Source organism: Trachurus trachurus (genome assembly GCF_905171665.1).
Source record: "Trachurus trachurus genome assembly, chromosome: 3".
Taxonomy (NCBI): Eukaryota; Metazoa; Chordata; class Actinopteri; order Carangiformes; family Carangidae; genus Trachurus; species Trachurus trachurus.
This window is the reverse complement of record NC_139893.1, coordinates 30,711,497-30,783,585: the sequence shown is the minus strand read 5'-3', so window position 1 is coordinate 30,783,585 and position 72,089 is coordinate 30,711,497. Positions and strand designations below refer to the sequence as shown.

At 41.0% G+C, this 72,089-nt stretch overlaps 3 protein-coding genes across 3 annotated transcripts; 1 reads left to right on the top strand and 2 right to left on the bottom strand.

Moving 5' to 3' along the window:
• Positions 1 to 39,430: 39,430 nt before the first annotated feature.
• Positions 39,431 to 41,898, top strand: LOC311001609 (immunoglobulin superfamily containing leucine-rich repeat protein 2-like; the record flags this gene model as incomplete). The annotated part of the gene is made up of 2 exons (XM_083992716.1): positions 39,431 to 39,463; positions 39,760 to 41,898. 2 exons carry the CDS (start codon positions 39,431 to 39,433, stop codon positions 41,896 to 41,898), a joined length of 2,172 nt encoding a protein of 723 aa, XP_083848842.1.
• Positions 41,899 to 46,320: 4,422 nt separating this feature from the next.
• Positions 46,321 to 55,360, bottom strand: LOC311002188 (receptor for retinol uptake stra6-like; the record flags this gene model as incomplete). The annotated part of the gene is made up of 17 exons (XM_083993455.1): positions 46,321 to 46,604; positions 46,737 to 46,874; positions 47,096 to 47,259; positions 47,697 to 47,798; positions 47,903 to 48,020; positions 48,144 to 48,277; positions 48,736 to 48,811; positions 48,949 to 49,111; positions 49,488 to 49,549; positions 49,658 to 49,737; positions 50,115 to 50,182; positions 51,331 to 51,438; positions 51,835 to 52,001; positions 52,960 to 53,099; positions 53,186 to 53,271; positions 54,843 to 54,909; positions 55,260 to 55,360. 17 exons carry the CDS (start codon positions 55,358 to 55,360, stop codon positions 46,321 to 46,323), a joined length of 2,058 nt encoding a protein of 685 aa, XP_083849581.1.
• Positions 55,361 to 59,169: 3,809 nt separating this feature from the next.
• On the bottom strand, positions 59,170 to 71,436 carry LOC311003900 (photoreceptor-specific nuclear receptor-like). The gene is made up of 9 exons (XM_083995807.1): positions 71,336 to 71,436; positions 64,461 to 65,227; positions 63,555 to 63,705; positions 62,682 to 62,785; positions 62,269 to 62,565; positions 61,568 to 61,746; positions 60,765 to 61,005; positions 60,133 to 60,238; positions 59,170 to 59,587 (listed from the first exon to the last, which is right to left on the bottom strand). Exons 2-9 carry the CDS (start codon positions 64,552 to 64,554, stop codon positions 59,455 to 59,457), a joined length of 1,305 nt encoding a protein of 434 aa, XP_083851933.1. The 5' UTR covers positions 64,555 to 65,227; positions 71,336 to 71,436; the 3' UTR covers positions 59,170 to 59,454.
• Positions 71,437 to 72,089: the final 653 nt, after the last annotated feature.

Genomic DNA, 72,089 nt, shown 5'->3' with positions numbered 1-72,089 from the left:
GTAGATTTTTTTCCTCTGTATCTCAACATCAATGCAAATCAGGTAAACCTCACTGATTCTCAACACTTTGGAGGCTAACCTAATACATATTACATAATTAGCAATGAGCACAGTATGCTTATGTTATTATGGTGGAGGCTGCCATGCTTTTTAAATCCTGACCATCCTGAGGGGAAGATGCCAGGAGGAGGTGAGAGGTGAAGGAGTAAAGGACAGAGAGAGGAGATCAGTGGTGTGTGATTAACCCTTGGTTTTAAAGTGTTTATGCTCATTTTCTGTCTGGATGTTTAACCTCAATGAACTAATATGTGTTAAACAAGAGAAGGTCTGAGGCAGTCCTGTGCTGGGGCTGCTCCTGCATAGGGGATGACATTACAGCGAACAGGAGGTCACAACTTCAGTGTCACCACCAGTGAACTTCTACTTGTAAAAGACGCAAATGAGATCATGAATCAATGAGGGGAAAAACATAACATGATGCGAATATTAGTCGACGAAAAGAAAGATCTGACCAATCAGATTCGATTATGAAAATTCTTAGTCTGGGACACCGCTAGCATTTTAACATGACAGTCTATAGGGACTGAGTCATTGGAGACACACTGGTCAGGAGTGGAACTGCTGCTTTCACCACTTCAGTTTTGATTTAATTTTCCTGCGTCAGAAGTTGCTGCTTGTATCATTATCTCTAATGTGAGGCCAGGGCATGCTGAGTGGCAGGGCCAAGAGGTTGCTTCAACTTCTTTGCATGTGTGACAGTTGAGGGCAAGGGGGTAGATCTGACTACACGCAGGCGTAGCTCACAGTCGGCCATATGAGGACGGGCAACTTGCTCTGACTCTGGCTGCAGTTACAGTGCAGTAGATAGGTGATCCAGTCATCTTCACTAAAAAAACGATTCACAACTCTGTGTAAAATAAATCAGTATGTAGCTATTACTTTAACTATTTGCATAATGTCACTATAATGTTACTTTTACAACAAAAAAAACACATTAAAATTATCCATGATTCTAAATATGCTGCATCATAACTGCATAAACGTTCATAAAAATCAAACCGTTTTGAAATCGGACAAAAACTGAGCAAGTTCTAGTCATTATAGCAGAACATGCAGCAGAGGCTTAATGCTCTGAGGGAGAGAGTTGCCCGTCCCAAGATGGCCACCGTACTGGCTACGCCATGTCATTGGGAAACAGCTGCGGGTGAGTCATCTAGTCTTCTTATATATCTATGGTTGAGGGTCCCGTCACTATGCCTCCAATTGATCATGTGCCCTGGCTACTTGGCCAAGGGGATGTCCCTTTGGCCAAGTGGTTAGCTCGCATGACTCTTACCCGGGAGTCTGGGGTTTGAAGCCGCCCGGGCCCTCTTCACATGGATCTTCAGAAATCAAGATCAAAACCAGGGCTGTCAACAGTTTTTAAGATCCCACTGCAGCATCAGATCTTTTTTTGGGTGAAGGGTTTTATCGGTCGCCTGTAGCCCGTTTACCTCAAGTCAGGCTAAGTAATGCATATTAATTTTGCAGCGGGCTTAAAGCACAACAGGACTAAACTATTGATGTTCTCAATTGAGTTAAATAGCAAGTGGCGGGGAAGTCTCTAAATGGTCCAAGTTCTTTTCAAGATATAGACAGACAGCCTGTCGTAGGACAAGCATTTTCCCTTGCCCCCAGTTTCTACCTCACAAGAGGCAAGAATGTGTAAAGGTTCAGCTGTGTGGTTGTCAAGACCTGCGATATACACCTTGACTATTTACAAGTTTAGCATTAAGGCAATTTCAAATAGCCTGAAGACAGAATAACCCTGCTGTTCGTGCAGCCGCCATCCCAATAACCAGTCTTGGGAGTTGAGACATTGGTTGCATACAGTACCAGAACCATTGTTCTGTGCTTGTCAGACAGCAACAGCCTCTGTCTTGAGTGTTACAGGTCCATTTCAACTACAGCCATATTTAACTGGGGTAAAGTCAAGACCAGGCACAAGATTTTGTAAGAAACTTTTATTGGCATCAGGTTGTCATCAAGAAGAAACATTGGGGACCTGAAAGACAAAAACATGGGCAAGTTGAGAGCAAAGATAGTCAAACAGCTACAGTATAGTATTGATTTAACTGCATCTTACCTGGAAGGTCTCTAGAAGCCACCTTTGGCTGGAGCTGCAGCAGGGCCACTTTCTGTTGAAGTTTTCCTGACAAGTTTGTATACTGGCATGACAGGGGGAGCTGGCTCTCCTGGGCTGTAGCGGGTTTGAGCAAACACTGACCTTCCTCGCTGGTAGCTTGAACGAGAGCTGAATGAGGAGACTGGCTCTAGGTCAGACACGTCACTGAAAACTGGTTCAGGGGCTTCAGGGGCTTCAGGGCCAGCGTTGCCATCAGATCCAGAGCTGCCATCAGATCCAGAGCTGGCCCCATCTTGATAGCTTGCATACCCGTAAGAGCGGCTCCCTCCATAGCCACTTGCTGAGCCACCATAGCTGCCACTTGGAGCGCTGCCTTCGTACCCACTTGCATGAGAGGTTGCGTAAGCCCCATATCCACCGTGCTCAGGGGCTCCATGGGCCTCAACCCCGTAACCTGCGTAGCCACTATTGAACTCACTGCCCCCAGCCATGTTGGTGCCAGGGTGGTATGGGAGTGGCACCTCCACAGGTTCTGAGACAGCCACTGGTGCAGCTTGTGGTCTTTTGACACTACCTGCAGCCATGTTGTTGCCACTGTAGCTTCCAGCATAAGCACTGGCAGGCCCAGCAGTGTTGCCCCTGTTAGCACTCGCCCATCTTCTCCAGCTGCCAAGGTGGTAAGGGAGTGGCACCTCCGCAGGTTCAGAAGCAGGTGCAGTTTGTGGTCTTTGGTCACGGCCCCCAGCCATGTTGGTGCCATGGTGGTAAGGGAAAGGAATGTCATGGTCAGCCGCAGCCGTGTTGGCGCCAGGGGAGTAAGGGAGTGGCACCTCCACAGGTTCTGAGACAGCTACTGGTGCAGCTTGTGGTCCATGGGCTGGAAAAACAAGGGCTGCAATTAGAATCATTTAATTGCTACACTAACAGTCTTCAGTAGGCAGCAATGTCATACCTTTTAGCACAGGGCTACAAGTGATGCTTCCAAACAGCAGATATGGAATCCAGAAGATCCTGCAAACACATTAACGTTAACCTTTTTAAAAGCCAGTCACATGTTCATGAAAAGTCAGTTGTCTACTTACATCATCATGGTACAGCAGGTGGATAAACTCAAGATGTCTGCCCTACAATTTCACCCTAAGAAGCTACAGAGGTAAAGCACAGACAGCAGTATTCCTGTTAACATTAAAGCAAAATGGACAATAAACTCATGAACATTAAACAAACACTATGTCTCACCTGCTACTGGCACAACAGTCTTCCAAAAGCACTATGTCCTCAGGAGCCTCAGGAGCTTCTTTTAAAGGACTCTCACAGGTGTGTTTAAGTGGGCACAGCTGATGACAATGAAGCCTGGGGTGTGTTCAAAGGAAAATGTTTTGCAATGGTTTTATTTTCAGGTTACAAAAGAAATTTGTATCCAACAAAAAGTAGGAGCATCTCAATAAATTAGAATATCATGGAAAAGCTCATTTATTTCAATAGTTCAATTCAAAAAGTGAAACTAATACCTATAATATAGGTCCATGACACACAGACTGAAATATTCCATGTCTTTATTGAACATCTCAGCACCAAACTGCAGCAAAAGTGTATAGTCACAGTTTCAGGTTCTTTTAAATAACAGGAAAACGGTAGTTGGAACAGCATCTTTATTTTTTCTCATTCTTCATGTCCAGGTTTATTCTGAATTTATTCCACCTTCAGTTTCTTCAGATGAGCCTGGTTCTACTTTTTTGTCATTGCCCTCTACACAGCTGTGCCCACACACTGATAACTTTTAAATAAAATTGTGTCTGGTTTTCATGCTCTAAAAGTTTACTCTGGACCTACAGTAAAACCTTCCCCTTGTCAGGTAGTTTGAACAGATAGAGATGAGGGGATGCTGTGGTTAGGTAAGGGAGGATCAAAGTGGGTGATGGTTGATGGTAATTCACCTGACATTTTCCTATGTGCTTAATTGCCATTCATTCTATAATAGAGCACATTGTGCTCATAATGGCAGGAAATGTCAAGTCAGCTTTTAAAGGGGAGGATCTCTGGAAATTGCTTTCCTTTTAGATGAAAATATACACCTCCGTTCACAGACGGGGCTCAGAGCGGTGTGATGGCACCGCTGACACATGTGATCTTCTCCCTGATTCATCAGACCAGAGGTTGAGCTACTGTAGCTTTATTCATGGCATTTAACTTGAACCCTGTTGGCTCAAAACACATAATTTCCCACACGCTCTTATTTAAAGGTGAGGGCTGCTGACACATCCAGTTAGATCAACTCAGTTTTATAATTTTTTTCAGGTGGATTTTCACGTTATTTTGTGTTGTGTGCTCCAGTTTAGCTTCATGTCACCTTTGAAGTTTTTTTTCTCCAAACTTTCCGAAGCAGATTAATATGAGCAATGATGCTGAAGATGGAAAAGGACAAAGAAATTATGATAATTAACACCTGGAGAAGTTGAGTTCAAGTGTTGTGTAAGCTGTAATTAAAGACTGTTTTGAGTGACTCACGTCTGCAACAAAGGTTCAACTTGCTCTTTAATGTGATAGTATAGTGTGGTGGGGAATAAAAGTTCTCCAGCCTCAGTGTAAATGCTTTTCCTAGATTTTTAGATCCTGTGGCCAATGTCTTCTTTCTACTTCTACTCTTTCATTCACCAGAAAAATTAAGAATATTATATTTATGAGTTTTACAAAAACCTTTATGCCTGTGGAATCTGTTCTATTTATCAAAATCCCTCACAAACAGTCGCAAAGTGTTCAGACATTTTAAGATAACCTTGACAGTTGAGTAACCACAGAAAGTGTAAAACACAAAAGGCATCATGAGAAAGGTGAGAGGAGGAAGGGGGAGGAGGAAGGACAGAAGAATGAGAAGGTGAAGGAGGAAGAGGAGGAGGAGGAGGAGGAGGGAGGGAGGGAGGGAGGGAGGGAGAATAAATGGCATTCAACTCTGAGGTCCACCCTGGCCACCTGATTGTTCCAAAATGAGAGCAATGCCCGACTCAAGAATGAAAAGAAAAGAGAGAGAAAAATCAATACAGTGCAATTAAACACAAAGCATGGGCTCTGTGGAGCTGAGGGGAATTTGTTATTTATTAAAGTCACTCCTCCACCTCCACTTCGCCTCCAAACCCCATAACTCGCCTCAGTCTTTAATGCATGGGCTGCCCCTCTCTCTCCTGTCCTCTCTTCAGGTAATCTGACCTTTGTGGTTCGGACAGAACTGAAACGATTGTGAGAGAGGACTGGGGGAAGTCAGGAGTGTTCTCGCGTATTGATCCAAGCCACGGTCAGCCTCTGCAGCAGGAGAATGGCTTTAGTTTTGGAATGTTTTAACACTGTTGTGGTTGCACCGATTTGTCTCGGTGGCTTAAATGGCAACTCCAGTAAATTTAACCAGATCACTGTCTGTTTAGAAACACACGCAATCAGATATAATGTTTTTATTTATTCTTTGATGAAGTTTTGGTGTACCTAGATGTGCAGGAAAGCAGCGTTAATCTCAGAGACACATATCTGGGAAATTCATAAATTATATTTTCATCTCATTTAATTTTCAGATGATCCTACAGTGCAGTGGCTGAGTGTGGTCTCTGTCTGTCCCATCCAGTGGTATGATATCCTAGCATGATGGAAGTTCTTTACAGGGACTCAAGGATGAGCTGATTGGATTTAAGTGGTCAAATGTCAAGGTCGGGATTACCTCACAAAATGCAATTTTGGCCTTTTAAACACAACAAGGATTCCTTTAAATCTGGCACAAACATACATAGCCTTAAAGATGAACTGATTCGATTTTGATGCTCAAAGGTCACATTCACCGCACAAAACACTTTTTTAGCTATCACTCAAGACTTCACACAAGGTTGATATCTTATATGACTCTGAACGAACAGGGGTGTAACTGGTTTGAGTAGCAGAGGAAGAGAAACGGGAAGCAGCAATTTTAGTCCTTGAAAGTACTTGGTAAACTTTATGTGGTGGTATGGTATTTTGAAAAGTACATGATGAAATCAGCTCCCTTTAGAGCAACCTTTACAGTGGGACAGCCTTTAACCCCATTATGATGCATTCAATCTTGAAAGATACAGCCCCCCGAGCAGAGACTTTGCTTACATTTATAACCTCATACTATGTTTGGCTTTGATGTGTGGGTGCAAGGTTGAGGCAGTTTTTTTTTTTTTTTTTTTTTTTGGCGGATGTTGAAGTATAAGAGGAACTGAAAGTAGTGATTGTACCGGAGCAGTTGATTTCAATGTCACGCCATTCAGTCTTCAGCCTTTCGGGCCAAGAATCCTGAATGCTGTGGAGCCTTCTGGGTTTTAGATTTATAATCTCTTTAACTCTATTGAACAGGTGAGTCCATTGTTACGTTTTTATTAGGGGTGTAACAAATAACCATTTTGAATCGGAAAAGTGGTTTTGATTTTAAAGATCTGAGTGCATAGGTACACGGACCCCTGAATTACTCTAAATGTAGCATGAACCAGCCGATGGCCCGATTACAAAGTTATAAATTGGTTTAATGTTGCTGATGCAGTTGCTGAAAGCCCTGGTTGCTCGCTGTCTGCATTTCCCTACTATAAAACTCTTGCGATACTTGTCACAGTCCCGTCAGATAGCACTGTGTTTGCGATTGGACATGATTTGGAAAGGCACACACTTGTCTAAATAAGGCATTAGCTCATAGTGCATATCAGAGCAAAATGAGATCCATGAGGTTGAAGAAACTGCCCCAAAGAACTCACAGGAGACAGGACTGTTGCAAGACACAGGTTTGGGCAAGGCTACAAAACAACCTACTGTATTGTAAGCACACAGTGCCCTCCATCATTCTTTAATGGAAGAAGTTTGGTTCAACCAGGACTCTTCGTAGAGCTGCCATCCGGACCAAACTGAACAATTGGGGGACATGATTTGGTTAGTAACCAAAAACCCAAAGATTACTCTGGCTGAGCTCCAGAGATCCTGTGTGGAGATGGGAGAAGGTTTCAGAAGGTCAACCATTGCTGCAGCCTCCACCAATTTGGGCTGTATGGCCGATGAAAACCTCTCCTCAGTGCAAAACACTTGAAAGGCTGCATCGGGTTACTCACAGCCTGGGAACAATGATCTTTCTCATTGACTAAATAACAATAACAAATTTTCCCATCACTCTTCTCGCAGTTCTTTTTAGAGCTGGATGGAGTAGTAGTAGTAAGTCATCTGGTCTAGACGATGCAGTTGCTTGTTTTTTTTTATTTTCAGACAATATAATCTTCAGGAAACAGGTGTTATCTTTACTTGGCCCGTCAGGAGCAGTGTTGTACATGAACACTTTTTCTTTTCTTTTGTGACGCTGAACTGAATGAACCAGTTTACAAATGATGAACATGAGTTGGTTTTGTAGCACACCGTGTGACATCTCCATGCAGCATGGAGCACAATCCAGCATGGCTGATGTTAGTGGTACAGTATATGGTACAGACGCATCTGCTGAAGCTGTTTGTTTGAGCATTTGAAGTTGAATACCCTCACCTTTTCACTTTCAGCATATATGACCCATGTTTTAAGAAATAATTAAAAAATGTTCTCTCAACATTTTTTTTTTTTTATGAAACTTTTTTTTTTTATATGAAACTCAACTTTTCAGTCGTACAATAATTTGTTTACAGTAATTTGGGAGTGATCTGATAAAGAATTGCAGTTGCCTTAAAAAAACTGGACAATGAATGTGAACCAGTTCATTTTTCATCTTTATGGACTGAACCTCTGTCCAGGACAGAGGGATGTGAATGTGAAGAAGCCACACCTGAACAAACAGGCAAAGAGACAGAGCAACATTAGTGTCAACTGGGGGTTATTTATGAATCCAAGTCCAGTGTTCACACTTGTGTTAGTTCACAAGCTCCTGGGAAAAACATCTGACTCTTTAGTGGCTCAACACTCCACCGTGTTCAGTCACTGGTGTAGGCAGCTGCTGTGTGGCATGAGGCTGGTTGTGTACACTGGGCTTATCAGAGCTGTTTCACTGAGTGCAGTGAAAGAAACAAGGTTGATGGAGCAGGGAGACTGAACCGCTGCTGTGAAGGTGCAAGCTGAAAAAGCAAAGGAAAAATAAAACGACATTTAACAGCTTAACCTCCAACGGGTCTCTTACAAGCTCTCAGATTGTGCTGCTGGACGCCACACTGACCCACTCACACGGTTATAATCAATGCAGAGTGAAACACTGCTCCGGGAGCGTGGAGTCGAGACAGTCTGGTTCAGTGGGTTTAAACTGAGGTGTGATTTCTGCAGAAAACAAGGCTGCAGTCGTGCTGCTGCAGAGCTCCATTCACCGCCTCAGACGCCGTTTAAGAGCCCAGAGGAAGTGGACTCACCTCCACAGGCAACCGAGAAGAAATGAACAGCTACATCTGGTTTTAAAAGAAATACATTTTAGGTATAAAATTGGATTCAGAAACTTGTTATTTAAAGTTTTAAATACTTTCATATAAGAGGGTCGTTTGACCTTTTTAATTTCAATGCTCAATTAAATTAAAAACTGTGATTTCCTCACAGACTGGAGCACAAGGACAAAAATATTGTGGAGTGGGTTTTTTAAGTGAACGACAGTGAGCCTCCTCCCCCCGTGATGATTGTGTGTGATTGACGACCTTGTGGGAGCATCTCTATACATTCAAGCACACACACAAGCATGCGTGCACACACACACACACACACACACACACACACACACACACACACACACACACACACACACACACACACACACACACACACACACACACACACACACACACACACCTGACCTCTGCAGGCACCATCTCCAGAGCCTTTGCTTTCCCTCCCTCCCTCCCTCCCCCTCACCAAAACCCAGAGGAAATTAGAGGCCTTGTGTCGTTGTTTTCAATGGACCTTGTTTCTTTTCTTTTCTCCTCCTTCCCTCCTTCTTTCTCCTGTTCTCTTGCTCTCTCTCCCTCCATCCGCCTCTGTTGGTGAATTTGATCCAGGCCCAGGATGGTGAAGCAGGGTGAGTAAATGAAATATTGATCCGCTGCTCCGTGGCCTTGCCTTCACCTTGTCCTGCGCGCTGAGTTACCGACTCTTCCGTTCTGCTTGTAATAGGAATTATTACAGGAGGCCGGGGCGAGTAATTACTTGGCATGGCGGAGAGGGCGCGGAGGAGGGGCCGTCGTATATTTCCTCTAAAGAAGTTATTTACCGCACTTGCTACCTTCAACCAAGCACTGCCCCCTCTCCTCCCCCCTGACCGCCCCTCCTGACACAGCCATGTCTTTCTCAACCTTAATTCAATTCTGTTAACCATCATTAATCATACGAGGCGTCAATGGAAGTTTATCAAACAATGGTTCAGCCGAGCGGCCGTGAGGCTAAGTGAGAAAACACAAGGACTGTATCTGCAGGATGTTTGGTATTTTTTGACTCTGTGTGTGTCCCTTAGTTGTTTGCTAACAACACACACTGACCCATGTTTTGAAGTACGTGGCGAATGCATGCTGGAAAATGACAAAATTAAGTGCACTTAAAAATGTGTGCATGCTGAAATCTCTTGATTTTCTGAGTGTGGCACACATGGAGGAGGTACGCACGCCTGGAAAACAAAGTGAGGCATGTAGTTTAGCTCAGAAACAAACTCTCTGTTTTTTTTCTCTCTGTTCTGAGGTTTTTAAACTTAATTTGTTTTTGTCTGTCCAACCTTGTGGAGGTTAACATTTAGCAATCCTGCAGCATTAGTTCAGACGGCTGCTTCATTCATTTTCATCCATTCATTCCTGCTAATGTTTGGCTACCAGAGTTATCTATTATCAAATAAAGCTGTACTACAGCACATCTGTTATAATCGATATCACTCACCTGAGCTTTCATGCTGTTCCTGTTGATGCTTTTAGTTTTGTTGGTTTCACTTTTCTTGACCAAGATCACATCACAAAAGCACATAATTGTTTTAGATCCAGGTGTGTTGGAAAGTGTCATCAACCTCACTCAGCGTCACAAATAATTCATCATAATGTTTCAGTCTCTCGTCCAGACCTTCATTAGAAGTATGTGAAACTGTTCTGGGCACACGAGATGGATGAAGCAATGGCTATTTAATTGACCTGACCTGACCTAGGCATAAAAACACAACAGTGCACAATGTTAAGCAATAACATTAGTTTCCCTTTTACTTTTTGGCCAAATAACTGAGGCACATCATAAAGTGAACAGAATAAAAAACAATCATTGCTATCAACACTCCTCATTACTCACACACATTGCAAATTAAACACATCGGTTTAGCGTTTGGACTTGGCAGTAAAATAAACAAGAGGTTTTATGTGTCAATTTTACAATGCTGGGTTGAGAAAGACATGTTGTTGGATCCTGTCATAGACCACCACCACCTGTAGACAAACTTTCACAACAATGAGCTGCTTTGTGGGTGTTGCATTCATGGTCTGTATGACTATTGGAATTTCTGAAGGTCTACAAACTGTCTTTTTCTCAGTTTTTCTCTTGTGTTTCTGTGGGCACAACGTCCTGGGCCTCTCTTGTGAGATTGCTCCTGAGCTGCATGTGTCCTGTCGGCCTCCATTTGAAGAGGCCTGCTGTGCAGTCAGACCTCCTCCGCTGCACACTTTCTTAGTAATGAATCACTTGTTTTATGGATGAAGTGTGACATTTCCGCAAATTTCACAAAATTTCAGATTACCAAGCTTTTGTTCCTGAAAGAGTAAAGAGTCATGGTCAGGACACCTGCAGCAATGACCCGCTGTTGTGTCTAAGTTTGATGTATCCCTGCGTCGCTCCACGAGGAAGTGGCCGTTTGTTTGGGTGATAGATCCACAGCGGTTGCGTCCTTGCCTTAGCGGTGGTCCGTCTAGTGCTGCCAAGCTGCGTGATATCCTACTGCATCAGAGTCCCGCTGAAGGTCACCACGGATGGGACAAAGGAAGTTACAGTGATCCATCCTCGGATAGGACACAGGCCTAACAAGGCTAGAGGCCTGGGGAGGGAGCAGGGAAGTAGAACAACAATTTCTTTTGCAGAAGACTGTTGAGCTTTCTGAAGGGAACTTCCATCAGTTTAATCAAAAACCTTGAAAACTTTTTCCTACATCATAGGAATTCCTTTTAGGCACAAAATTCCCTTTGATTGTGTACTTTAAAAAATGTCATTCTCTTTCCTTTACTGACTTTAAGCACACTGTAATGGATTTCTGTTTGATATGGTTAACCTTAATTTGACAGAGGAATGCACTGCAGGAAATAACAAAAGAGAAAACCACTCGTAACTGTGTCCTCTAAACCTTCATTTTTCAAACCAATTGCCAAAGGTCCTGCGTCATTTATGTTTAGTAATTTAACATTTTATGTCCCCTAATCAAATTGGGAAATAAATATTTTTCAGAACCAGGAGAGTTAATGGATTTAACCAATAGAATAATTGGTGTTAAATTGTTTTTAACATGGAAAACTTTAGTTGTTAAGTGCCATTTAAAAGTAAGAATGCAAAACAAATTTGATAGTATAAGAAAGTATGTTAATTTTATTAATTCCATGATGATATTTCAGTCATCATCCTGCACATAGAGGCAATTTGGGAGCATTCATCTCTGCACAATATGAAATAGTGTGCTTTTATTGAAGGAAAAGCGCTAAATTGGAAAGTTCTGATGGGAAATCACCTGTTTCCTGCAGTGTGCAGTAACACAGTGCAGAGACACTACTGTGAGACACGAGTGTAGCCAGAGGACAAATACCTGAGGGGAGGGGCTCGTTAGAAGGAGCGAGGGACAGGTGAGCGGGCCGGGCAGGTCCTGACAAGGTGACTGAGGAGGAGGCTGAGGGGTCTGCAATGACAATCACAGGATGTGATTTTTTTTTTTATCCTAACAAACTGACAACACATTCTCACATTGTCGTCTCATCAAATTAAAACTGAAAAATTATTATTATACCACATTATCAGTATTTAAATTTGTGTGCTTGTAATTATAAACATAATCTGCCTTTCAGTCTTGTATCTATATCTAATATATGCCACGTGCTGTAGGGCAGAACTCAGACCTGCAGTGTGAACAAAATAAAAAACAGCTCAAACTCTTTGGATGAAAAAAATATTCAATCATTTAAAAAGAAAAATCCAATAGACACTTGAGTGGCTGTGGCTCAGGAGGTAGAGTGGGTTGTCCACTAACCAGAGCATAGGTGGTTTCATCCGTGGCTCCTCCATCCTTGAGGAAAGAGAGAGAAATGTAGATATAGATTTATAACTACTGTAGTAGTGTAAAGTGCTTTGAGTGGTCATTGAGATTAGAAAAGCATACAAATGCAAGTTCATTTACTATTTCACTGAAGGTTCTTCCAAGAAATGTTTTTTTTTTTTTTAAATGTTGCCTTTCTTTGCCTATGCAGAGAAAATGACCTCCCCAGTTATCCCTGAATAAGATCTCCCTTTATTTCATTTGTTTCTTATGTGTATTCATTTAAACTCACACTGGACAGGCTGAGGCTGTAATGTTTACTGTCATTTGTGGAATAAGACTGCGATGATTGCTGTGTTTGCGGTTTCAAAGTCACAGAGATAAAAGACACCGAGCGACAGAAGAAAGAATCAAGTTATTTTGTGTCTCTTTCAGTCTAGGGGTCATACAGAGGAGGGAGCCCGTTTTCTCATAATCCATCCCTCCCTGGATTCTTTTGAGGGCCGGCCAAACTGACGACCTGTTTGAAGCTGCTTAAACTGCTGACTTAACAAGTACCGTCTGAGTACAGCATTAGCCTAAACCTGTGTGGACTTACCTGGAACAAAGTGCTGGGTCTTTGAATTTATGGACTCAAACAGAAACCGTTCAGACTAAAACTGCAGCTTTGATCAAATGAGAATAATTAAAGAACAGTTTTACACCTTAAAACGGTTACCTCGTGCATCTCGGAGTGAAAGTCTCGAACAAAGCCTCCACTCCATCCAGAACACTGATGCCTCAGGATCCCGATGGAGCCTCTCCAACCCAGCCCTCTCTAACAAGATCAGACCCAACCCTCACAGATTCTATTACCCCACCGCTCTATTACATTACATCTCCATTTACGAACCTTAAGCAGCTCCGAGCACGGCTGGGGCTTCGACCTTGTCAAAGAGGAGAAACTCTGACCAGAGAGCGAAAGAGAGAGGGAGAAAGGAGAGAAGAGAAGAGATGGAATAAAATAATTAAAAAAAAAAAAAAACCTCAGAGACGGGCTGAACTGTAGGAAGTGTGTTTGAGATGATTGAGAGAGCTGGAGGACAGGGGGGGAGGAGGAGAGGGAGGGAAGAAAAGGGAAAATAGAAAATCGATAAGCCGCGGGAGCAGGAGGATGAAGATTGAAAGATGGTGTGGATGGGATTTAAAGGCTGGGGAGGAGGTGGCATTTGAGAGAGATTGCGGAGTAGCTTAAGGTGCTGACGGCGGGCGAGGGGCCGTCCCTGAGAACGCATCGATGGAGTCGATGTCAGATGGTGGGACGGGGCAGCATCTCCCAGAGGAGATAGGCCTGTCTCCTGAGACATTTGGGGTCGGGGGTTTTTCTGACTTCACCTGAGACACACACACACACACATCGAGTCATCTTCTGTTATTGAGACCTGTCCATTTTCTCTCTCCTTTCATCTGGAAACACGTCCCAGGAACTGGCTTTTTTTTTTGACACGCCATCTGCCTCATTGTCCACAAGAAAGAGGAGGACAATCACTTTGTCAGTGACTTATTTTTTCAAGGTGATAGTCTGCTACAATGAAAACAAGTTGATCTGTCAGTCCTCAATCAGAATCCAGTGTCCTTGGCTATTGTCGTCAAGTCACTTCAGGAACAGACTGGGGGGGGGGGGGGGGGGGGGCATGATTGATTCATTTTATTTACCCGCTCGTTCCTATTCAGGGTTACAAGGATGTTGAAAAGATCCCATCATGCAACAGAAAGCGCTGGAAGGCAAGAAAACAATATTTGTTTTACTGCAGGTCAGAGAGTCACAGAAGTAAATACAGATAGAAAACACTCAGGAGCTCAATCCTCCTCTAATGCTTAATTTCCACTGTGAAAGCCAATGATTTTAGAAGATGGAATGGAAGAGTTAGGATTTTTCTCCCATTAATATGTGAACCCGACATGAGGAGAATCAAAGATCAATCATGTCAGTAGAATAACACTTAACACTTTAAACTCTGTGCTTATTCGATGGAGACAGCATCAGTTCATTTCTCATCAGTGAGGAGTCCACCACACATGGCTTCCTGCAGCCACTTGCTCCCAGTTCAAAGCTCTGGTGCAGACAATCAGTAGGCCCTACGCTTACATGACACTTGAGAAAACCGAATAATTGCCTTAATCCGAATAGCTGGACAACTGAGTGCATGTAAACGCGTTAGTCCAACTAATATCGGAGTTCTCCAACTCTGATTAAGACCCAGATAAGGCGATTGGAATTCGACTTTCTCCGGCATGTATACCTATACTAGCCAAGCCACAACGCAAACCAGTTGACCCTGAGTCAGTGTAAGAAGCTCCCAGGAGTCAACAACAAGAGTCACTGCCCATCTTCCACCTCAGGTAGAAATCCCACCTTTTGAACGCTAACTTTTCACCTCAGAAGCTGGACTTTGGAGAATAACATCACATCTGAGTTGGCCATGCTCCAGTTGAAAACAAGTGGGATAAACAACCCTTTTGTTAGCTATTGTTGTTGTTAGCATAATTAGCAAATACCAGCCAATATCAACAAGACTACGTGATAGTTTGTGCAGGACTGCAACATAACGACGTGTCTGTAGAAGATGCAAAATACTATGGATTCAGCTAATTTAATGATGCGAAAAAGAACGAAGTGGCTGAGAAAAAGTGTTACTGACTATTGATGAAGTCACCTTGAGTGTCTGAGTTAAAGTTATGACTTACAGTAAGGAGTTGTTTTTGATGACAAAGGTGACTGGGAACATGCAAAACCTGACCTCTGAGTTATGATATTATACATTTTGCAAATTCCAGCATAGGTCTCGATTTAAAGACATATTGTAAACAACTTTTGGACAGAAGTGTTTGCCAAAGGACTATGATATTTTGTAATTCCTCACACAACTGCTCTTGTCACTTACATATCTGTTCAATTGTTCCTTTGTTTATCTGTTCAGCGTTGTGAATGCTGTCAAGGAGAAACCGTACCAGTGGTGTCATCATTCCCTTTTATCCTCTATGATGCATGATTGATGACTTTTGCTTTGACCTTCAAATGCGACTTTTCCAAACAGCTTTAAATGTTTGAGCTGTCACTTGAAGTTTCAACCAAACTACTCAGTGTTCAGCTTTACACCAGACACCAGCTCTGATCATAGCTTTCTACAGGTTTGATCTGCCCCTTGTTACCGTATACATGCAGACGTATGTGGTTAAAACACGTTGCAAATTCCAAATCATCATTAACCATGAATGAACCAGGTGTAAATTACGTACTTTATGTAAATTTAGTACCTGTGCTGGGTGACTGAAGCATCTTATTGGCATTCATTGATGTACAAGCATCAGTTCAGCATGAACAGGAACAATCCTGTCTGTAGTACTGAAAAGTATTCAACTATCAACTATTTTTACAAACACATGGGCGACCGTGCAAAGTGCCCAACTATCAGTAGCAGCTTGGGGATCAGCGTCTTACCCTAAGGTGATTGTCATGTGAAAAAAACAAGCAGTGAGTGTTAAGGTGAGGAATCGTACCCGAACCATTTTTGTCCAGTGAGCCATCCCTTGAACAGCCACAATGGTTTGATTGTATTGGCAAATAATCTGCTTTCACTTCATCCATTTTAAAGCACAATAAGTCACATGGACGCCTTTGAATGCACAATACCAGAGAGACTTATAAATTATTCTCCATTTGTCAGAATGAGCGATCGTAAATCGGAGGCATCCAGCGATGGTGATGGTGATGCATTCCCCCTCTCTTGGTCCACACAGTGATTATAACTCTCATTTGGTTCTTATATTACATCACTGGAAAGCTTGCCAGTGCTCAGGGCGTGCATTACTTACAAACTAATGTACCCTCCCAGCCCAGATATAGACTATCCCTGTGCCCTAATACTGCCTGCTGCTTTGTAATATGGCCGTTATTTGCCTGCATACTGATGTCCTCTCATCATGTTTGGTAAAGTGAGGAATGACAAACAAAGACTCACACATGAAGACACACTATCTCATTTTCTTCTCCTCCTGTCTGTCTCTCTGCCTACCTGTCTCTCCCACCTCCTCGTCCCGTTCAGCCTCAGTGTTTCCGAGGGAGACCTAATGAATATTTCCCTTTGAGTGGGAGAGTGTAAAACAAACAGGAGCCTGGATCTCCTTTCCCTTCGTGTGGCTCCTTGGAGTGAAAATGTGAGATGCATGAAAAGGCTGCAAGACAGAAGAGCACATATAGTATTTTGGCATCTGCGCTGCCTCCTCTCCTCACACCAAATCCTCTCCAGTCCTACGATCATCTCCACCAACATGGCAAACACTGCTGGCACCGAGCAGGGGCTGAAGCTGATGAGAGGGAGACGTTCTGCCTCTCTCAGACTGAGATGTAGATGAAACACACTGATGCCTCGATCTGGGAAAAGTGAGAAAATTACATAATTTTTGGGGCAAAACTCTGTTTTGTGCTGTCACCATGTTTGTGACCTTCGACCCCCCACAATCCAATCAGTTCATCTAAATGTTGGTGCCAAATTTGAAGAAGTTTTGTTGTTGTGTCTATATACTTGAAGACAAGGCCAATGTCATGAGCTTAACCCCCCCCTCCATCATCCCCTGATCTCTAGCACCTGCTGGAAGACCTTTAAAAACCTGCACTAAGCTCCACCCACTCTCTCTGTCACAAATTGCAGCCAGGATCATTTGTGTTGCTTCCAGCCTCCACCTTTGTTTTCCTTTGTCATCTTTTGTCCATTTTATTACTAATGACCTTTGCTTTGCGACTCACAGATGCAGTTTCTCTACAGAGTTGTAACAATTTACAGGTTCCTAATTAAACAAATCAGCTATTGAATATTCACTTGTGCTACTTACAGCTGATAAAATCTGCTGGTGACAGTCGTCATTTCAGAGAAGAAAATCCAGGGCTGTGGTCTAGAAGTGAGAGTCCTACTTTCATATGCTGTGTGAAACTGAAAACCGGTTGGTTTGAAAAACAACTGCAAATTTCAAGAAATAAATCTGGAAAGCTTGACAGGTCTGACAATAGTAACTGTTTGAACAAACGGTCAATTGACCAACAATCATCCTCAGTGTTGTTATTTTTGGAAAGCATATCCTCCTCATATCCTCCACTCTGAGCCTTGTAAGCCTTGTAGCAACAAAATGATGTCAGAAAACTCATAAAGTGTGTTGGGTCAGAGACTGAAAGATAAACTCACAGCTTGTAACGGCCTGTTGTCTGCCAGGAGAGCGCATTATGTTGGCATGCACGTGCAGGAAAAGTGAAGATCTTTCAGAAAGAGAAAGTGAAAGGAGGAGGAAGCATTTACATTATGTTTTTTATACAGTGACTTGCACATAAAAGATCTATCTCACTTATAATGTGCAGCTGAATTATAAAGATCCATGTGAACTCAGCTTCTTCCAACCACATCGCTGGTTCTCCTGGGTGGCTATTCAGTGCAGCAGGCCTACCCGTGGCCACGCCTGGTGTATTGACTCTGATCAAAGAGGCTCCAGCGGGGGAGATTACCCAGAGAGTGAGCACTACAGCCTGGGTCTGTGCTGGGCACAGATGGCACACGGCGAGGCTGGAGGCCCAGGGCAGGAGCTGGTGAGGAGAATCAGAGGGATGCGGGCATGGTACTGTAGCTGGGGCTGTCTGGGGATAAGAGCCCCCCGGCCACTGACAGTCCATCCAAATGGATGCAATCTTACATCCCCTCAAGGGAATGGCTTGCAAATGTACCCATTCCCTTCTTCCTGGGAGCGTGCCTCCATCTCCTCCATCTGATGTATGAATGAAGCCGAAGCAGGAGAAAGGGGGTGGAGATGAGGAGGAAGCGGAGGAGGGGAGGAGAGAAGGATAGTGTGGTGGAGGAGAGGCAGGCAATCTCTGTGTGTCCTTTGAAGCTTGTCTTATGGCTTTTCTCTGTCAGGTCTCTCTCCAGGGACGCTCAGGGAATCTGGCTCTGGAAGGCATCCGCACTCTCAAAATCTGAGGCTGAGTTCAAGCATCCAGCCTGGAAAGTCTGTGCATGTAGTAAACAGCTCCCAGCACAACCTGTGACATTCACACATCCATTAGTACAGAGACAGTGACATGTAAACAAGCTGCAGCAGCATGGATATACACCATGCAGTATACAGTGTATAGCTTAGTAAAAAATACTGCTGTAGTGTTTTTTTTATTTTTGCTCATGGCAGGAATGAGCAGAGTTATTCCCTCCACCTGCAGCAGGAAAAAAGTGGCTGTCGCACTAAACACTGAATATATGCATGCAGTGTTTCCACCCACAACAGCTTCATCAGGTAGAACTCAGTCTACATAATAACATGACAGCAGCTCAGTCACCTGCTTTGCTGTGGACATTTTGGAGCTCACGAACACACAGCTTTACACCAACAGGCATGAAGGCAGTGAACACAAACCTTTAGTCATTTTAACAACATACAGTTTATCATCTCCTCACCTGTTTTCATGGTCACAGCAACCAAGAAATTAGTCGTGTGTTTTGTTGACCCACACACCCACTTAAACATCCTCCATGTGTGTATTCTGTTGCTCTACAACGAGGACTGAAAAGTTTCTCTTTGAGAGGATAAGACAGTGGCGAAGGTTCAACCAGAAACAGATCAACAAAGCAACTGAAGGTTGTCACAGTTTTAAAACAAATTGTTGATTGTTGAACAAAAAATACTCAATGAAACGTAGTGGTTTGATTTATCAAAAATATTAATTTGTGAGAATTTGCTGCTTTTTTCTCTTTTATTTCACTTTTGAAATAATCTTGTATTTATTTGTAATTGTGCCCTGAGAGCTGAACCCACTGGATATCAAAGACACAAACTAATTGAGAGAACATACAGTACTGTACAATACACACAACACAATAAAATACACAAACACCTTGGAAGTAGCTCAGAAGTGAAGTTTTTTAGGGGACACAAACCTGGCTGATACACAGTATGATCCACGGACACTTGTCGATCAATGCTTTTAGCTTCAAAAGTCTGAACAAGTGTGCTCAACACATTTGTGTCTACAATAGCCTACATGTACAGTAATACACATTTTTGTGAATACTGTGTGTTCATCAAGAAGACATTAAATGAAAGTAGGTAATTGAAAATAACAATTGTTGAGTTGGAAAATATTTCCAAATATGTGGTTTGAAGTTTTACTGAAGTTCATGTTTGCTGCCCTCACAGACATGTAGTTAAGGATTAAAAAGTTCCCATGTATCTTGTGTAACATATGATCATAATATGAATGAGTACCTATGGGGTTTTAAAAACCTAAATTTCCCAGTGAGCAGAATTGCCCGTGTTTGTGCCTGAGCTCCAGTCTTTTCTGCAGAGGTCTCCAGGCAAAAGCCTATCTTTAGCCTGCTGCGTGATTGTGGCACAGCTCTGTAGGCCTTGTTTAGTCCCCTAGTGCAGAACTAATGTGCTTCAGATCAATAGTAGCTCAGAGGCAGGGCTGAGATGAAGTCCACACAGCAGCAGCAGCAGAAACATGGTTGCTGCACTCCCACTGTGCTATCCCTCCTCACTCCTACCACAAACCTCACGCTGCCCCTGTTTAATCAAACTCTTAAACGCTTACAATAAATGAAGTGAACCTCAGCTGCGGAGAGAAACACGCTGGGAACAGGTGAACTTTTTATTTGCTCTGATGGGTTTTCAGTGTGACATATTTTCTCTCAAACGTCCGCACTGATTGTCTTTTCTTCTTTCAATTTCTGCGAGGCAATGCATGTATGGTATTCTTCAAGCTTGGTCGGGACTAAATAGCCTTATCTGAGTCTGCCTCCAGAATTGTGTACGGCGTGTCAGAGACGATTGTTTTCGCAGGACATCACAGGCAGATGGACAGATACTGCCGTATGCCGACTCCTTGTCAATTCTCAAAGCGGCGGCGTGTGCGTTCACTGTGTGTTATCAGGCAGGAGATTGATTTCTGTGTCCATCTTGTTTGCCCTTCCCTTTGTGTTTCAAAGCTCAATTTAGAGAGGCCTATGATGTATTGACGCGCGCACCGTGAATTACCCTGCTAAAAGATGCAAGCGCACAAAACATCTTGCAGAAACAGATAGGTTCTGTCCTTCCATTTGTGACGGCGGGTTGTTGCCGTTCAGGGCACGTCCTCAGTGTGTGATGTCTCGCAGAGATGAGCCTAATGTTTGGCAGCCAAATGTCTGACTGCAGCAGCACTAACTAGATCAAGCTGCACTAAAATAGGATGTCAATGGTGAATAATATGAAGAAACTATTTGCCTCATGGCGGAGCTTTTTTTTTTTTCTTCTTTTTTCCCCCCAGCTCTATTCGCCTTGCTAACGCATTCATCACAGAGCAACACAATAAGCAACCAAACACCATCACTCTACAGCAGATGCCCCTGCTTTCTCTCTCTCTCTTTCTCTTTGTCTCTCTTTATCCACTCTCCCTCCATAAACCCGGGCCTTTACTTCATTACCTCGACAGGCCGTTTGTAGGCCTGAATGCTGCACATCTAATTAAGAAACTTGCTTAATTAAAAAAGAGGCAATAAGGCTTTAATGGTGACGGAAAATAATGACTATGTCGGAGAGGGACCCAGTAATGACCAAATGAAATACTTATGCAGTGGAGGGGGGAATGTAAACATAGCAGGTCTTCCACATACTCCACTGCCATCTGCTACAACCGCAGCCAGGACCTGCAAAAACCTCAGCCAGCCACCATTGTTGTTTGGTCAGGAGGACAAATGAGATAGTTAGTGGCTGTAATAGATGTTGCTGTAAAAAAAAAGCTACCATGGCCATATTAGCTGTGCTCCCTCGCCCATCAAGAAGTGAGCAGAATATTAGCCAGCGAAGGCCTTGAGGAGCGGAGAGGCATGTCTGCAGCATACAGAGGAGCATCCAGCTAAATGCCAGCAGGCCAAAGTCATTTATCTCCCCATAATGTTTCACGACTATTATTATGCTCATTCATTTTCTGTGATGTAAAGAGAGGAGAGTTCAGCGGTGCCACGTGGTTTTAATATTGTGAAGTGTGGAGAGCTTTTTGACGTTAATTGTCCAACATTTGACCCTGCCCCCTCCCCCAATAGGATCAACTAGAGAATCACATTCAGATGTTCAATTATAAAAATCTTAATCTCTAACAGAATCCCAGCTGCAGCTGATGTGAGGTTTGAAGATACCACACACTGTCCAGATTTGGGCATTAAGGCCAAATCAAGGCTATGCTGGGTGCATGATTAACAGACACTACAGTAGGATTATTAATCAATAGATGAAACACTGACAACCCGACATTTTAATCCTGACATAAACCTCCCGTATACAAAAAATACAGTGTAAAGTTGCACAAGTGTGGAACACTATGGATGACCACCTGACCCAAACTCACACCTGTCATTACTCCACGTGGTGGCCCCATGTGATTTTTTCAGGCTGTGCCCGGTCACCTGAAGCTCAGCAATAAGCTCTCCTCCCAGGCCTGACTGCAGGAGGGTGGAGGCTGAACAGATTTATGCTCTGACCCTCACCAATGGTCATGGGCTTTGAGTGGCAACCGAGAGACTGAGGTTTAGGTTACAAGCAGCTGAAATCTGTTTCGCTGGGCTCGGCCATAGAGATAGGGCAAGGAGCTGGAGGCAGCTCAGAGGGGCTGCTTCTTTGTGTCGATACGAGTCTGTTCAGATGGCTCAGGCATCTGATCAGGATTCCTCCTGGGTACTCTCCATTGGAGGTCTTGAGGGCACATCCAGCTGGTAGGAGATTATGTCATCTGGCCTGGAAACGCCTCAGGAGGAGCTGGGAAACATGGCAGGTGGGATAGATGTCTACCTTACTTAACCTGCTGCACCACAACCCAGCCCTGGATGAGCAGCAGAGAACTGATGGAAAAAAGGCAAAATTTAAACTTTTAAACTGCAGACTTACAGTTATTTGTTCATTGCTTCAAATTTGTTAACCTATGTACTGTACACATAAATATCTCTGCTCAACATAATCCTCATTGTTTTGTGGATTTAGTTAAGATTTTATGGCGCACATTTATTTATTTTGAAAAAAGAAAATGCTTGACACTTTGACTGTGTCAATATTTCACTCAGTTTGTGCTGTGAAAAAAAAGTTACGAGATGGCTTTATTTATTTATTATTATTTATTTATTTATTTTTATATTACCCAGAGAGCCTCAGACATTTCAGTTTTGGACTGCCTTTTACTTTGAAACTCGATCTGCACTAGGACAGTCGTTATGCTGTTTTTTATAAATGGCTTTATTTATATTTCAATCTGACTTTTGGAGAGAAAACAAAGTAATTCACTGATGAACATTCAATGGCAGAAATTGCCCAGACTACTGTATTAAAGTGATCATTGCTAAATAATGAAATAAAGACAGCAGATATATCAACACCTACATTACATGTAAAGCATCATTGAAACCAAACCAGAATAACTCCAAAGATCCACAAAAGAAAAAGAAACTGTCCATTGACTACTACTAGTTCATTATAACAAACCACAGAAGAAGAAGAAACAAACACATTAAGATGATGTACAGTGATAACAAGATCTCCATATGAACCTGGAATGGCTGTGGATACCTATTCTCTTTCTGAATTTCTCAATTGAAAATACAGAGCAGGTGGATCAAAATTCTCCTCCAGACAGAAGATGAAAGCAAATATCATTTAGTCCAATATGAAATCTCACAGCATGTGATTGAAAGTCCAAAAAGGGATTCAGGGTAAGAGGAGAAGCTGAGTTGGCACAATAGATGATTGGACGAACAAAGCAATGACTAGGGGGCAGGAGTACACACAGTGTAACTGATTAGGCACCTGGGGGCAGGTGTGCAGGTTGGTGTCGACATGTTACAGTAGCAAAGTGCATGTGTAAATGATATAGACTTAGTACAGGCTGTTTGAGGTTATGTGTTACTGCTTATTCACAATCACATAACCTGCTGGGACACTTGAGTAGACCAAAGCCATTGTTAATGATGTTGCTAACTCCTGTACTTTATCTACTGTGACAGGTTAAGATATTGAAAAACACACATGAGAGTTTAGCCGGTGCATATTCCGGTCCATATTCCGATATATATACCAGCAGGTATGACAAAGTCATGTTGATTATTTTTATGTGACAGATTGGTGTGAGGGAGTGATATTATCCCTGAATAAAAATAATGCTTTTGATGGCCTTCGCATTTTCAGAATCTCATGAAGGTTTGCATAACTGGCCAGCAGCTACCAGCTCAAGCTGGCTCAAACTGGTTACCAGCTACCAGTTACCAGCTCAGGATGGCTCAAGCTACCAGCTTGGCAATTTCTGATTTATAGCCTACGCGATTCCAAAGCTCCCAAAAACTGGTGTGAAATATTTTGTTTCTTCGATTATCCTTCATATTGAACATTGAATAATCATACCATAAAATGATGGCTTGGGTTTTTCCAGATGGGGTTATGTGATGTACAGTCTTATCTACTTTACCAGTTTGGAGAAGATTTAGCGATGCTCAGAGAGTCTGTTGTAAATTCCTTGTCCAAACAAGAGTCACTATGTGAAAATAAACCCTTTGAATTTATGGGCAATAGAACATGCTCTTTGTCTATACATATGCCTGCTCCAAACAAAAACAAGTTACCATGTGAGTGATGACTGTTCCAACCCAATATTCAATAATTGTTCTGCCAAATAAACTCTCACACTTTAAGGAAACCATTTACATCTTACTGTATGGGACGGTGCTTTCATTTATCCACTTATTACATACTGTAGGTAAAAAGGAAATCTGAAGTTCATCACTAAGAGATCATAGAGCTAATCTTTTTGGGATGAGTTGTCCCTTTAAGGAGAGCCATCATAACTTAAAGAGATTGCAGCGACTTTTCCTGTGTGCAGCCTGCGATATAAATACCAGCAGGATGGCTTGTGAATGCATGTAAATACCTTCATGAATGCTAATAGCGCATTTACAATACAAAGCAGTGTGCTCAAGAAGGTGAAGGAGCCTAAGCGTCATGCTACATAACAGATGGTTACATCAGGCTGTAAATTTCCCCACACAAGGCCGGCAACTCTGCCATGATGTGACCCAGCCGGCGAGGAGAATGAGGAGAGGTAAGATGGAGAGGGATGAAGTCAAGGATGAGTGTTCTCCTCGCTCGGTTTAGGCCGAGCTGTGATTGGAAGGCTTGAGTTCAACAGCTTTGTTTGTTGCTGTGGTTAAGCGATAACCAATGCCTGTCTATCAGTGTGACGGAGAGTATTTTCTGAGGCCCAGTAGGGGGTGGTGGGGGTGTTCAGGGTTAGTGTGCCGTGTGAAATGCATCAGAGGTCACAAGCTTTCATGCACGAGAACCAGGCCACAGTAGTTTCCCTTTTAACCCAGACCTTGAAGTTGGACATGAAAGTGAGTTTCTCACATTATGATTATACACATGAAAGAGGCGAAAAATCCTAAAGAATTCACCTTGTTATTCGCTGTGAAAAGAACACACTCTTCAGTCGCACAACATGCTTTGTATATATATATTTCATCCAGAGCCGCCTCTGCAGCACAGCTACTTTATTGTGTTTCACTGTTTCTGCGTTGATTCAATGAGCTAAAATGAGATGAGACACATTCATTCCCACAGGACGGGACAAAAGCTCTCCAGAGTAGATTCACTGACTGAAGCCTCGACAGAAAAAGAAATGAAAATACTCATGCATCAAGGTTGCTTTTCCCTACTCATGTAAAGTGGTGTGTCACTCATTAAACAGATCAGACTTTGATTTTCTCTAGAGTGATTGTAGCTTTTATTGATAATCTGAAGTAGAGTTTCACTAGAGCCCTCTTAGACACAAACCTCAGTAGAAAAGGTTTGAACACAATTGCACTTGTCATTTGAACAAGTTCCCTGATTGATTTTTTTTGATAATAAAATAAAAAAACAAATACAATCCCACTTGGTCTGACCTAGTAAAATTTCCCCAACACTTTCAAATCAGCACAAATCTTAGCCGAAAGCTCTCAGATTCATGTAAAAGATGCAGCAGCGCAAGGTTAAATATGCACAGAGAGATTAAACGTACATCATGTTCTGCATTGTTAAGAACACCATACATTCATAAGTGATGCACAAAGAAAATAAAACAGATTTACAAAACACACAGCGCTGAAATGAGATGATTCAATTGTTCAGGAGATTATCAAATGAGTTTAGACAAAGGTTTTATTTTCCCTTTCCCGTGTGAAGATGTGAGGGTCTACTTACACAGCAATGTTCTGGGCTACATGCTCAGAATGACAATGCTAACTTGCCAATGTTCAGCAAACATGATGCTTTACTATGTGTAAAAAACATGTTTGCCATCTAACATGCATGCTAACTTGCAAAAAACATAAAGTACAGCAGGCAGAATCATGCTTCCTGTTACTTTTGCAAGAATAAATGTATCAATAAGACATGGGACAAATAAAGATTTGACTTGATGCCATGATATAAACTTTGAAGGTGACAGGTGCAACATGGCAAACAAATGCACTGGTCAATCTTTATTCTTTTAAACATTCAAACTAATGGAATGGAAATATCCAATACACACTGCGGTCTTTCAGTCTAGCCAAACTTTGACATTTCATTCCTAAAACTTGGTATTTTTGAGCCAGTTTTTAAGACACTATTGTCTGATTAACTGTGTTTATTCCTGTCCTGAAATTTTTAAACCTGGCTTCATCCAATGTTCTGGACATGTATGCATATCAGAATGTATTTGGTTGAATATTCCTTCATTTGCATTGTGTAAACATACAATTTCAGAATGAAGAGGTAGTTTCATGGTCATATGGTAGCTGTCAAGACTTTTCACACTAATCCACAAACATTCAGGTGGGTTCACTGTCTGGGAGCGATGAATGTCTGTAGCCTACATTAATTACTGACAATCCATCCAATAGTTGAGATATTTTTTAGTCTGAACCAACATTAGTGCTTATCTATGACAGTACACTAGTAATTGCTATAGCAAGAACCACTGTGCTGGTTTGACTAAAAATCCTGTTCCAACTGCATGGACTCAATTTTTTTGAATATCAAGAAAAATGCTTAACATACCACATGAAATATGCATCCATGCCAACAGCATTTTCAGGGGATTCACTACAACAGGCAGGAACAAAAGTGTCAAAAATGATTTTAATGTCCCTCAGTGGCAAAGTCTGAAAGAACAGAAAAATACTTTTTTGTGTCTTTACTGTTCAACTCTGAAGCATTTTACCAGCAGTGCTCTGGTAGCGCCAGAAAACCCTGAATCAGCCGGATCGGGACATTTACATAACAGACACTCACTGTACTGAATGAGAAAGAGCTCCTGCCTTAACAGGTGATGCTGCTCTTGTTCTCTCATTGTTTATTTCCACTCACACCCTTGCCTCCTCTAATGGCTGGCCGGCGTTGTCTTCCTCCCTGATAAACAGGAGTTTCACACGGCGCCATCTCTCATGTTTTGGCGTCTGATGAGCACACGCACAATGTAGTGTTAATGGGTTTGTGAGTGCTGTTTTAATTTCCCATGTGGAGGCCGGGGGAGCCCGTCCTTCTGACCCTGGCGTGTGTCGGACAGCCCTTCCAGAGCTCAGCGGAGAAAAACGGCCTTATTAGCCCAGTTCATTAAAATCATTAATAGTCATGAAATGAGAGGCACCAGAGTCCAAAAGGCTTAATGCTCCATCCATATTAATTAGACACCCACAAATCTGAAGTGAGGGAAACCGGGGCTGCTGCGGTTTCTGGCCTAAACACACTCACACACACACACAAAGATGCACATGCACACATTTAAGCAACCTGCCTACTGTGGCGTAACCTCCTCACACCCCTCACCCTCCCCTCCCCCAACTGTCACCACCGCTACCCTCCTGCTACAACTCCCGATTAAATTCTGTTTTAATTAAAACTGATCACATTAAGAAACTGATGTGGTTAATTAACTGGACTCTGGTGGAAGCGCCTTCCTCTACATCTGACGGCAGCATTGTAAAACACTTCCCGTGGAGGGGAGTTTAATACCCCCACCAGTGGCACCCCCACTGTCTTCCACCCTTCACTTCCCTCCCCCTGTTCACACAGTCCTCATTTCTCTTTATATTCATTTCAAAACCCATCTGTCCTAACGAGTCGTTTAGACTCATTTTCAGGCTTCAAGGCTCTTAATTCAAGAAGGAATCTCTAGCCGGGTGACACCATGCGCTGCAATTTCTCTTGCATAAAGATTTTCTTGGCCTTGTCAGTCTCTTTAAAGGGGCTATGAGGAGAATGTGGCTCTTTAGTAACATCTAGTGGCAGCTTCAGAAAACTACAACAGAAAATTGTGTGAAATACGTGTCGCCCCGAACAAATCTTTTTTTATGTTTTGTATTAAACTGACATATTCTACAAACTCATACTATAATTGACCAACCTGACCAAACAATGTGGACAAAAGATCCTTGCAGTATATTGAGCTCAAATTTAAAGAACCTGGATTTGCCTATAGGTTGGTAGTTTAAGGGGCCCAGGTAAAGTAGAGTTTTTGCAGTACAGTTCATAGACAGAACCAAACTGTAGGTTACACCAACACAAACCCTGCGTGCAGTTTACAGGCCTTTCAAAATGTGAAGTTCCCACAAAAGCTACAGTGCCAGTGGGTTGTTTAAGAGGTCTGGGAAAAGCTGGAGCTTTCACAGTAAATGCACAGAATCATGCAAAGTGGAAATGTAGAATATTCCCAAGAAAATACACAGAACCTGTGGAAATAGTTACAACCCTATAGAAATGTGGAATTTGGATAAATCTGTCTGTGTGCTTGCCTGTTCAGGAAGTCTGATTTCTTCGATGACCAAGGTAAACTTTGCTTGATTCTTTTTGTGTAAATTCAGTGTTTTCATTTTTTTTTAAACATCCCCTTCTCTGTGTCATGGATGTTCTCTCCCCACCTGTTCACCTTCATCACTCTCCTTGTCCCTTTTCAAGTCTCCTTGCTCTCTTTCCTTTCTTTCTCTCCCCTTCCTCTGTCTTGCTCCCCCCTCGTCACTGCCTCCCTGTCTTCCTTCCTTTGCTGGCCTCCCACCACACGGCGCTCTTGCTAGCAGTTAGAAGTTATGGTTTGTGGCTGGTGAGCTGACAGCGCTACAGCAGAGGGCGAGATAAGGCTGTGACCTCTCTGGCCGGAGAGGATGATATGAATACATTTACTCCCTGTGTGATGGGAGGCTAGGGAGGGGGAAGAGGAGGCAGGGGGAGGGAGGGGCTGAGCTGATGTGTGCTGTCCCTGGGCGCCTGGCCCCCCAACTAAATCTGCTGTATCTGTAACAAGGGCTTCAGACAGCAGGGGATGGGGAGGGGGAGGGGGAGGGGGAAGGGAGGAGGAGCAGGATGAGAGGAAGGGGTTGGGTAGTTGGGGTGTGTATTGGTACATATATGTGTGTGCATGTCTATATATATATATATATATATATATATATATATATATATATATATATATATATATATATATATATATCATGTATATAGTGTGTATTGCCCCTTGGGCCTGATATTGGATGATGTTCAAAAATCAAGGCCTCCTGCCACGAGGCAACGATTCATCACATTGAATTGTGTGTGTGTGTGTGTGTGTGTGTGTGTGTGTGTGTGTGTGTGTGTGTGTGTGTGTGTGTGTGTGTGTGTGTGTGTGTATGTGTATGTGTATGTGTGTGAAAGAGACAGGGTGTCTGTTTGCATACTGTGTGTGTGCCTGCAGACGTCTTTTACACTACAGTATGTCTACATCAAATTCACAATTTCCAAACATACGTAACTGTGTTTTTAGCAGCTTCTTTTGTCATTTTAACACATGCATTTAACTGGAAATTGACTCGAGCAACACTCACAAGTAAAAAATGTGATAATTACTTTTGTACCGTAAGGTGTCATGTTTTTGAGATAGTACAAAGAAATGCAGCAGCGACATGAAAATGTTTTAAATGCTTGTTTTGTTCTGGGGAAGTGAATGAGAATGAAAACTCTTCCTCTGAAGACAGAAAACAAGCTGACCTTCAGAGAAACGTTTCTACTCAAAGGGACCATTTTCATGGTTTTGAATTATGTACTATGTTGCCCATTAATTGGAAATTGTATACTTTACATCCCCGCTGATCACTGTCCAATGCATACCAGATGTGTTTGGGTTTATTCATCATACACCTTCTGTGACACCAGTCCCAGGCCCCATAAGAAAACTCTCTATAACTCTCCTATCAAGGACGATCTGATATCCAAAACTTTAAAGTAAAGTCAAGCTGATTTTTATTTGCAAAGCTCCAATTCACAGCAGTCATCTCAAGGTACTTTTCAAATAGAGTAGGTGAAGGTCCAGAAGTCAACAGCTACATCTTTTGCACTGATAAAATCTGTTTGTTAAACAGTTAAACCAGATAATAAATCAAAGTTGCTGTTCAGTTGTTTGAATGAATTGGTGAAATGGTGTAAAGTTTAGTGACCATTCTCCCCTATACAACCCTGTTGGCCGAGGTCATTCATAACAGCAGACCTCTACGTGCTCTTTTATTTTGCATCGGCATCGGTCTGATGATCAGTATCATAAACTGCAGATCTGCAGCAAGTTTAAGAATCTGATTGTTGAGCGTCTACCTGGGACAGCAGAGGAAATCTCTAAAGCACAGCAGGGAACCATTTATGTTACGATCAGCCTGCATGATTTTAAAGCCCAATTCTGATTTTAGAGGTCACAGGCAAAAAGCCCTGCTAAGAGGCAAATCAGCAGTTGATGTACAAACGTCCCTCACTATGTGTGAACTCTTCAAACACAAGTCTTCCTTACCAGTTATCTAGCTTACTGAATAATTGGCCAATGTGCCAACTAGCTATACAGCCAATAAGAGTGCAGGATACTTGTATACAGTAGAAACATTGCAGTGCTGTCATTCAGATTTAAAATCAAATCTATTAGCACCAGCTCTCTGTGTAGAACCAGTCAGCAAGTTGTGTAGTGTGAATTTTACAGCACCTTTTTACGTCTATACTGTAAGTATAGTCTGAAGTGAGCTTTGTGATGATCATTTTGTGGTAAAAGGTATGAAACATGCAAAGCCATTGGTTTGTTCTTCCAAGAATGTCTTTGTATGAGTGGGTGTGTTTGTGTTTGTTATTTGGTCATGTGTGTGTCCACCAAGGGCATCATTTATCCACCAGCCTAGAGGCAAAAACAACTTGCTGCCAGTATTGATGGTTCCTCCTGCAGTACCTGGGTGGATTGGGTTCAGAGGTCACCAGTCACAGGCAATCAGGAGTAAATGGAGCCTGTGTAACACTAGACAAACGGCTAAGAGCTTTAGAACAAAGCCAAGGCCGCTGTCCTGTGTGTGTTGCTGTATGTGTTTGTGTTTACGTATATTGCTGCAGTGCTCTTGACTCCCTTATTTCACTCAACCTTAGCCACTATAACAGGATTAATTCTTGTTTATTTCCATGCGTCTGACCTTGCAGATGATCCCGTTATCCCGTACTTCCAGTCAAGACTGCAGACCTCACCAAAAAGTCTTAGATATTTGAAACAAAATAAATTGGCACTCAGCAGCCAAAACACATTCCCAATCCTTTTATCCCCTTAGTAAGGTTTAACACTGTCAGCTGCTGCAGTCAGCCTCGTCCCCTGTTCATCCACAGACTAATCCAGCACTCTTTTATTGTTTCATTGACTCTCCAAGCCTGAACTCCAGGAATCAAAACAGCTTGTGGGAGGCGTCACTAAGGCGAGCTGACGAATTTGGCGTTCTCGGAGAAAGCGAGTCAAGGAGGGGCTCGCTCCTGGGGAGGAAGACACATATCAAAGAGGTATTAAACGCACTGATCCGCCATGCCTTAACTCACTCTTACATCATCATAAAACATCATCCAATTTACCAGCACTGTCGGAGAGGAACCATAACACATTTGCATAATGCAGCGTCTTCACTATGTTAATTCTCCCTCAACTCAGCCATGTACAAGGGCTCTTTTTTTGTGGTGAGACTTATTCTATCTCTCTCAGTCTGTATATTGTGTGTGCATGAGTGCATTACACCATGCTAGCATGTCGATGACTGGTGAAGATTATGGAGGTAAATGAGGCTCTCCAAAGCCCTCCAAGCTCTCCATACAGCCGAGTGATAGTCAGTGATACCGCGGGGCATCGCAGGAAGAGCAATAGAAACACATTACTGCTGAAATCACATTGCTCTCCCCCGCTGAGGGGTGTAAGTTACCACGGAAATGGATGGAGCACACAAGGGAAGAGGTGGTGGGGCTGGGGGTGCGGGTAGTGCAGGTGTGGTTGAGCCTCTCCACAATCTGCATTGACTCGTGTGATCTCTTTTTAATTTTCTGCCTGTGTGAAATATTGAAGATGACTTGATTAAATTCTTCCTTGGCTGGATTCTGATGCGAAGCGGCGCACACTGAGTGACTGCACATGCACCCCTTTGTAAGCTGAAATTATGTTAAAGCGGGGAATCTGACACTGTTTTATTACATCTGCTCATGGCTTTCAGTGAAATGCAGGAGCTATTGTGTGGCAAGGAGTTTTTAGCGATGCTACTGGCAGTGCCAGACTGTCAATCCTGTCAAATATCTCTATTTGATGGATGGTTAGGGAGTTTTGGTCAATATAACCTTAACCTAACCTTAACTTAACCCTATACTTAAAATACCTTAGCTTTTCCTGGCTGACAGATTTACATATATCAGAAGAGATTTACTTTTATACTGTAGATGTTAATGGTGCCCAGAGGAAGAACTATTGCCTTTGATCACTTCCCAGACAGCACACATATGTCTCACTGACGTCCACCTCAGAACGGTACGTTGGCCTCCTATCGGCATCGGCTGCATAGACCTGTCCTCAGAATGTATAATTCTGTATTTTCCCAGCTCATCAAAAACTCAAATATGTTGGCTTTAGGTGGGCCCACTACCAGAAAATGTGTAACTTTAATTGTGTCTCTTCATTATACGTATGCCTACACACATACTGTTCATGAAATTACAGTAGGTAAATTAACTAAGTAAATTTTGGGATATCAGTGTTTTTCACGTTGGACAGTAAAATATTTTCCGTCTGAAAGGTCAAGCCCAAACAAATGAAGGTTGTAGTTACAAAGCCAACTACAGACTGGCTAAATGCTACACCTTTGAGTCATTGTCCATGGTTGTCCAATGGTTGAGCTTCAAGCTTAAGTACAGCCTCACAAAGCTATGGCATGACGCTGTAGCCTACTCTTATTACCTTTTATTAAGTGCTGGTGAACCCATGTGCTGTTACCAGAGTCAACCAATTTGTCAAGGCAATAGCCAATATCTCATTGGCTGACAAATGTCCTTTGAAATAATATAAAAGGGCACCAAAAATGATCTATGTTCATACTGAATGATTACAGCTCAAAAAAGCCAAGGTTTTGTTCCAACTCAGGAGGTCACAAGGAAAAACCATGTTGACGTTGGGAAAGTGAACAGATGTTGATCATAGTGACTAAACCAGAGAGTTATTAATTAGAAGCTTATGACAGCTTTATCGAGAGTTTTAATGTGTTTCACTCTCAGGTCTAATTGGCAGCTGATCAACCCACAATGTGACTAGTGCAGTAGACACAATTAACAACCAGATATTTACAGTATGCCAGGAATTAGTAGGAGAAGGACTTGACTTTTATTTATTGTTTGCTGTATCTACCATGAATAAATGAGCTATTGGTTTATTACATTTTTATCAAATAAGATGAGAATGCACAAAGGGTTGTGGTGAAATTTTTAAGCCTAACGATGTTTGCATTACATCATTTTGTTTTTTTTTATGTGTTTCACTTGAACTGAACATGTTGACACGAGGCTTTGGGGTCTGGGATAAAACTTCAAACACATCTCTGTTGATTGTTGAAACAGGGTTTGTTCACATCACATGACTTTGTAGAGACTGACCCCTGGCGGGTGAATTAGGCTGTACACCACCACTGAGTACACAAGAGAGACAACAGCAATAAATGATCAAAAATGTATTTGAAGAAAAACAGACAATATGGAGAGTTTGCTCTCTGATAAAGCTTTAAACATGTGTATGATATTTTCCCAGAGAGGAGACAGAACTTAGATCCTCATCATCATTAAAAGGATTGTAATGCCATCTGCTGGACAAACAGGCTCCTCACCCTAACCTCAACATAGTTTACTGTAATGGCTCATACCTGACAAATCTCATGTGTATGAATGAATGAATGAATGAATGAATGAATGAATGAATGAATGAATGAATGAATGAATTAAATTTATTGGTTACTCAGAGAGTATAAACTTTGGTCACAACCAAAGGATAGGGGCGGAAGCCTCAGCTTTTATATAGCCCCCCCTTTTCTTACATATCCATCAAAAAAAGAAGCATATATACATACCTACGTACAAACATATGTAGCCTATCATATATACACCTACACACACCTAAATGCGTATTATGCATTCACAAGATACAAACATACATACATACGTACATACATCTTTTCATAAGTTGTGATAATTATATTACTCAATGCTCTCAAGTCAGTATTTATCTATCATCATGTCTTTGTATCTTTTTTTAAATATTGGCACATTCTTACTGTATTTTAGTTAATCAGGTAGCCTAATGCATTCCATAACTTCACGCCACAAACAGAAATGCACCTGCTTTTAAACTGTATTGTAGGCGGGCTGTTTCCAATTTAGTTTGTTTCTGAGGGTGTAACCCCCCCCCCCCTCTCTCTCTAAACATGGATTGTATGTTGGATGGAAGCAGGTTATTTCTGGATTTGCACATGACTAACTCTGTTTTCTGGTCATGAATTTAAGTGCTTTTGACTTTATGAATAATGAATTGGTAAACCAACATTATTTACTATTCTTATTGCTTTTTTTGTTGCTTTTTTTTGCTTTTTTTGTACTGTGCATACTGTCTGTAGCGTATGTTTGATGACAAATTTATGCCTCCTGATAATTTTACAAAGCATGTCATGACATTTTAGAATTCTTGGTAACACTTTACTTGACGCCTATCTCTATAACACATTATAACCATACTTATAATGAGGTATAATGCAGTTATAACACTGTATAACTATAGTTATAAACACTCGTAAATATTCATAATGCTTTATAACAATAATCATAACACACTATAAAGCATTTTATCTTGACTTATAAGGTCAGGTATATTATAATATGTTATAATTGTTAGTAACTGGCTGACAATGCCCACATTTATAATGCATTATAAATATAGCCTAGTTATAATGTGTGTGTTATAATTGTCTTATAAACATGTATAACTATCATTATAAACACTCATAAATCACATAAGACTTTATAATAATAAGCATAACATATTATAGAGCATTATAACTATAATACTAAGACCTTATAAGCCATTATAAAATGCTCTATGATGTGTTGTGCTTATTGTTATAAAGCCTTATGATAATTAATGAGCGTATAGTTATACAGTGCTATAATTGCATTATAACTCATTATAAGTATGGTTATAATGTGTTAGGCGTCAAGTAAAGTGTTACCAAATTGTCATTGTGTTTTTCTCTCTTTCAATATTTTCTATAATGTTCTAACCAAACAAGCCACGGGTAAAAAAAAAAAAAAAAATGTTTTGTCATTTTTATCAGTCAATCTGATGGTCAAATTAGGGTATTGGTCACTTTGTTCAATAAAATTTTGCGTGATGAAATTACCTGTGTCCTGTGTCACGTCCTGTGTGTTCCTTTGTGTAGTTGAGTTGTTTCCTGTTTTATTTTGAAGTTCAGTGTCCAGTCTTCCTGTGTGTTCCCTGCTTGTGATTACCCAATGTGTTTCACCTGTGCTGATTTCACCACCTGTGTCTTGTTAGTGTTCTCCCTTTGCCTTTGTCGGATCGTCTGCATCGAATGCCTTGTCCATGCCCTCTGTGCCAGTGTTTTCCCCTGCGTTTTTCCAGGGATTTTTGTAAGTTTAAATAAATATGTGCCACTGAACCCGTTCTTGTTCCTGCCTGCCTTTGGGTCCAGTCCTCTCTAAAATAAACCCTTACAGTGCAGGTGAGATCAATCCCTTTGCCACATATGAACCATGTGGAACATGTGGACTAAAGAAACAGTCAGGACCTCAACCATTACAAATAACCAGCAACATAAGGTGTCACTGGTTATTTGCTGCCACCTAAAGGACACAGAGATACTGTGCATGGTGTAAATACTGCTGTGCTCTCCTCAATTTTCATATTGTAAATGTTTAATTGCCCTCCACTGTCTGTTTCTGTATATGTGATTGTAAGATCTGAATGAGGTGTGGCTCTTTCAGGTTAATTTGTCTTAAATCTCATCTTGCTATGTTTATATTTCAGCTGATGATGATGATATGATATCTACTCTACCTCATGTCGACTAAGGGCTGGGAGAAGTTTCAGAGTCCTCTGTGCCTTCTCTGAGTTACAGGGGGGCTCCGTACAGCACTGCATGTCCGGTTGCGAATGGGCCTCACTTTTCTTCATCCAAAAAGACACACCAAAAAAACATTCAAATACCTCCACACAGCTCGTCTGTAATGTCCCTCTTGTATTGAAGCCCCAACATGAGAAATTGTTCTGAAAAAAATTAAATAAGTATAGGTTTTAAGCTTGTTTGTAGCGGAAGCTACAAATCTTGCTCGATTTGCATTGACACCCAGTTCACGGCTCCGCAAATCGCGTGAAATTCCGGCAGAGCAACACTGGGAGCTTCCGCTACAAACAAGCTTAAAACCTATACTTATTTAATTTTTTTCAGAATAATTTCTCATGTTGGGGCTTCAATACAAGAGGGACATTACATACGAGCACTATGGAGATATTTGGATGTTTTTTGGTGTGTCTTTTTGGACGAAGAAAAGTGAACTCCGTTCGCAACCGTCATATGGACATGCAGTGCTGCACAGAGCCCCCCTGTACGTAACTCAGAGAAGGCACGGAGGACTCTGAAACTTCATGTCAGCTTCATGTCTTATTGTAGACAATAAACACATTATACTGTGTGTCAGCTAAGAAGAAGTGAGGGAGGTTCAGTGTTATCTTAGTCATCATTAACTACATAGCTGACCTCCTTCAAGACCCTGGGTGTCTCCATCTGATACCAGAATACGACTAACAGATCACAATCAGCATACAGCCACCCATGGAAATCTCAGGCACATCCTTAATTATGTCATTAACTGCAGCAAAACAAAGTTTAATTTCCCAAGATCTTGAGAAAATTACCCTGTTATCTGCTTGTAGTTGCCGTGGACCTTCTGAAACCCACAGGTGACAGACGTGTTGATTTATGGGAAGGTGAGAATAAACGCCATGGAGTCAACTGACTCTACATATTTTACTTTGATACAAAAAAACTGCTCACGTGAACATGGTGGTCCATGGGTTGCATTATGAGAAATGTAAAATTCAGCGTTTTATGAAGTTGCTTGACCTAACTAAAAGTTAGGATATCTCAAGTATATGACAAATATGTCTCTTGTTTAAACAACCAGCATGTGTGAGAAAAATTGAATTAAAAATAACAACTTATTTTAATCTGAAAGGTTATCTGAAATATATTTCATTATTCTTAATTTGTGACTGTAATTATTACTGTAGTAGGCTATGTTTATTTTACAGTAACAGTTTAGATTTTTTTTATGTGGGTTAGGGTTTTTTTTGTTTTTTTGTTTTTTTTATGAAACTTTGATGAGATAAGATGAACAGCAGCTATTGGGGTTAGTTAAGTTATTAAAAAGCCCTCAACATCAGTACAGTAGGCCTGGTCCTCTCCCGTGAGCGGTGACCGTCAGATTGAAGGTCGTTTCCGCTTTAAATGTTGCTTTTTGTCGATGGTGCTCTGTCCAGAGAAGGGAGGGGGAGCAGGAGAGGTTCGGGGAGGGTGCGATAACTCGGTATGACATACAGTCTCAGGCAGGAAAAAACCCACGCACCCACGCAACACTCTCACGTCCTCATCATGTAGAAGCAGACAGGCTGACTGATAGCTGACAGACCGACAGGCGGACTCAGACTCAAAGTTCACAGCAGCATGTAGCCCGAGCTGCTGCGACTGGAAACAGCGACGGACGAAGCCGGATTCCTCCACTGATATCAAATAAAAACCCCGCAGGTAAGAGGCTTCTCCTCCAGGGTTATTGGCTGATAAAGCGGAGAGAGGTGCGGGATCGTCTTCCCTCTCCCCGCATCAATGTTTCATGCGTGACCCTGCGTCTCGGTGTTTCTGCAGAGAGGAACTTTGGTCTTGTTGTGTCAGATTATAATGGGAGTTATGATGCTGGTGTTATAGGTGTTGCCGTTTGCAGCAGCAGCAGCAGCAGCAGCAGCAGCTGATCGCACCGCTGTAAACAAACAGAGCAGACATGCGGCTGCCTTTCAGCACCAAGGACAGAGCACCGGAGGCTGCTGCGTAGTTTATCACCAGAGGCTTCTCCTGCTGCCGATGACTCCACACAGCTGAAGCTGTTTCCCCTCTGAACTAGACACTGACGAATGTCAATAATAATAAATAGGCTAAATAACAACCTTAAAAGAAAAAGAGCGAAGATGAGCTGTGTATTTGTTATTGCACCATTTTTCATGACGCCACTGGCTGTGCCTCTGTAAAAAAAAATATGTTAACTCAGTATCTGACTCATCACCAATGACTAGCAGAGGAAAATAATCAATTTTCTAGACAGAAAAAGGGTCAGTGTTAATTTGTTAATAGCAGAATGACATGAGTCTAATCTAGGCTATTAAAGCTTTGGCTGAAGTCAGTAGAAGCATTATATGCTATGTGTGCAAAATATAAAAATAGCAAAATTGCAGCATGAAAAAATTAGGAGCAACTTCGTGATATCAACAGACAGGCACAAAGCATCTGTGCCTCTGTTTAATGTAGTGAACAGGAGCTTCCTATGCCACAAAAAAACAGTCAAATGGACAAATGTTTGTGCAAATTATGTCTATTTTGTGTTTTTGATTTGAGGCTATGATGATACTAATAAATCTAAATGCATGCAGCAGAATTCATACATTTTTACATTGGTTTAAAATGGACGACAGATCTGACTTCCCTTATGTCTCTTAGTTGGTGAGGTCCAAAATTGGAAACATATTTGATTAAAACTCACATTCATCTTCCTTAGAACATGGACAGAAACAGAAAACTGGCAGACGATGTAAAAGGGCATGGTGGGGGATTAAATGAGAGACAGTTTGTCATATTTGAATCTTGAGCCAATTGGAGCTTTATGAAAGTATCAGAACATTCATATCAATTCAGATACAAACTGGTGTGCAGTGCAGACTGCAACTAGAACTGGCCTAATGTACTGTACAGTTTTTTCTTGTTTTTAATGTGTGTTTTTTTTTTTCACGTAAGTGTAGAAGGCAATGGCAGAGCCTAATGGGCTCTAATTGAGGGCACACATATTTTTTTCTGCACCATTTGTGGTCAAAAAGGGTCCAGCTTTGGCTGTGTTTCTCAAATGGAAGAATAATGTTTGAATCTAAAATATCCAACTCTGCTCCTGCTACATTACAGTTGAGGCAAATGGAGTTTTACTTCATGGTGCTCCCAGAACTGAATAATTGAAATATTCATATCAATATTCAATGACCTTTAGATGGATTCCAGCAGCCTTTGGCTCCACAAAAAAGTGAACTGAAGATTTTGAGCACCCTGACAGCTAGGCTCACAGGTCAAGGTGTTGACCCTCAGAGAAGCAGAGCAGCGTATTAGGTGTCAGGAGGAAAAGGTTAGTGATCTCTCCGCCAGGCTGGAGACAAACTACTCAGATCAAGTCTCAGTTAAATCAGGCAGACTATCTTATCCCCAAGATCCAGAGGAAGCTGAGTGAGAAGTTACAGCAAGAAAAAGACTCCCATCAGCAGTAACTCGAGGCTGGCAGACAGTCTCATGCTGAGAGGGTGAAAGAGGATCAGGAGCTGATCCAGGGGCTGAGGTGAGAGCAGGATGCCCTCCTTCAGGAACTGGAGGGTCTGGAAGCAAAACTGGAGAAACTGACCTCAAACAACCAAAATGTTTGTCACCAAGATTAAGTCTCAGGAGGAGGTCAGTTTAACACTGTAACACTTTAACACATGCTGGTAGTTCAAAGATATGACAGAAAACATTCCCATTTGAAAATGAATTAATGTCTGTTAATTGAAAAAATATATATTTGGAAGAAGAATTTGGTAACCTTGACCAATGAGAAACCACCTTAGAAACTATTGTTGAAGGCTGATGGATGGATGGGTGGATGCCTATAACCTTTTAGTCTTCTACTATGATCTTTTTGTATTAAATGTGATAGGTAAATACATTTTAATGAACTCTGATCGATCGACTGTGACCTTGTTTTACAGGAGCAGAAAATGGCTGAAATCCTCCTCTTCACTTTGTGGATCACCACAGTCTTCACCACGGCACTCGGCTGCCCTGAGCTCTGCACCTGCTCAGATAAATATGGCCGCCACTTTGCTGAATGCTCCTACAAAGAAATAACTGAAGTCCCAGATGGTTTTCCCTCTAATGTAACAACTGTGAGTCTCTCTGCAAACAAGATCACGTTGATACCATTGGGGAGTTTTGACAATGTCACTCTGGTAACATCACTGTGGATGGCCCACAATGAGATCATCTCCATCGAGCAAGGGGCCCTCACACCTTTGGTCCATCTGCGTAACTTTGACATCAGCTATAATAAAATCGTAGACTTTCCTTGGGAGGATCTGCAGAACCTCACAGGCCTGCATCTGTTGAAGATGAACAACAATGAGATGTCCCACCTGCCGAGGAACGCCCTGTCCAACCTCAAAGAGCTGAGGTCCCTGCGCCTCAATGAAAACAAATTTATAACCATCGTTGAGGGGACATTTGATGGTTTGGTGTCTTTATCTCATTTGCAAATTTATAAAAATCCTTTTGCGTGCACCTGCTCCCTCGACTGGCTCAGAGACTGGATTTCAACAAACGCCATGTCTGTCGCGGAGCAGAGTTCGATTGTTTGTGCAAGCCCGGAGAAATTTAAAGGGAAGGTGATCGCGAATTTGCCTGAATCAAAGTGCACAAGTCCAAACGTCACAATACGGAGTGAACCAAATATTGATGACTCAACTATCAATGAGCGCAGCACATTGGTCCTGACTTGTGAATTCAAAGGAAACCCAAAACCACTGGTCATGTGGAATATTCGCAGCAAAAGCCGGAAGCAAGAGCTGGTGTTGTCGTTCATCGAGGATGACTCAGCAGAATCGAACAAGAACTCCTTACTGTCTGACCATCTCGTCAAAGTCTTTAATAATGGGACTCTCATCATTTCTCGGCTTAGGAAAGAGGACAGTGGCAACTACAGCTGCTCGGCCACAAATGAGTTTGGTAGAGCTGAAGATTCAGTGTCAGTGAAGGTGATGGTTTTACCCAAACCAACATCCCCAACCCAAATGACCACAACACCTTCTCACACTGAGACGCAATCATCTATACACCGAGCAACAGACAAAATATCTGTTTTTGATTCTGTGCATTTGCCTGATGTTGAGAGAAAAGACCTCATCAACGTTGCACCAACTGTCTTGCTCACTATAGAGAATAGTTCTAAGTCTTACGAGAATGAAACTAGGTATCTGTCCCGTGCTAGCAAGTGTGGTTTGACAGCTAACACAAGATACATTTCTAGTCATGTCTTTAATGGAAGCCTGGATGATATCAAACAGTACACATTTGACTTTGGTGTCATTGCATTAGGGGTGTCGGAAACAGAGGCGACAGTGCGACTCAACCCTCTGCTCATACCAAGGGAGAAGAGTGCAAACCGGGCCGCCACATCTGAAAGTGTCAACACCGACAGTGAAGAGGACGTCTCTGAAAAGGTCCACTCCAGCGGCTTGTATCTGTGCGTCACCGCTGATCGCAAACACTCAGCCGTGCTGTGGTCAAGAATCAAGGAAGGTGTTAACACGTATCTGTTCAGCGGTTTACGCCCCGGTACAAACTACTCCCTGTGTCTGACCTACAGGGGGGAGGACTGCGAAGTCCAGGTGCTGTTCACCACCAGGAGGAGGGTGCCAAACCTGCTCATCATCATCTCGGTCAGCATCTGCCTCCTGACTGTGTCCACTGTGCCTCTCCTTGGCGCCACGTGCTTCCACCTGGTGTACAAATATCGCAGCAAGACGTACAAGCTGATCCTGAAGGCCAAAGACCAGTACCACATGGAGAGGAATCTCGCTGCCAACTTTAACATCCACGCACCTCACACTGACTCTCAGAAGAAAATCAATGTCAGCCAGCTGGACGAGGAAGAGGGGGAGACGGAGAGCGTGGACGGAGATGGCGAGAAAGAGGCGGATACAGAAGAAAGTGTGGTGACTGAGTCATTTACTTTGTCTCAGTGCCGGGGGAATTTAGACGACTGTGAGGTAGGATCAGAGTACAGTGATAGGTTGCCTTTGGGAGCTGAGGCAGTGAATATTATAAGCAACTACAAATATCCAAATCAGTAAATGTTGAATGTTTGTGACATTGCATAATTTGTATTAAGTTTCAAGGTAAAACAGGTGTGTTTTGTTTTCAGTCTGTGCCAAAGGTTTAGCCTTAAAGAAAGCTGATTAGAAACACTGCTTTATTCTACAAGAATACATTTATTGGCTTCAAACCACACCCAAAGCTGAAACAATCAGTGGCTGCATGCAGCTGCCAGGCTCTATCAACTGTCAGGAGAGGTTTTCCAGACAAACGCCCTTTAGCATCAGACCTGGTGTCAGCTATATGTAAACCTTGTTATCCCGAATCTGCTGCAGCTAGAAACATCTGGGCTTGTTTCATCCTTTTAAGGCAAATGTCTGTCCATTCATTAATGCATACTAAAGCAGTTTCCCTAAATAAACACCAGAAAGAAAACCACAACTTGGCACACAACCAGTGTGTGTTTAACCTTAACAAACCTTATCAACATACCTTAACCTTATCAAAGTAAAAAATAAAAAATAAAAAATCAGCAAGGTCTGAGTGTGCAGCTTTGGTTTCCATTAAAATGCCACTCGTAACTGTGTTTCAAGCAGGTGTGGTGGCCCCTGCTGTGTGCCTGCCTGTGGGTTACTGGTATGAATGTGACATGGTGTGGGTGTGTTTAAGACCTGTGTTCCCCCCGAGGTTGCCATGGAACCTGAGTGACTGATTTGTTTGGAGGCCTGGTGTGGAGCACCTGGGCCCGGCGCTCTGCAGCTTACTTACTCTCTATTGTGCCAGCACCCTCATCCAAGCCACATCTCTTCTTTTTGTTGTTTTTGTTTCACTTCACAACACTCGAAATAGTACATTTAAACACAGCCATATCTACACTAAGGATACCACTGACTGCCACACCCCACCTGCTTAAATTGATAAATTTATGTAGTTTGTTAAATAAATTACGATTATATCATTTGCAGGTCATGTCCCTCCCTGTCCTTTGTCATAATCTATTACCCTGGTTGTGACACAGGTGGGAAAGTCAGATAATAACATAAATATGAAGCTCCGAGCAGCAGTCGGTTAGCTTAGCACAAAGACTGGGGAAACAGCTATCCTACTGACCACTGTGATAATTAATTAAAGAGCACATAGAAACTCTGCACTTAACTGCACAATTCTTGATGGTTTTACTTTCTAATTTGCATCAAGGCCTGCACCAAAATAGACCTACACATGGTGAGTGACAATCACTGGAAACCAAACATGTCCCGTTTATTTATGTAGCCTAAGCGCAATATAGTTTATAAAATACCAAATTGTTCAAAAATGCCTTATCTCTATATCTAAGTTTTTGCTATTGCTACATAACTGACCTTAACAGAGAAAACTTGCCAACAGCGTCTTAGAAACAATTTAAACAAGTCAACAATCTGATTATGTTTTTTTTGGTTCGCTGGGGAAACTTTGGAGCACATTTCATTAGGAGGTGTCCCATTAACTCAACAGACAAAAGTATATAATTAATATATAACTTTAGAGCTAATACTACAGACTTGTTGTGAAATGTCCATCACCCACCTGTAAATTGTACAGTGGTGACAGTGTGAGAGCTTGTCCACAAGAACCATACATTGTCCATACAGTCCATCCAGAAACTACAGTGAATCCTCAAAGCCTCTGTTGTCCACAGTTGTTCTCAGTCACTCTTGTCAGGATGAAGCTGAGTGAAATTGTGCTGGCAATTACATGCACACTTGCTACAGACACTTTCTATGAAATACAATTTCATTAATATCATATAGTGTTATGAAGTGTTCCCAATCCTAATAGTTGCAATAAAGATTATAAGAGAATTGACAATACAATATATGTTACATAGTCTGTGTGGGTGGATTATAGTTTGGGTGCAGCTTTAATTTTCCTTCTTTTTTGATTTAGCCTATTACATTTTTTTAATTTTATGCCCTAGTTAATGTTTCCCTCAGCGCACACGCCCACAATGAGGAATAGAAATCTCTGTGATCAAATGATTTTACTACAGTAACTTTAACATTTAGCTATTCCCTCCACATCTCTTTGTTCCTCATATAAGGCTAGTGAGTGAAAGCAAGACATGACTACACAATGATCTGACCTTATTTCTGCCATCCAGTGTCAGGATGAGAGGGAGCAGCAGTTAGCCAGGTGTAACAATAAAAAGACAGCGTGAAAACAGTAAACAAAGCTTTTGTCACATATGAAGTGCAACGCAACCTGATTAAGAACAATGTAAACTAGATGTAAGCAGTCGTAAATGGACTAACTGTGACTAAAATGTACTAATGTTCTGCTTCAAAGTAACCACAGTAAATTTGTGCTGTCGTCTCACTGTAGGAGTGAAGTAGCTTCAAAATGCAGACACTTTCAATGTTTATAAAAACCTGTGTTGTTTCAAAGAGAAAACTATTGTGTCCCACAGCTGTGAGCTCTCTGTCCAGTTACTGTGAACATTTCCTATGAACATAACTGTTGTCATTGTGAAGAAAACGTTGCTAAAAATGTCGACAAGTTAGTTCAATATTATCCACTAAGCCTACTTTAGTGTAGTGGGATTAACCCTAAAAACTGTAACATCACTAACAAGTGTGTACGTGAAGTTACTACTCTGTTGTATCTGGGTCATGTGTCCATCCTGCAGTAATTGCTGTGTTAGAAAATCTGCATGCTGTTGTTGTGAGCCGCAGTATGCTGTGTCTTGTTTATATGTTTTAGATATTTAAAATATCAACTCTGGGTGAACGTTTGCTGCTGTACTTTTTTGTTTTATACCTGTGTAATAAATGAAACTGTCTGTTTTTACCAAAGCATTTAAATCTCCTCACTGACTCCTCCTAATCCTGTGTGCCTCAATAAAGTTTAGACAAAACTCTGGTCATTGTTCATTGTTATTCAAAACACTTGTCAGTCAGTCAGTCAGTCAGTCAGTCAGTCAGTCAGTCAGTCAGTCCTCAGACCTCAACATATACCATACAGTATATCAAAGTTGTAAAAAGATGCTATTCAAATACTTGTATTTAAAAACTGATTTGTTTCATGAGAATAAAAGGAATATGAATTAACAAACAAACAAAAAAAAGTACTTTCTATTGGAGACATTTATTTTTCTTTAGCAGTTACTTAACTGGCATTAGAAAATTGTATTTGTAATACCATTAAAACAGCATGTAGGAAATAAAAAGCATCAGGTAACAGATCACTTTAATCTGCCATATTCTGATATGTTAATGTGTATGACATCAGTATTTGTTATATTACAGTATAATATGATGTAATTTGTTTCACATTTGTATTACATTCTATTTGTATCATAGCAACTAAAGGTTACAAAGGAGAAACAATAAAGTTATCACTTTCATCACTTAATACAAGTCCATAAAATCCTGCCATCCATGACTTTACAAAAGATCCTTCTGAACATGAAAGCGAGGCAAGCAGAATACACACTGAGAACCTGCATGTGCTGACATTTCTGCATCAACCTGAGGCAACAATAGACTAATGTCCGACCTCTTATCGACCCCTCACTCCAGCTCTGATGCCGACATTGATCAGCTCTGTCGGTCTGTACAGTGTCAGTTTAAAATGACTAAAAGGCCTCTAGACTACTGCCAAAACGTGACACAATTCAACTTAATTTTTCATCAGTAGCTGTGACCTGATTCATGTTGCTGCTGGAGCTGATGAGATCTGGTCAGTTGCTCTATTTTGTTAAATGGCACAGTTTGCCTCTTGGTAAATGATCCTTTTTATTCTAGTTTTACAAGCTTTTATTCACATATGAAACCATTGAGGCTAAGAAGCATCTCAGTATATCATTAACAGGTGGGAACAAACTTTAAAGTCAGTACCAGTCTGCAGCTGCTTTATTGTACATCAATGGCACATTTTATTACTTAAATCACATCAGGACCAAAAAAAATCTGTGCTTTTATCTTCTGCAACAACAAATGTTCTGCTGGCTTTGAGTATGTCACCATGTGCCTGACTGGACCGACATTAAAGAGCCCAACTGATGATTTAGTTTATTCTAGTCCCACCAGCTGGGCTGTGGAAAAGCCTTACATGACTGTACAGACAGTTTACTCCACAATCACAGTCTTAGACCTAACGTTAACAAACCTTTTACTTGTCTAAGTATAATTACATCTCAGCTGTAGTTTATGACTGTACTTACCATTTTTCAAATTTCCTGTCAGTGGGTTTGAATCACTGGTGTGTGCAGATGGATCAGCCAAACATAGTCAAATATAAAAATAATAAAATAATCTGATGGACTCCAAAAATATAAAGTCACCTGTAGCTGTACAGCAAAATGTGATTGGTTACAGAGCATGCTTTTGATTTCTTGTGCCAAACCTTTGAGCATGATGTGAATGGACATAACTGCATTCATGATGAGTAAAACACAGGCCGTACTGTCTAGATTAAGAACCTCAGTCAGTTTTTTCTTGGCTTGCCGGGGTCTCGGTGGACTGGTCAGGCTCAGCGGCGGCCTTGCTGGCCTCCTTCTTGCTGCCTTTCTTGGAGCTGTGTTTAGGAGTGCCATTCAGGATGCTCTCTGAGGTGTGCAGTGCCTGGAAGTGCTTCCTGGAGCCCAGCAGGGACGGGTTGTTGACCAGCGTGTACAGCAACTGCCACCGAGCGCGGATCCTCTGACTGCTAGTTGCCTTATTGGGCCTGTTCTCCTGGATCCCTGCAAGCATGGAGGAGGAGCAGGCTGTCAGGGCAGAGGGAGGCACCACACTGAAGGGTGGAGGGTCTCTCTCCAGATTTCCTGGTTTTGGTTAGATGTTTGGATGCTAACTGAATGAATGGTGACAAACAAGCTAGGTGCTACATGGGTCTGTACCTTCCTCTGCGTCTCGTATTTTCTGTCCACATCTGCCGCCCTCGATCATTATGTCCAGCAGCAGCCCACAGAAAGCCTTCATCACCGGGTGCGACTGGCTCACCTCCACCTTCAAAAACTGAGTGTAGTATCGGTAGGCTGGATGGGGTCAAAGGTCACAGAGTAAAAGTCAGACTCAGACCATTTACTGGTGAATGTGGTTTTGTCTTTTCTTTGACACCAAATCACCTGGAGAAACTAGAACCAGATCTTTTTTTCCCGCTGCAGCCTCACAGCTGATGCTTATCATGCCACAGAACTGCATTACATGCTTTTAGTCATTTCATTGACCCATTAGAAGCCACACTGTTGTACTGTACCTGGGTCGTAGGACTCTGAGGTGCGGTGCAGCAGACTGACATCAATACGACCAAGATGGATGATGTTGAACAAAGCTGTGATCACCATTCTCCAGATGGCGACGATCATTCCCAACACAGTGTTGATGAGGAAGAGCAGGTAGGTCAGGAGGAAGAGGCTCTCTCTGCAAATCATCACAAAAAAATTGAAACTGGATCTCCATCATGTGAAGTTTCAAATGTGATTATCCTTTATATCTTTTTGAATATATCTTTTACGTACCCAAACTTAATAAAACTGCAGCACTAAATTGATGGAGCACTTCTCTAATAATTATATTCTGTACAATTTATTTCTAATATTCAGCTTTCCTTTTATTTTAACATTTTAATCTTACACATAGCTCTGGAATTAATATTTCAGGAGAGAGTTATTTCTATAATATTCTACGAAACTGTCTGTTTTAGTCTGTAAACAGAACAAAACTTGCAACACTGAGGATAAAGCAGTAATATACATTTTTCGCGTATTTAAAATATAATGCTATAATTCACTGTGAAATTGCAACAATTAACTTAGAAAAACACCTTTAACAAGTAACAAGACCACAACATTTGATACCTGTTTTTCAAGTCCCTTGTTCCAGCTTCCTTTTTGATGAAAGCAAATTTGGCAGTCACATGCTGAAGCGCTGTGACCAGTAACAGTGTGACCCAGGCAGGCCTGACACATCACAAACAACAGTGATGGAAATGAAAAAAGACAATTGTTACCTCTGTTTTGATCAGAAACTACAAAGAGAGCTGCATGAGATGTTGCTGACCCACCATGCTTTCCCTGCGATTTCAAAGACGATAATGTTACGGCCGTGAAAAATAGGGATGATGATCAAAAACACCAGGAACAAGAAGCAGATGAAAAACACGACAGTCTGGATCGCCATTGCTGCAAAGAAACAACACATAAACCAATTGGCTAATGTTTGGAGCATAGTCTCGTGGCAATATGGTGCTAATTTAATTTTGATGTTTTCATGAGTTGTTATAGAATGATGATCTGTAGCTTTACCGAAGCAGACAATTGCAGCCTGATATCCTATTAAACCCATCCAACAGACGACACCAGGCTTAGATGGAGAGATGGTTTTCTGGCTGTTACAAATGTTGTAAATGTCTCCTTTATAGAGTCCTCTCAGGTTTGACCTGAAACAAGGGAAATATCAATGTTAAATTCAGACAAGATAGAATCTAAGATAAGCCTAAAAAAGCCAACAGGTCACCTGTTTTGCAACAATAGCTTCCATTTAATAAGATAAAAGATTTATTTCCTCCTCATCTAGGTTGATTATTCTATTTGGATTAATTCAACTATTTGACTTAATTTCCCCTTTGATTTTTGTTGTTGTTGTTGTTTTTCTCTCTTCCACAAATTCAGTCGTGGTGAAATGCTCTGTGCTTGTTAAAGCTCTGACTGGAAACCTCCTCATAGAAAGAGCCAGTGAGGCTCATAAAAAACATACAGAAATACAATATATACTGAGCTTCCAAGATAAAAACAGGATTAAGAACTAAAAAAGTATTGTCATTAACATTCAAATTATCACATTAGGATAATCCATTGTAACCAGTGACTCTCTCTCTGTGGAGCTTTAAACACATACCTGTGAAGAACCATGCACCTCAGGAGCATAACGAGACTGACCAGACAAGAGAGGGTCATTGCACACAGGTAGCACACTGACACGGTGAAAAAGAAAAAGAAAACACATAATAAGTCAGTGTTCCTCATACATGGTTAATATGTCAAACACAAATAGGTAAATAAAAATCAATAAATAAAAATAAAGCAAATTTTTGAAAGGGCAGCCTCTTACCTTCCAGCAACCAAGTGTAGAAGGTCACGATCTTGACGACCTCCATCCTGTCGTCTGACAGGACGATCCCAAAGCCCAGCAACAGGAAGGCAATGTTTTCATCAATACCAGCACGAACAATGTGGAGAGTGGGGACTACAGTCACAACCAACAACAAGGCCGTCTGAAACAAAGTGACGTCACATACAAGGTGTTTGGGCTCCACAAAGATTATCAACTTCACTTTATAAAAACTAAACATTATAAAGCGAGAGTTAAAGCATTATTAAATTCATCATGTATAGAGCTTTCTTCCAACACTGATACCAATTAGTATCATTTAACACATAAAGATGAGCTTGTTAATTCAGAGATAAACCTTTGTAATTAGATATATTTGTATCAAAGTAGGGAGAGTGCTTTATAAATAATGTATTAAGCACATAACTAATGGTGCATAGTGTGTAGTTACTTCAAAGTGTCACCAGACAAACAGTAGCAAATATATTCAGTCAGATTTTAGAGGTAATACGTGGTGATGAAGCTGATGGAGATCTTACATGATATATGGCCACTAAAGCAACAAACACAGACACAGCCAGTTTGAGCGGGAAGCGAAAAACTGAAAGACAAGAAGAGAGGCAGATTTTTCACAAAACTCACTGTCATCACACACTTAAGTCAGTGTATCATTTATAATGTAAAGCTGTATTGGTGGAAGGACACTCACCTTTATCTGGCAAATAAATATAACCCTTCAGCACCTCCTGTATTCTCTCTGCCACTGTCGGCTTGTCTGTAGTTGTGGAGCTACAATCATGAACAGATCACGTTAGCCAAATACAGTATCAGAGTTGTTTCTACAGTATACGCTCAAATAATGACAGTTGCCTGGTGGAATTTCTAACAATAATATCCCAGCTCTAAAGATGTATGTAAAAGTCCAAACCAAAGTCTGTAAATGAGAGCAGGAAGTACTGGCAGGCCTACTGTATCTCATAGAGCTTTTACCAGACCTCTGACTTTAGAAAAGAAGCACAGGTGAAACTAATTACTGAAATGATGAGTGCATTTCATTCAGGTGAGCTGGTTCCCAGTGCTGGTGTTGTGTTTGTGGGACAGCTTGTTCCACTTGTACTTCTCCTGTGATGGGTTTATGAGCTGATTAATGGCACAGAATCACTCACCTGACAGTGGAGGACTTTTTCTTGAGAAGACACTTCACATAGTTGTTGTAGTAGCTGCTGTCAAGGTCCTGTGAGCAGAATACATTAGACATCAATCAAGAGACCTTGTATGACTTGTCGCTGTAACTAATAAGATCATGATCTAATTGCTGATCTTCACTGGAAAACTTGATTCTGGAGCATCAGTACAAAGGGAGGTGGGTGAATTTATTTCAAAACTGTCCAGCTGTGAAAATTGAGCCCGCATGCAGCAAATTGTGATTTGTTGCTAGGTGACGTCTTGAGTTTATATGACAGGAGCAGAGGGGAAAAGTGAAATGATGTAACATTAAGAGAGACAGTGCCCATAAAAACCACCTCTATGGTTGTCTGGACTGATGTTGATGGTTTAATTCTTCCCATGGGCATTATGGGTTTATATCAATGAAGGTTCAATAGCGGAAACACCATGTTAGCTCGACCAGCTCTTCAGCTCAGACTCAACGCTCTGTTCCTGTTTGTCCAATCCTCCTTGGGAGTTTGTCCTCAGTCAATGTGAGGGTATAAGGGCAGGGGATGTTGTAATGATGCTATGTAAAGCCCTTTGAGACAAACTGTTGGGCTATACAAATAAAATGATCTCGCCTCACCTCTGCTGCTCTGCTGCTCTGTTGCTTTGCCTTTGTGATCTTGCCTGTTTTCTGACCAGGCATCCACAGTGGATTAAAACCACTAGGGCCTGTGACACTAAAATCATCCACCTCTTTTGGAAAATGGGGGCTTCCAGCCTGTTATATTCTGAGGTTTTAATACACTTTAATCATCAATATTTAGTTAAACACACAACAGGGAGGCTTTCATTGTCAGAGTAAAAATACAAGTTTGAAAGATGAATGGCTGCTTGTTTGTTTGTTAACTCTAACCCACCACAGGGAGCTCTGAGTCTAAATCACTGAAACAGCAGACTGTGACTAAATCTGCTGTTGTAACAAACTCATTTGTTTGAAAGGGGGGGAATATCACCTCCCTTGTCATAATCTGCACAAGGACGCTGAGTTAAACCCATTCTGTCCTGAAAAAGCTGCTTACAGTAATCACGGTTATGTTTTACATAGTTGGAATTCATGTTTCCTGCTTCACAGACAGTTTAGATGTTGTATTTACACGTATAAATCATAAAGAATTAAAATGCTTGATTACATTTTTTTGTCCTGACTGAATATTGCCTTTTTCTCACCTCATCCGTCTCTGGTCCTTTGACGAACAGCAAAATGAACTTGACACAGAGGTAGGCGAGGCAGGCCAGCTGAGGAAGACTTGCAAACAGAGCGTAGAACTTATAGATCTGTGAAAAAGGAGGAAAGAGTTGAAGGGTCAGTTCATGTTTTATTTACTCAGATTTTGAGCAATCACAGTGATTGCACAGCTAGTCTAAGCTAAAGCTAACTTATTTGGTTTTCTCCATTTACTGCATCTGAAAAATGAACATGAATGCTCCAACATTTTAATAATTGAGTTTGTAATGTAAACATATAGGCTAAAACAGTACCTTGATCATCGTGGAGAAAAGTAACACAGAGCTAGAAACTTGTCTTGCTAATATCTAATTAACCTCATTCACACTGTGCACACACACATTAACTTATCTGACAATAACAACACACATACACTCTTCCCCTTTTAGCATACTTTAATACTTCCGTAAAACATTTTGTATGTTGATACATTACAAGTGTCTTGCCTCTGGAGTCTTTGGACAGTCAAACTTTTGCCACACCAGGACCCCAAAGTGACTGAAGGAGAGGAGTGCACCAAATACGTAGCCTGATTTACGCTGCAGAGTGCCACAGGCCAACAGAGGATAATACAGGACTGGATAGTAGAAGATGGCAATTATCTTCATGTACTCTGACAAATGAGAGATAACAGAGACAAGTATATTATTCTGTTGACCATGTGAAAATGTTGCCTCAAAATATTTTCAGTCTCAGCAGCATGATAGAGGCTGATCTTGATCATTTTCTCCTTTGTAGGAACTCAAGGTCCCTTAAACATTAACATCTCTCTTATGTAACTCTATAGAAGCTTATAGCTCTTTTAAAAATCCTACACTCACATGTAAATTGTAAATATTTGGATTGGTATTGAATACTTTCTAATCAATACTATGCAGTTGTCCTAAAAGTATTTAAAGTTTCACTTTGAGTGAAATATGGCTTTTCTTTTTCTCCACTTACTACGTATAAAAAGCTTTATGGCATATTAAACCAACACTAAGGAACTTTTCAACCTTCATAAAATATTTTCATAACTTTTGTGATGATACATCGACTTACAACAAGTTGAATGACACCTCTGTCATGGCCTGAGGGGGTCTGTATCTCTTTCTCTGGCACTAAGCAGCTTTGAGGAGCATGGTAGGAACCCTGCTCTCACGCTAGTGTTCATGGGAAATGGAGTCTTCCTTCACTTTCACTTTTGCGAGTCACAACAAGGAGGGAACAGGCAAAACGGCACTTTAGCAATGGATTATGTTTGTGTTTTCACTTTGAAATGATCCACTGGAAACAGAAACTTAGTTTTGATGTCTTTTGTTAATTTTAATGCAGGATATTTACAGGGCTTCACGCTAGTGTTCATGGGAAATGGAGTCTTCCTTCAGGCAAAACACTACCGCTTTGGTCCACAGGCGCCGCCAAACTCAACCAAAACTGAAAGTTCTTTAGTACTGCTTTAAAGAAACAGTTACTCTGCGTGAGTTTGTATTCTTAGACTGCACAAGATTTAGATGTTTAATTGTAAATTTGATAGAATTACTTGTGACCAAAAAGATATTTATGAATAAAACAAACATAAAAATGTGCACCTTTAATCTCTGCTGGTGTATCTTTGGAGAAAGGCAGTGGGTCTGGGGCGATGACCAGCATCGCCAGCTTACTGAACACCAGTCCAAACACTGCCATGACCAAGCCTTTCTCCTGAGTCTGGTCCAGGAAGTTGGTCGGGCTGGGAAATAAAACAGGAGCATTTGGTTCATATGAGACAATCCTGCAGTCTGATGTTGTGTTTATGTGTAGGTGTACTCAGCCCACCTGAAGATACTGGAGGATCCTCGTGCAAAGCCTTGGCAGAGTTTGTTTTTCCTGGAGAGAGCTGCCAGGATCAACATGACCACCAGCTGCAGGGGAATATGAACTTCATCAGGACTTTGTATAAAACAGGCTGTACTGGAGAGCATCAGCTAAAATATGTGACTGTTTTCCTGCTGTTGACAGACTCAAACATCATGAAAAGGACAGATGTGGACAACCCTGAGGGGTTTTATCCTTTTATTGTTGTGTTTTTATCTGTGAACTGTTACCTTTACCGCCTTTGAATCACTATGTGACCCTGTTGAAAGTTACCTCAACATTTTATAAGTGTGCGGCTATGGGCTGAATTGAGTACGTAAACTTAACTTTCATTTCTTTGTTTCCATCGATCATGTCTGTTTTCTTCAGTGATTAAGTTCCATGAGGAATCTCTGGGGACTTTAACTACAGTGCATGCTGGGAAGTCCACTTATCTTTGTTCAGAGTCTTTACAAACTTAATCTAATGATTTTTAGACTAAACCATCTGCAGTTTCCTCATTCAACTCATCATTTCAAGTCAGAATGATTCATTTTCAGTTTCTTAGTTTCTCAGTGGTCTGAAAATAACAACCACACATTTTAGGCTAAACTAACATCAATCAAACTAACATATTTATTCTAATGATAAAACACTGTTAGATTCGACTAAATGTCTATGATGATTTTCTCTTGGGTGCCTCATATAAAGAACCGTATTTTGCTGAGAGCAGTGCCTTGTTATTTCTGCTCAGCTGCAGTGACCCAGCTGTCACAGTTTATTATCTACTGAACAAGGAAATTGGCCCATGTTCCCCCTGTGTACAGTATGAAGGGTCTCTCTCTGGACCGAGTTAAAGTGGCCCTCACTCGTAATTGGGTGAAGGTGAAATGAGGGTAAACATCGTTAAATTTGACATAAGTCTGAAACAGACACAGCTGACGCTTCAGAAAAAAAAGTCCCACGAATTTGAAGGAAGATGGGAAAAAAAAAACGTTTCCATGTATCCTGTATTTATAAGGAGGATGAAGAGGTGTAAATGTCTTCTACACATTTATATGAATTAGTAATGTTTATAATCTCGGACTGTGGAGCTGGTTTCTCCAGCTGTTCAAAGATTCAAACTTTTAGTTGTTTCTAATGCTAGGTGTTGGTTGTTACCAATTTTTATCCATAAAACTGCACCACACAAAGTGGTTAGATAGGCTACTAAATATTTACCCTCTCTAAATGGGAGGTGTTAAAATCCTGTCTGTTCTGTTGAGTTCTGTATAGCTAGAGTGCTATAAAGTATGGTGGCCCTGAGAGCTCAAGTTAAAAAAAACACATTAAAAAAAGATTCATAACATGAGCAAATAAACAAACATAATAAATGTGTTCAAATTTATTCAGTTTAGGCATAAAAACCAACCACTCCTCCACCCTCAATGTGACTGTGGCCTTCAGATTGTCACCATGGTTACTACAGTACAATTACAGTTATGTAAAGGCACTTAAACTACTGTGTTAGGTTCAGGAAATAATTTGGGTTCAAATAAGCCTACTTCCTTAACAGCCGAGGTCATATTTTACTGTAGGAAAAAACATGTGTCTCTACATTTGAGCCATACAGTCACTATTTGGACTTGAATATACTCACAGATATTGACAGCATGCATATGTTAAACAGGTTGTCATCTGCCGTGGGGTCACATGGTAAAATCACTCTGTGGCGACAAAAGGAAATTGTGAAATAAGATCAGAACAAAACACCTGCAAATGTGTGAGAGACAACAGAGAGAAATGTTTGAATGTTGTGATCCAAAATTGCCCCTGTTAATATCTATATCTTGATAAATAGCATCATTTTACAACTTATGTATTAGACAGTTCAATGCTTCAGAATTTCAGGATCAGAATTCATACTTAATTTGTGAGCAGCGTCTGCTTTCATTGGACATTAATCACAATAAGAAGTCAAATCATATCTGTTCTGCATGCTGTACTTAATAACTACGGTAATGGAGATTTACCATGACATTGTCAAACTTCACCCTGACAGGATTTTCATACTCACTCTTTAGGTGGTTTGGTTGGCTCTGCGTTGCTGGAGTACCAGTCTGAGTAGTCATAGTAGGAATATTCAAAAGGCTCAAATTCAACTTTGCTGTTATTCATGGCGGCTGCTTGGTCGAGTCAAACAGGTGAAGCAGGACACAGGTAAAGATCCAGAGAGGTCGGGACCCTCTTCGTCCTCCCAGTCAGACAGGTAACCGCAGCTCCGTGATCTGCTGGTGCTGTAACGTGGCGGGACAGTTTGGCCCAAACACCCCCGACACATTCCAGTCCAACCAAGAGCCAAACACAGCAGATTAACAGCTGCTCAGAGGGGAGTGAGAGAGGGAGAGAGAGAGAGAGTTTCAACATCACAATGAGAGAGGGAAGAAGTGAAGGAAGAAACTGACCCAAAGTGACCTCTGCTGCTCCTTAAAGTGACAAGTTCAAAAATGTTTTTATTCAAGATATGAGTCGAATTGTATCAGTAAAGATTAATATAAATCATTATGCAGCTTTCAGTAGATTCTCATCCATGGTGCAGGAAGGAGCCCAGAGGAGTGATAACTGCAGAGACCAGAGTGGCAGAAGGTCAGGCCCTCACAGAGCATCATGGATTCAGTCATCACAATCACAAGAAGAGACGAGAGACACTTTTACAACTAATAACGCCTCAAACATTTACATGTCTTTGTAGATACATAAGCTATGGTTGTACTAGGTAATGAATCTCAGTGAAGACGTTAAATATGTTGTGTTTTCTATTGAAATGTAAGTTTTTTTCAGAAGATGAAATTAGTTAACTGACAGTTAACTGTTGAGTTGGTGGTTCAGTCCAAAAGCAACACACTGAAACCCAAATTTTGCCAAAAGTATGGTGCAAAATGTCATTGACTTTGCACAAAAGCATTTGCCAAATGAATGAAATTAAATAAAATGAATCACACTGCATAAAATCCCTTCTTCACTGTTCTGTTGTGATTGTGTTTTGAGGATTTTATTTAGCTCTACCTGACATTTCTAAGTGCTTCAGTAAAAGCTTCACCAAAGCGCCCAGTGTTTTTGTTCATTTCGAACTTCAAAGTGTTTTTTACCCTCCCTTGTAGGGAAACAGGTTTGCAGCCAGACTGTTTGAAAACACACATACAGTACTGGCGTAGCACCATCACTAATGGACATCAACAGACAGACAGTGTGGCCTGATGGCCAGAATAACAGTTGGACAAGTGCAAAGGTCAAATACACAATCTGTGCAATGAGAGATCTCTTTCTCTACTGTATATTTGTTTGGATTTTTCTTTTAAAATGATTCGAAGACTCAGCTTTCACCCAGGTGACTGATTTAAATGTGGTCAATGATCTGTGCAGTTTTTTTCCAAGCCATATTAAAACTTTCTTAAACCACAAATATACACATCAACCAGAAATACAAAACTAGCAGGATGTGTAACATGCTTGTTCATTTGGTGAAGTGGTCTGACGCAGTTCATCGTGTGATTCTAACATGTGTTGAAATAAAAGCTCTCTGTGTGATCGCTGGTTAAGTAATGTCATTTTTTTCTTCCTTTTTTTGCACTGAAACGTGGCGTTAACCTGTTTGCCTCCCTCCGCCTGTTACTCAACGGACTAATCTCATAATAAGATGAAAATCTCTCATTTAAACACAGGCGACCTTTGTGTGAACAGAGATTAGGAAAAGGCCAAAATCAGAATGTTGTTCATCTGACACGTGAGGTAAAGCTTCAGCTCTGGATCACTCAGGACGCATGTTTTATTTCTATAACTTGATAAGACAGAAAACAACAGACGATCTGCTGCATAGTAACTAATCTGAGCCCAAAACCCCACAACTTTAGCACAAAGGTACATAGTTAGCTCTTTTAGGCTCATCTTGTGGATCAAAGCAAGTGTTGGTTTGAACCACTGGACCCGTTACTCATGGCTGAAAGTGACACAGTTTGCTGTGAAATCAGATGAATCTGCTTTGGCAGTTCAAAGTTTTTAATCTGGATCTGTGAGCTCGCTCATATGACGGAGACCATGGAGGGGCCAGCTGATCTGACCCCATGGATTTTCTACAGGGGCCATGCACGGGACACTCAACGCGCAACTGCTGCTATTTCAAAATAAAAGGCCACCACTGATGTGCTGAGTTTCTGTTAAACCCCAGAATTACAGCTCAGTCGAAGTCAGTGGCAGAAGCGTTTGATGTGTGTGAGACGGTTTTCATGTGTTTGAATCAGAAAGTAAAGTAATACTGAGTGACGTCTCTTATCACACTGACATTTGGTTTGGTTGAGGTGCACCGACTCTGACTTCAACCACAAATGTCTTGCTTTCACTTCTCATTTCAAAGTCACTTTATTCTGAAAGAGCTTCAACACATCCCCTGTTCAGGTTTCAGTGTAGAGATGCTGGGTGTGCTGCAGACACTCTCCTCTCAGCAAACGAGTCAGTGCATCTTATACATTAAGTGTCAGAATAATTACATTACACTGGCCACAAACAAATGAATCCAGGAGTCTGAAGAGTTTCATCACATCAAAAAGCAGGTGAATACTGCCCTCCCCACCTGTCAGGATGGGATTCAATAGAAGTGGCTGACCTTCACTTTATTTTGCAAACTAGTTTTCTTAACTTACATCATGTCATTCTCAGTCTCATTAATTCATTGTTTGAAGTTAAGTTTAGACAAAGGAACAATTTGGTTTGACATGAATGAAGAAATCCTCCTGCTGACTCTCGATGACAGTCATCATCTCCACAGCCACAGGAGATTCCTGTACTGTACATGCTGCCATTCACTTCCTATGAATCTGTTTTGCTGACAGTGTTTTTACACAGTGTTTTTTTTTTTTATTTTTTTTTTTTACTTCCTGGCAATTCTTCTTTATTTATTTATTTTAGTTTTATTAATGTTATCTATAATTGAATGACTGTTTAAAAACAGAAGTGTGCCTGTTCTAACAGAATAATGTCAGCACTGTTTAAAACCCCATCCTGCACTGCAACTATCCATCTCCTAACAAGATAACAACACGGCCTCTTTGACCAAGTTTTTGTCTTTCTTTTTTTTTCTTTACTTAAAGTCATAACAGGCCGTTAACTTCACGTGAGTCCTACACAGTAATTGGAATACACAGAAGACATACAGTAAGCATTGGTCTTCTCCAGACTAAGCCCATTATCCTGACAATGCAACTGGACACGAGGGAAACATTAAACTCACATTGGACTTCCTATCTTATCTATGGTCAAGGCTTAGACTCTCTCTTTACAGATCATACTTGTGTATACGTGTGTGTGTGTGTGTGTGTGTGTGTGTGTGTGTGTGTGTGTGTGTGTGTGTGTGTGTGTGTGTGTGTGTGTGTGCGCGCACATGTCTTTCTGTTGTTGTGAGGACGTGTTTTCCTTGTTAATTACATCATTGTAAACAATGAGGATGTGCTGACCAGTCATTAACATTATAACAGGTGACTTGTTTTATTGTTATGACTGATCTGTGTATGTTTTTTGTTCTGTTTTGTTTTTCTCAATTTTACTGGAAAATAATTAATGACAAATTAAGTTTTGAAATCAAATTATTAATGAATCAGAATGAACTCTTAATACAGCACTAAATCAAGTGTGTGTGCGTGTGTGTGTGTGTATGTGGAGGAGCCCTCTTCTCTGCAGCTCACAAGGTTTTCCTTTCTTTACTTGTTTGTGTTTTTAAATTATGCACAACGAAGCTGTTTCATGTTTTATCAGTGAAAGCCTGGAGGCTACATCACCTTTTATGAGTCATAGTCATGAAAACAGAATCAAGAGCCACTTTCAAGCCATTTGTCCTTTTATGGAGGCATGACAACATGAACATAACATTAATGACAGCAGGGATATACAGTCCATCTATACCCAAACAAATAAAGATCTGCACAAAAAAAAAAAAACATAATCAGAGAAACACTACAGGAGGAACTGTGATGGTGAGTCACTTCAGACACAAATCAAAGTCTAAATATGATACAATTAAACAGCAAGCATGATGATTTTAATTTTCACAAAAACCTGATGTTGAGACAACAAATAATAAAGTGGCTTCTGAAAAAAATAACATCACACAGAATCTCTGATGTGTTATGAAGCAAGTACAGTATGTGTCAAATGTCATTCCTGCAGACGGGGAGATGTGATCTCGATTTGTTGAAGACTGCATGGGTGTCTGGATGACAAGCTCAGTTCTTGAACATGTCACACAGCAGTTTCTCCATGGGAGTGTTTCCGATGGTCCTGTGGAAGAACAGCAGCTCGATCCGCTCCGAGTTCACGAAGCGCAGAGACGGAAGAAGGAGAAGCAGCTTCCCAAACCTAAACAGACACAAAAATAGAATAAAAATCAACTTCTGCGTGCAACAGGACGGAGACAGCACAGCATGCATAAACAATTTGTTTGTATCTTATCACTTATACAACAAGGAAATATTCAATGTAAAAGAAGAAAGATATTCAAGTCTTTGAGGGCAAGTCTGAATTTTAACAGTCTTCCATATTTAAAACAGGAAGTTGTCCTTTTTTTAAATTCAATTTTGCAATTAATAAATCAGAAAAACAAGGTGCACTGAATAATTTGTTGTATTTTACTTCATATTCAACATGGTCAAGCTGAAAAATACATAGTTTTCTTTGATAAATAGGTATGTTGATAACACAGATAATGAACAGTAGGCTACTATGGATTGCTATTTGCATGTATTGAGCCCCCTCTTGTGGCTGAAATTTAGAAAAGGGAGAAATTCAAAAGTAGAGGGGGCTGAATTCAACTCAACAGAAGGTGACCATCAATTTGACTTAATAATTAAAAGAGTATGAAGGGGTGTTTTCTTATTTTTTTATTTTAGAGTGACAGGACATACCTGGCTGGTTGACTGGGGTAGTGTGAGCGGATGTGTTGCCCCAGCATCACTTGAGACTGATCCTGCAGGTTCTCCACTTGTTCTGGATCTTTCAAACCACGAGTCTCTGTGGAGAAGAAAGACAGATTAATTATCCAAATATTATAAAGAGGAGAAGATGCTGCGGAGAATAAAGAGTCACTAAATATAAGCTCAACTATGGAAGCTCATTCCAATCCAGACAGAAAAAATGTAAGTGTTAATAAAATAAATAGATAAATAATCTAATATAATGTAATGTATAATTAAAAATAAGGTAAAAAGTATCACACAATAATAATGGAGCAAAATAGTTTTGTGGCTTACTTTTTAGATACATTTCTCTCTGGAACAATAAAGTTAAAACTGAAACTGAGGTTGAGATATGTTGTGTGTAAATCTGACAGTTAGGCCTCAGGGTGGCACCAGAGGAAAGCTCCTGGAGTAAAGGGCTGATCCTCTAAGAAGAGTGTGCTCGGCCTCCCCCCGTGGGATTACAGTGTTCTGTGGGATCTTCTATGGAAATCTCCCTGATTGCGTTTAGAGTTACTGATACAGTACGGCTGATATAAGTCCTGGGCAGACAACAGGACTGAACTTGTTTGGTTCCTCACCTGGCTTGAAAAGAACAATGGCCTTGAGGCAGGCGAACTCTGTTGGATCGACGGCGATGGCCTTGAAGCGGGTGAAGACCTCCTGCAGGAGGCGCAGGTCGAGACTGGTGTAGCTGGTCTTTCCCTGCATGCCGGGGCAGAGGTCGGGCAGAGAGAGCAGCGGGCAGCTGTCCAGGGGCAGAGACCACTGGATGGCACAGAGAAGGAAGAGCTCGCTCCACGCCTCCTCCAACAGGATCACCTGGTGAAGACGGAGACGGTGAAAATCTAACAAAAACAACTCAAGAGCTGGAAAAAGCAGCTTTGTTTCCAGCTTCACAGAGGAGCTGCTGAGAGAATATACGGAAGTTCTGTGCTGCCACAAAACCATGATGCCTGATGAATGAATATAAAATATTTTTTAAACTTAAAAATAATTATGGCTAAGTAATTTAGACCACCTAGATGGTTTTCAGTTATTTATTATTTTTAATCATAATAATAATTATTAATTATTTTAGAAAAGCACAAAAAAGTCTGGTATCTCAAATAGAGACTCAAAAAGAATATCCATAACTGATTTTTCCTTGTAACTGTTTTTACTTTGGTAAAAAAAAAAAAAAAAATCTAAATTATGATTTTCAAAGATTATTACTTTGGCTTCTACAGAATGCACATGGTCAATGGTGTTGCTGTGTGTTTATAGAATTTTGAATATCTAAACAAAGTGAAATTTGCATTTATTTGTTTGTTTTTCTTGGAAAACAGACAAAAATCAACTAGCAACTTACTGTAAAGTAAAACCACCTCAGTTAATGTCTCACCTGGTCTCTGAAGGGCAGGTTGGAAAACACAGGCAGGTTCTTGGCCCATTTCACCGACATGAAGAGCAGCCTTGCTGACGTCTCATACACGTTTTCAGAGCTGGACGGGTACAGAGCCATGTGATACTCCGAGGACGCTCTCTCTGGCTCGTTGCTGGTTACGTCGATATTTTCATCAACTGAGTCAGAAAAGATGAGTTTAGAACCAAGGGTCACCCACTTAAGTTCATTTTATGTTCTTATATGTACAAAAATAACTGTGAAAATTACAATAGATATTGGACCCCCAATTACATCATCCCTGGTTCTCATCCAAATAAGTCTATTTGCTGTACCTCGTTTCTGTCTACCCTCATTTCTCACTCGATTTCAAGACTTATAACTAATAAAAGGCTGGACATGTTTTCACAAAGTAATAGTCAAAGCTTCTAGTTTCAGGTCAGTGTCAAATTTGTCAATCACATCAAGTCCTTAAAGGTCTAATTTTTTGGATTTTTGCAGAACTCTAGTTTATATACTAACATGTTTGTTTCTCAGTGTGTTCACCATCCATTTGCTACATCCAAAATGTTAAATTCAGAGTGGAGCCTTGATAATGTGAGGAGAGGGCTATTCTCTCTTAATTTTCTCTCTTAATTTTCACTGATGTTGCCAATAATGTTTGCTGGAGATGTTTTCGTTGAGTCAGTCTCAGTGCTCACCGTCCTCGGGCTCCAGCTTGGCGCAGGTTTCAGCCGTCATGAGGCTGGCCATGAAGCGGTGGTTGTTCTGGGGACTGATGCAGCGCTGGGGGACGACGGAGGAGGTGATGGACATGGAGGAGGTGATGTGGGGCCACGTGATGACAGAGCCGCTGGAGGAGGAAGACGAGGAGGAGGAGGAGGAAGAGGAGGAGGTGGGCTCCCGTGTGGTGGCCAGGTGCTCTTTCTCTGGGTCCACATCGATGGAGTCCAGGCGGACCTGAGCTGTGCTGCGAGGCTGCCGCTCATTCTGCACCGCTGCACGAAGAGAAGAACCACAAACACCATGATATACTGTACATCTGTAGTTTGGATTTTAACTTCACACAGTTTCACATGTCAAGCTCAACCAGAGATTATATTTCCTCACTCACCGTCCTTATTCATGCCCGCCTGCAGGCACTTCTTCAGGCGACATGCCTGACACTGGTTGCGATGAGCTTTGTCAACTGGACACATGCCTGTACCGGCCTGGCACCTGTCAACACACAATCAAGCTATTAAGAGGAGTGTCTATCAAAAAAATATTGTGTCTGGCTTCTGATTGAAGGTGTTTTCAAATATTAGAAATGCACTTTCTACTCAGGTTTGTACATTAAAAAAACCACAGACTTATCTGTATTTAAATGAAAACAAAAGCTGAAATGAAGGACTGAATGCCAACCTTTACCAAAATTTGTAACATCCACACTACAATCTGTGATCCAAATGAAAACAGACAATCCTGCGCAAAATTGAAAAAACTAAAAAAAAAAATTGTAAATTTCCAGTAACGATAAACTGACAAATCTAATTTCTGTGAATTTACAAACATATACATATTTAGAAAATATGTAAAATAAATAAATAATTTTAGCAATTTTGTAATTACTATGTATTTTATATATATTCACATATTATCTTAAAGCATTCATGAGCACAAACTAACCAAAACATTAAGTAACTTGAGATTTTGTTTCGTTTACATTTGGATCATGAATAGTGCCTTTGAACAAAAAAAACATTTGTACTATTGTTCTGAAAACATGGCCATCATTTCTTGTACAATATCATATAAAGTTGTGGATTTTGTAAAGTCAAAGGCTGAGAGAATCTTTTGGTAAAAAGTTTTATCATAATTTCCCATAGTGCACCCCATATCCTGTCTAGGTTTACAGGATGGGAACATGACATGATGAGTTTAGGTGTGTGAAGATGTAAAAGCTGAGACATGGTGGCCCAGCAGGAGAGTTGGAGCTTTCTCTTGCCTGTAAATGAGCCTTCTCCTCACGCTGCGTTTGAAGAAGCCGCTGCAGCCGTTGCAGGCGTAGATGCCGTAGTGTTTCCCGCTGCTGGTGTCTCCGCACACTTTGCAGACCAGAGCCGGGCTCAGGGCTTTGCCAGGCGCTGGACTCTTGGCTGTGAGTCAAACACAGTCACACACACACAGACAGGGCAGGTCGGTTAGTTAGTGCCATTCATTTAGCCTGGTATTGTTTCATACATGTGCCTGCCATCTGCACCATCAGCTCAGTCTGCATGGAGCTACATGGTCCCACAAAGCATACGAGTCAATATTGCAACAGACGTTTAGATCTGAAAATCTCATTTAGTGGATGATTATGAAATTTGAACAAATAAATTGCTGGAGGCACATTAACAACTAAAACAAATGATTCAGAGATACTGAAATTAATCCAAATAAACCCATTATTTATAGATAAATCCTGATTGTAGCCTATTGCCCACAGGTCCATGATAAATATGTATTTTTTATTTCTGCTTTAATGAATGTATTTATTCAAAAACAAAGCAGTTTTATGAGCTTGGAGCCATCGTGTCTTTGCTTGGATATTATTAGAAATATGTTTATGTGTGTATTTATGATCCTTTACTTAATAGTTGTGTGGTGTTGAAGATTTCAATACCACACAGATGGTTTTCAGTTAGTCATTATTTTTAATCATTATTATTATTATTATTATTATTTATGATTTTAGAAAAGCACAAAAAAGTTTGGTATCTCAAATAGAGACTTTTCATTAAAAAAAATAAAAAAAATAAAGAATATCCATAACCGACTTTTCCTTGTAACTGTTTTCAAGGCCAAACTTGTTTCCCATCTTTTAGGCTTCACCTGTTGCTGTTGCTGCTGGTGCATGTGGAGCTCTTACCTCCTCTGCTGTCATCAGTCCCGGCGCTGGCTGACGACTCACTGGGGGAAGAGGAGGCCATCATGGGGATCTTCGACAGGTGATCCTCCATCATTTTGCCACTGAGAATCCTGTATCCTCGTTCAGCCACGAATGAAGATGAGAAACTTTGTCGTAAAGTTTTTGTCCTCTTGAATGAGATACAACGTCCGGGATCAGAAAGTTCAAGCTCCTTTTGAACCACGGTGAAAAGTTGAGCTGTGTGTAGCTGTCGGGGTCTCTGCTGGTCTCCAGTGGACAGATGGCAGGTTGAGCCTCTACTGTGTGGAGCTGCAGATGGGCTGGGGTCCTGCCATGAGCTCGGGGCTGACACTTGTTGCACGTCAACAGGTTGCGTGTCGTCCCTCTGGTCGTCGGGGTCGGTCACTGTCTGTGGGTGCTCCTCTGTGGCAGCTCCTCAAAAGGGAGTCCAGGGGGTGGAGGGGGAGGATTAGCCCCAAGCGCTGTGTAAGCAGCATGCCCATTTGTCATCCTCTTAATCTTTACTGTTCATCTACTGGATCAATCAGTCACATTGCCAGAACGTTGGTGCTGCTCAGACTGGGATCTCCATCGAGTCTGCAAACAAAAGCAGACGTGGAAAAAAAAGAAAAGAAATAACAGCGATGACTCCTAAAGCTCTCTACAGTAGAGGAGCTGTAACTTTAGACCAGTTCCCATCCTGCTGCATCTCCCTGTGTCTCCTCTGTCCACGAGGGCATCCATCAGTCAACACGCCTCTTCGGTATCTGCATTTAAAGGAATGATTACATGAGGCGCACATTATTATATTTACCAGCCTCTTCAATTTGTATTTCCCCTCCTTTTCCATCTTTTTTGCCTCTGAATTCCAGCTCTATTTCCCCCCGGCCGTATATTTGATCTGTATGATTGCCTCCCATTCATAATGACTCCCAGTGTTTGCAGAGGAGCTGCTTATTAACTCCTACTTTGCTTTTCTTTTTTTTTTGACAAACTAGAGATCAGCAGCCTCCCTCTCCTCCCACTGAGGAAACAGGTCACAGAGGGAATAATAGAGTTTTGAATGGCTGATATTTTAGGTGTCACTAATTTAGCTCATTTTATAACGATTTCTCATTTTTTAGAAAGAAGCAGGGATCATCAAACATGTGGCTGTTACATGGGGAGCAGCCACCAAGAACCAGGGGGAGAATATGAAACATGCAGCCTTGTAATCACATTTAAATGAAAATGAATTGTTGTTTACTAAAATGTCAGACAATCTGGGGCTAAATGAAAAAAAGCACTACACATTATTGCTATGATTAAAAGAAGCACGGCCGACAAAACAAAAGGAAACAAGCCATTAAAAAAAACTCTTTCTCTGCATGATTGTAAAAAATCAATTTAGAGAAAAGTCACAGAGCATCAACTGTAAAAATCAAGAAATATCCAGTTCTAAAAGTGGAAGCAGGCATCAGGCAGCACCTCTGTTTTTATTGCCAGAACAACTTTCTGCCTGTTGTCCATTATTTGTTGTTCCACACAGTTGAGTGGTTCAAGTGAATGAATCTAAATCTGTAGGGGACGCATGCTGCAGTGTCTCTGACATCTGTCCACTGGCATCTGCACCGACTCTTTGTTTGTTGTTACTGTTTGCTGTTTGTTGTGATTCAGTAACAGCACTAATGAGTGATTTTAGATTGGACACATGAGCATGTCGTATTAATTGATGTTTTTATGCCAGATGACCAAGCTGAAACTAACATCTGACATGTTGTTGCGCTAGATCATTTGGCAAACACTGTTTTGGCCACATGACAGATGTTATATTCACTTTAACTCTGTCTTTCATCTCCACTAACCCCTGTACAGTCTGTCTGTTCGACATCTAAATGTCTTTGTCAGCTGGTTGCTAGTTTTATGTTCAACTAATTTGCTGAAAACAACAATTTTTGTCCAAAGGAACTAAAACAATGAGCTAGTAGACAAAAAAAATTGTAGTCCTGATGGGATCTGCACAGTTGGTGTTTGAGTTTGGACCAGATCAGAAACCATTCACCTGAAGTCTAAGTTTTAAATTAAAACAAATCCTGTAAAAAGCAAAGGTGCCACATTTTACACTTCTAGTTGTAAGTCTCGATTTGATCCAGGTGGGCGGGGCTTGGGGCATGGCTGTGATTGGTGACTGCTTTGTTGTGACATCACAGTCACACAAGTCCTTAAGGTTCAGTTTCTGAATAGAGGCTGTGTGCATTTCTCTGTGGACTGAGGCTTAGAACCTAGACCTGGTTTACAATTAAATAATCTGTCTATACTATACGGGACCTATTGACTTGTCAGAGTTTTGTTTTGGTCAGGTCTGACATCAGTATGTTGGGTTGTGAACACAACACATCATCACCTGTACAGGACACCACTTAGTAAGCAGTTGCTTATCAATAGATCCATCATCCATCCTTAAATTCTGTTTCTCCACTCTACAAAACAACTGAGGGAAATCTCTGTCACCCAGTGCTCCATGCTATATTCACCAGCTGGTCTCTGTGTCTGCTGTTTAGCAATAAGCAGGAAGTGTAGAGCTCTGTGAACCAAACGTACATCAAAAATCAGTTATAGCTGCTTTAAAGAGGACATATGCAGGATCTTTAGGTTAACTGTGCTTCATTTTTACCCTAACTTAACAGCTTTGGAGTACTTGTGATGGTTTAATAAATAAATAATATTAAATTATGAATTATTATACATTATCAATTCTAATAAATGACTTGTAACTTGTTACAGGGAGAACGGAGGCTCTCTGCCTTCCACCCAACATCTCTTGGCCGAAAACTAACCTTGCAAGATCATTCCCTTCGACCTGGTGTCCCAGTTCTCGTCTCAGCAGCACCGCAACCCTAAGCACCCCCTAACCGGTAATCTCTTGTTTATGAGAGATAGGACTACACATGTTGTAACACGTTTATGATAAATAACGTTATCCACCGCTCCATGGATTGCTTTCCCGTCGACTTTGTTGAAAACAAATGCACATGGCCGGGAGGACGGTTAGCAAAACAGTGGAAAAGCGACAGGACTTGCATAGTTCCCCTTCAAATCATGACTTCACCGTGAATGATCACAGTATAACACATACTGTAGTCACTTGATCTATTATCAGTATGAAAAATATTGATTCTTGCACCTTTAATCAACTCACAATTTTACCAGGAACATAAACTAGAGCCAATTAATTCATGCTGAATAATTGGTTATTTAATTTATTTCATTTTATTATTGGTATAATCTGCAAAAAAAAACTTCAAACAACTGTCTTTTTAAACGCTTTATCTCTGTTAAACTCTAAGCAGAAAATTTGCTTGAAGAGCAAAATTAAAGTTGATGTCAGCAAGTTTCAGATCCACAATAACAAGGCCCAGCCATAATTGGAAAAACAAAGTGGAAAGCAGTTAAGTAGATTAGAGTTTGACCACATTTTGTCTGCCTGGGCACCAGCCGCAGTCACCACGAGACAGAGGGGGGAAAGAAACACAATTAGCTCAAAAGATTAAAAGAGCAGTGAAGACACACTTCTTGTGGGCATCTTTAGCCATATGGTGGCTACTCTCTTCATCCTTGGCCAACACACTGTTGACCTTTGTAAGATTTACCAGTTAATTAGTCTTCTCAGGTCAGGCTCTCTGCGCCAGTTCACCCAATTACACGCTGATTACTGACGGAGCCTTTTTTATTTTGTACGAGGGAAGCTGAGATCAAGGCTGACAGAAAATAATTTGACCCCCCCCCCCCCCCCCTTTTCTTTTGCTGAAAAACAGGAAATGTGCTCACTGTTATAAAACTACAAAGTGGAGATAAATAGTCCAAAAACACCACATGGTGCATCAGAATCAGAGGATATATTGTTTACTGTTTTACTTTTAGCTTCTTTTTCAGGTGGAATTAATTTCTGATGCTGAATTACTTTCTTGCTGGGAGTGGGTGGAGTCTTGACAAGACAAGATAATTTTCAATTCTCCAATAATCTATAAAATAGCATATTGCATCACTGATCATTTTAAGAGACAACTTTAATATGCATTCTGTGCAGCACAGATTGTAAATTGAAGGCAGTTGCGAGAGAGACAAGACAGGCCAGCGAGGCTGTTTAGCATGTTAACTAGAGGTAAAGATGTGATAGAGTGAAGATTGGTCTGCTTTCCACCTCTGCAGACAGCTCTTGGTGAAGGATTAAGTGTGATGCTGATTTTCCAATGTTTATTCTGCACTGTTAACAACTTTAAATGCTAATATTAGCTAAGGGAAATTTACAAATTTAGCTGAAAGGCAGTGGACTGAAACAGTTTTATTTGCTTGTTAGCGAATTTTAGAAATGTCCTCAAAACTTACATGATATTTTTACATTTCTGTTACATTTGATACTTGTGTGGATATGACATTTCAATTTGAATGTATTTTTAATACAAGGAATTACATTTTTGATTTTGACAAAGGTGAAATTTGGCCATATAAATAAACCTTCCTGAACATTTAACTAATGCTTTTTATTTTACAGTTAAAAGAGTAAAGTATTACAGAAGTGACATTGAAAATTAAAGCAGTTGTGCCACCAGCACCAGGTCTATGATTCAGACCAAAACCAACTAACTGACTAGTATCTGACTCATATATTATGCAGGTGTAATTTACTTATGCTGGTGCTTCCTTTTAATATCTTATGAGCAGAAGGACCTCATGAGTGATGGGATTATTGCTTTATTATTTATTGAAATCATGTGTATTATCCACTCAAATAATATGTGCTATGCATGAAGGGTTATGTTTGGCAAAGCCTCAATTATTAACCTCTGTTATAATTACTATAAAGTAATTAAAGAAGGATAATGGGTGTTAACATTGTAAACAAAAGGCCTTCCTCTTAAACAACTGATCAATTGTTAACCATCAGTATTGACTACCAGCCTTATACTGGCAAAGACCATCTCACTGCTTTTAGATTTTTCTAAATGAACAATATGAAAAACAAACAAACAGGATAAAAATATTATCAGCAATTTAAAGAAGTTTCCTGTGCACTTTAATTTTACAACTTTTTAACTTTTTGATTGCTGTCTGTTGATGTTTGCAGGACCTGGTGTGCGCACTATTCACCGTTACTACAGAAACTACTTTGATCATTCCCTGAGAAAGACAAACATGCATGTACTCGGGTGTGCCCTGTATAAAAGTGACACCTGCTGCATGAGTGTGAAGCTGTTGAGCTGCAGATCAGATCTGCTCTCTAAGTTTAGAAGATGACTCTGCCGTTGAGATGAGTGGCTGCAGCCTGCTGTCCCGGGCCAATCGCAGCATTAAAACAGTTTACATAATAATAATAAGCTGAAGTACACTGTGACACCATCAAGTTTTAGGTGGAGACTTGCTTACACGAGCAGGCCATAGATTATGCGAAGACAAATAGATTAGCTCGGGAGCAGCCTAATATTAGAACTCAAAGAATGATTAGAGGAACCGTGTTATGTAATGACATTAATGAGTCGCTGCTATGCCTAATATGAGAGTCTGAAAACAGGTCTATTGAGACAGCACAAACCTCCATCAACAGCTCTACGTCTGATTTTGCTCAGATTTCTACTATTTTTCAGTCTGTCGGAGGTTAGTGACCATTAAGAGACAAGTTTCAGACACTGGTCACAGCAGAATCACATGAATTGGTCTTTAGACTGAGGTTGTGTCCAAAATCATGTGCTTATTATCAACTTCCTATTCACTAACCACAGAGGTCAGTGGAGGGGACTATAGACTGAGCTCATCTGTAAAAATGAAAACGCATTTCTCCACACCAGTTTTCTGTCTTTCAGCATGAATCAATGCATAATTCATAATTTATGATGGTCTACAGCTTGGTTATTGACCATTGGTTGGACCACTTCTTTTCATGTTGCATTGGAATACTATACTACTACTGTAGTCCACTGCATGGAGTTTTTTTTATTATTATTTTATTGTATGTGTTTGATATATACAATTCCCATGGTAAAATGTGCACATACTGTAGACATATTCAAAAATATCTATATGGTACTTTTTTATTTGGTGCAAGATGTTGCAACCATACAGTATATTCTATGAGGGTTTATTAGACAGCATGTATGAAATCCTATTCATATTAATATGTTTTTCTTATTAATAATGTGTATTTGCATCAAATTTACTGATTAGAGCTTAAAATACTAACATTTAATGGTCTTAATATATACGTATTAATTGTGGAATCATTACTTTATGATTGACCGGATTTGTCATTTATCAGAAATCTGACAGATCGATCCTGACTGAAAACTATTTTAAAAAGTCTAAAAGTAAGAAAAATAAAAGTCCTGAAAATGGCTTAAGAATTTAACATTTTGTTATTTGATTATACGTTTTTTTTTTTTTTTACAGTTATCATAAAATTTGCATATTTCTTGATTGATTATTTTAAATCTTGATTTGTGAATTGGTTTCTTCAGTTGACTACTATGTTGCATAACTCCCATATGTCCTCAGGTGTTGTGATGAATCTTTGTTTCACATCTGTTGTTCGCACATTACAACACATCCGATTACATCACCACCTTAACCTTACCTGCCTGAGCAGGCCACAAATATGAAAGAGGATAAAATAACATACGCACACACACAGGAGGAGTGTGTTACCACGGATCATGAGGGAAACTCAAGGAGTGTGGAGATGAGGAGGAGGGGGGCTGTTAAATCTGATCTGACCAGTGCTGACGATAGCAGTGTGGCTGCGTCCTCACATCAGCCTTGCATCAGTGTGTGTGTGTTTGTCTATGTTATATAACAGTGTGATAAAGCTGCCTTTGGGATCTGACTGTGGCTGCTGAGCCTCTTACCTGTGTGTCAGGTGTGTCAGGTGGAAAGCTCTGGCAGCAGATCTTCATCTTCCACATCAGTCATCTCAGTGAACGTTGAGCTGACTGAAAATACACGTTGGTCTGTGAACACAGGGAGATTTTCATTGTTTTAACAAATCATCTGAATTGTACTACATTTCTGATTCCTGTCAGTTTCACTGACTATTTAAAAAAAAATTCTGTGTATCTACATGGAAGATAAATCTGATGAACTTAATCACAGAATACAAATTAAAAAGGCAAGATTAAATACTGAGCATATTTATTGCTTCTTTTTTTTTTTTACATTTCTCTGTAGGTTTGCTGGCATCAGTCAGAATAATATTTGTACCTCTCTAAACATCTTCAACGCCGACCACGACTCCACCGACAGCCTGAGCGATCATTTCACCAGCAGTGCATCAAACGCCAAGAGGAAAAACTGCCTCACACTTAACGTTTACTATGTAATCGTCATGTTCACACTTTGAAAACTACATTTTATTATGTCCCCATGTTCGTGTTTATCTGAAGTTCTAATCATTTCAAAGTTACTGTTTTTGCTACTTGGTTGTTGTCTTCAGTTTCTTATGGAATGACCCTAACCCGCATTCGGCCCTAAACAATTCTGGGGCCCTTACAGATGCACTGGAGGCTGGTGTGTGTTTGTGTGAATGTGTGTGTGCATAAACTGTTGGCCGGACTGTGGCTGGCTGCGCGTCCCGCTCTCTCTCTGTCCTGACCTAGATCTCTG

Excerpts from the sequence above, each read along its gene's own strand:
- LOC311003900 (XM_083995807.1), bottom strand. The coding sequence starts at position 64,554 with ATGATGGAGGATCACCTGTCGAAGATCCCCATGATGGCCTCCTCTTCC. Across the intron at positions 62,786-63,554 it reads AGGAGAAGGCTCATTTACAG|GTGCCAGGCCGGTACAGGCA; the intron begins GCAAGAGAAAGC and ends GTGTGTTGACAG. Across the intron at positions 62,566-62,681 it reads GGCGGGCATGAATAAGGACG|CGGTGCAGAATGAGCGGCAG; the intron begins GTGAGTGAGGAA and ends CTCTTCGTGCAG.